Here is a 65,527-nt window from a genome sequence, read left to right as displayed (position 1 = left end):
TTATTCCCTTTCCCTGTTCCCTTCCTCATTCTCTTCTCCTCCTCTTCCCTTATTCCCTTTTCCCATCCCTTTTCCCTTCCCTTATTCCTTCCCCTTTTCTTTTTCCTTCCCCATTCCCTTTTCCCTTTCCTCCCCTTCTTTTCCTTTCCCTTCCCTTATTCCCTTTCCCTGTTCCCTTCCTCTTTCCTCCCATTATTCCCTTCCCCTCCTCTTCCCTTATTTCCTTTTCCTTTTTGTCATTATTTTCCCCCGAAAGCATCATCATCATCATCATCATCATATTATTATTATCATCATCATATCGTCATCATCATCCTCGTCCTCATCATATCATCATCATCATATTGTCATCATCATCCTCATCCTCATCATCACCATCATCCTCATCATCCTCATCCTCATCATCCTCGTCATCATCATCATCATCAACATCACCATCATCATCATCCTCGTCATCATCATCATCATCAACATCACCATCATCATCATATCATCATCATATTATCATCATCATCACCATCATCATCCTCGTCATCATCATCATCCTCTCATCCTCCTCCTCATCCTCATCTTATCACCATCATCATCCTCATCATCATTATCTTATCATCATCATCATCACCATCATATCATCATATCATCATCCTCATCATCCTCATCATCCTCCTCCTCCTCCTCATCCTCCTCTTCCTCCTCAGCCGCGGGGGACCAGGACAGCTCCAGGATTCACGCGGAATCTTCCGGAAGGTTCCAGCAGCGCCCAAACGAAGCGAGATTTGGGATTCTCCACCTGGTCCAGGGATGTTCCACCCCAGGATGTCCCAACCTGGAAATCGGGGTGGGGTCACCCCCCAAAGCCCCCCTCCCCAAATTGGGCCGAGTTTGGGGTGATGAGGAGGAGGAAGGCTCATCCCAGCCCTGCCCCTCCCCGGGGGAAGGGAAATTTCCAGAGTAAATATTGGGAAAAGCCCGGCTGGAATTCCTGGGCCCGTGCGGAAGCGCAATTAGCGCGTATTAACGGGGTCTAATTTAATCCCGGCAGCTGCGCCTCATTTGCATAACACTGGGGAATGTAATTAGGGAGAAACGAGGGGCCGGGGGTCCCCGGGGGGGTGCAGGGGGCTGCGGCCAGCGCTCGCTGACCCGTGTTTGTCACTTTGAGCGATGGTGGCACCGGCGAGAGGGGACGCGGGGGTGGGGACGAGGGGCCGGGGGTCCCCGGGGGTCCCCCTGGGCTCAGTTTTGGGGTCTCCAACCCCCCCCGGCTGATCCAAGCGAGGGTTCCCGGGGGGATTTTCCCACCCCGATGGCCGCTGGTGATGGGGAAGGGACACGTCAGGGGTTGGGGACACTCGGGGGGCGTCTCCCGCCCCCCAAAACCGGCGGGTGTGGGCGACAGTGAGGGCTCCTGCCTCAGTTTCCCCTTCCCCTTTTTCCTGCTCCGGTTTCCTGGAGCTGGGAAGGGAGCTGGGGGGGACAGGGAAAAAAGGACTTCGTGGAGCAGAACCCCCTCGAGAGGGGCTTTTCCTGCCGGGAACCCCCAGAAAACCCCTCAGAGGGATTTTTCCTGCTGGAAACATCACCAAGAACCCCCCCAGAAGGAATTTTTCCTGCTGGGAACCCCCAGGAAACCCCTCAGAGGAAATTTTTCCTGCTGGGAACGCGGCTCGTGGAGGGGTCCCTCGTGTCACCCCCTGAAGGGAGGTGGCAGCGCACGTGGAATCGCACATGGAATAACACAGGGAATCACAGGGAATCAGACCTGGAATCACACATGGAATCGCACATGGAATAACACATGGAATCCCATGGAATTGGACCAGGAATCTCACAGGGAATCCCATGGAATCAGACAGGGAATCACAGGGAATCGCATAGGGATTCAGACCGGGAATTGCACATGGAATCTCACGGAGAATCCCATGGAATCGGACAGAGAATCACACATGGAATCACACATGGAATCCCGTGGAATTGGACCGGGAGTCTCACGGGGATCTCACATGGAATCTCACAGGGAATCCCATGGAATCGGACCGGGAATCGCACACGGAGCCGCACGGGAGCGGCTCCCGCATCCCCGGGCCGGAGCTGACCTCTGCTGGCGGGAGCCCTCAGCAGCCGAGCCCCCCCTGGGGGTGTCCCCCGGCCCCCCCGGGGTCCCCAGGACCCCCATCCCGGCGGGATTTGGGGGGAGCCGGGACTTGGTCAGGCTGGGATCCCCGGGCGGGAGGGCTCGAGGGGATCTGGGCAGCCTCTGCGTGTGGGGTGGGGGCTCGGCACTGGCCGGGGGGGCTGGGGGGATGTGGAGAGTCAGGATTTGGGGTTGGGAAGTGCTCGGGGGGGTTTGGAGAGTCAGGATTTGGGGTTGGGAAGTGCTCGGGGGGGTTTGGAGAGCCAGGATTTGGGGTTGGGAAGTGCTCGGGGGGGTTTGGAGAGTCAGGATTTGGGGTTGGGAAGTGCCCGGGGGGGCCGGGGGGATGTGGAGAGTCAGGATTTGGGGTCGGGCACTACCCGGGGAACCTGGGGAAGATTTGGGGTCCCAGCACATCCCTGGGCTCTCAGGACCCCGGTTCACGCACACCCCGCACCCCTGGGTGCCACCCCGGGGTCCCCCCGCTGCTGCCTGGGGTCACAGCGAGGACTCCAGGGGATCCCGGCAAGGGGGGTCCCCCCTTTTTGGCACCGGTTCCTTCAGGCTCGGGGGCTCCCGGCGCCTGTCCCGACATTCCCAGGGCACGGAAGAAGAGGAGGAGGAGGAGGAGGAGGAGTTGGCACAGGAGGGGACACTGCTGCCTGGACGGCCACCGCGGGCCCCAGATGTTGAGCTGCGGGCACGGCTTTGCCCGTTTGGCAGCGTCCTCGCCCAGCTGCCGCCCCTGTCCCGAGGCTCCGCAGCCGGGGCTGCCGAACCCCCCCCGGAACGGCCCCGGATCCCCCCGGGGCCCGCGGCGGCACCTGGGCCAGCCTGGCCCCGACCCAGGCGTGGAGCCGCGCCCGGTTCCCGGAGGGAGCGGGGGATCCGCGCCAGCTCCAGGGAAAAATCCCTTGGGATGAGGGACCCCCTCCTCGGGGTCCAGGGGGTTGTTTGGGGGGGTTTTACAGGGTCGGGAAATCGCAGGGAACCCTCGGCTCCCCTCGCGGCTCCGCGGATTTCCCGAGTTTTCCCAGGCAAATCATTAATTACTCCATGAACCGAAATTAATTAGGATCGGTTCCTCCGAGGGCGGCTGCTGAGGGGAGGATCCGGGCGGAGCTTCCAGCTGGATCCGCATCCCGAGCGGGCCGGGGGCGGAGGGTCCCGGGGGGCTCCGTGTCCCGGCCCCCCAGGGCCGCCCCCGCCCCCATCCGCCCCATCCTCATCCCCATCCCCATCCTCATCCTCCTCATCCTCTTCCTCTTTCTCCTCCTCATCCTCTTCCTCACCGCGGCCTCCAGAGCCGGGAAAAACCTTCCCTGGCCTCGGGGGTGTGGGGTGGAGGCTGGACCCCAGTGTCCCCCAGTGTCCCCCAGTGTCCCCAGTGTCCCCACTGTCCCCCAGTGTCCCCCAGTGTCCCCCAGTGTCCCCAGTGTCCCCACTGTCCCCCACTGTCCCCAGTGTCCCCAGGGTCTCCCAGTGCTCCCAGTGTTCCCAGTTCCCCCAGTGCTCCCACTGGGGTCCTCACGGCCTTTTGGCGCCACCTCTCCCCAGCAGGAGCTCACCTGGATGGGTGGCACCACCTGGGAGCTGATGACGTCACGCACACGTCACCACCCGTGCCGATTACGTCACCGGCAGGTCCAGCTGGATGTGCCCACCCAGGAGCTGCTGATCCCAAACCTCGGGAGGGGAGGGGAGGGTCCCTGAATGTCCCCGCTCCGTTTTTTCTGCTCCGTCTTTTATTTTGAGGTCAATTCCCGCGATCTGGGGACATTTTCAGTGATCCCAGCCCCAAATCCATCGCTCGGGGGGGACAATGACAGCGGCAGGAGCTGTCGGGAACGACTTGTGCCACCTCCTTGGGGACATCCCACTCACCCCAGCCCGGCTCTGCTCACCGGGAACCAAAAAACACCAAAAAACCACAGCCGGAAAAGCTGATTTTTGTCAAGCTGTGAATTCTCTCACCTGCGACTTCGCACCGAATTCATTTTTCCGCCCCCTCCTCATCCCTGGGCCGGCTCCCAGCCGGGCTCTGCATCCCAGAGCTCCCGGAGCTGGCTCCATGCGCCTTTCCCTGGGGAAAAACGACCCAAAAAACGCTGCTTTGGGGGAAAAAAGCTGCCCGGCAGCGGTGGGAGGAGGCGCGGTGAGATGTCAGCCAGAGAGGAGGAGGAGGAGGATGATGAGGCAGCTCTTCACACCGGGATGAGACATTTCCCTGCGCCGGGAGGGGCTGGGTTTGCTCCTAGAGGGAATTTATTGAGGGGAAAATCAGAAATTTCGGGGAGATTTGAGTTAGGGGGAGGTGACCAGAGAGCGGAAACGGAGCCGCGAGGTTCCCAAACTGGAAACCAGTGCGCACCAGTTCAGCCGCGTGTCCTGGGTCCATGTGGGGGTGTTTTTTCTTTTGGGGGGTGGGAACAACCCCGAGAACTTCACGGAACCGGGATTGGGCTGATCCCGGAGCCCCTCGGGAGCGTCCGGCGGCTCCAAAAAGACTCGGGGATGTTTCCCCCTCTCGCTCCATCCCCTCTGATCCTTCCCTCCCCCGTCCCCGGGAAGATCTCCCGCTTCCCACGGAGCTGCCACCTCATCGCCGTCTCCATGGAAACCGCATCCCCCCCCCCCCCCCAGGATTGGGGAGGGGGTTGGGGGGTGTCAGAGCTGCCAATCCAACAGCTCGGCCCCCACAGGACACCCGGGGAGGGGGGGATGGGACCGGCCGTGGCACCAGGGTGGTCCCCAGGGTCCCCAAGGACCCCTCCCCACCCAAGGCCGGTGACCCCCCCGGGGGAAGGGACAAGGACAGGAGATGCTGGGTGTGGCAGAGCTGTCCCCGACCACCCCCCCGACCACGCTGGGGTCCCACTCAGAGCTCCGGGACACCCCCGTGGGGACCCCCGAGCTGTCCCTGCCCATCCTGGAAGGGTCTCGGGACACAGCGACCCCTCCCCAAAAGAGGGACGGGGCCCGACTCTGAGTGGGGCAGAGAATTTGGGGACGGGGGAGTGCTGTGGGGTGGGCTCCAGGGCTCAGGAGGCACGGCTGGGGGGCTCCCCCATCCCCGGGGGGAATTGGGATAAGGATTGAACACACGGTTGGGACCCCAAAACGGGCACCGAGGCCCCCACGGGCACTGGGATGGGGTGGGGGGTCCTCCCTTCACTGCTGGAGCCCAGAACAGCCCCCAGCCCCATTCCCCCAGCCCAGGAAGAGCCGGCAGGACACGGCGGGCTGCGTTTGGGATCGGCTTTATTTGGGATGAGCCGAGCCTGGAGCGGGGAGTGGGGTCCGTGCTCGGGGGGTCCGGCCCGGGGGGATCGGGGTCCGTGCTCGGGGGGTCCGTGCTCCAGCCCCCGTGGAAGCGCTCTCGGTGCTCCTCACTCACCTGGAAGAAAGAAAACGCAGCAGAGCTGAGCCCCGGTTCAGCCCCCCCCCCAGTCCCACCCTGGGACCCCCCAGCTGCCCCCTAAACCCCCCACCCAGGCCCGAGGAGGGGGCGGGACCGGTTTTGGGGCGCTGACCTCGCCCGAGCCCCCCGTGCGCACCCGATGATGTTGGTGGTCAGAGCGTTCAGCAGCCGGTCCAGCACGTCCGTGAGCAGAGCCAGGACCCCCTCGTTCTTCTCGGCTGCCTCGACCTCTGCGGGGGCAAAACCGGGGGTCTCCAGCACCCCGAGGGGCTCCTCACCCCCTCCTGGGGGTCCCCGCAGCCGCCCAGAGCGGTGGCGATGATGCCCTGGCTCGTCCTGGCCCCCGTCAGACGCCACCGGGCCGGGGGTGGGGGATCCTCCCCCACCCTCGGGAACCCTGACCCGGCAGCACCGACCCCACCCCGGCACAGAGGCAGAACCCAGAGCTCTGCCCGTCCCTGGGGGGCTCGGGGAGTTTTGGGGGGTCCCAAACCAGATCTGCCCCTCCCTGGGGGGCCCGGGGAGTTTTGGGGGGTCCCAAACCAGATCTGCCCCTCCCTGGGGGGCCCGGGGAGTTTTGGGGGGGTCTCAAACCTTTTAGTTTGGTTGCCAGCTCCCCGAGGAGGGTCGGATCCACGCTGAGCTCCTCCGACTCCTCAGAGCTCTCGTCGGGAACCTCGGATTCCTCAGGGCTCTCTTCGGGATCCTCAGACTCTTCAGAGCTTTCTTCAGAATCCTCAGAGCTCTCTTCAGAATCCTCGGACTCTTCAGGGCTCTCTTCAGACTCCTCAGAGCTCTCTTCGTGATCTTCGGACTCTTCAGGACTCTCTTCGTGATCCTCAGACTCCTCGGGACTCTCTTGAAAATCCTCAGACTCTTCAGGGCTCTCTTCAGAATCCTCAGACTCCTCGGGACTCTCTTCGTGATCCTCAGACTCTTCAGGGCTCTCTTCAGAATCCTCAGACTCCTCAGGACTCTCTTCGTGATCCTCAGACTCTTCAGGGCTCTCTTCAGAATCCTCAGACTCCTCAGGACTCTCTTCGTGATCCTCAGACTCTTCAGGACTCTCTTGAAAATCCTCAGACTCTTCAGGACTCTCTTCAGACTCCTCGGGGCTCTCTTCGTGATCCTCAGACTCTTCAGGACTCTCTTGAAAATCCTCAGACTCTTCAGGACTCTCTTCAGACTCCTCGGGGCTCTCTTCGTGATCCTCGGACTCCTCGGGGCTCTCTTTGGGGTCCAGCAGCCCCAGGGGTTCCTCTTTGGAGTCCAGCAGCCCCAGCAGCCCCAGGGGTTCCCCTTTGGGGTCCAGGAGGTTTCCGAGCTCCGCCAGGAGCCCCTCCTGACTCACCTCCTGCACGGGTCCTGCGAGAGGAAGAGCAGAGGTAGCATCGGGACCCCCAGGACCCCCAGGACCCCTCCCTGCAACCTGTGGCCAGTTTGGGGACACCCAGGAACCCTGACCCCGCTCCCGCCCCCACCGGAACCCCCCAGTGCCATCCCAGGACCCCCCCGGTGTCCCCCCAGTGTCCCCCGGTGCCATCCCGGTGCCATCCCAGGACCCCCCCGGTGTCCCCCCAGTGCCACCCCGCTGTCCCCCGCTGTCCCCCGCTGTCCCCTGCCCACGGGCCGTGGCCAGGCTGCCGGCGAGCCCGGCGAGCAGCAGCGCGGTCCAGATCTTCATCATCGCGGCAGATTCGGGACACGGATCAGCACCGGGACACGGATCGGCACCGGGACACGGATCGGCACCGGGACACGGATCAGCACCGGGACACGGATCGGCACCGGGACACGGATCGGCACTGGGACACGGATCGGCACCGGGACACGGAGCAGCACCAGGACACGGAGCAGCACCGGGACACGGAGCAGCACCGGGACACGGAGCAGCACCGGGACACGGATCGGCACCGGGACACGGATCGGCACCGGGACACGGAGCAGCACCGGGACACGGAGCAGCACCGGGACACGGAGCGGCACCGGGACACGGATCGGCACCGGGACACGGAGCAGCACCGGGACACGGATCAGCACCGGGACACGGATCGGCACCGGGACACGGATCGGCACCGGGACACGGAGCAGCACCGGGACACGGATCGGCACCGGGACACGGATCGGCACCGGGACACGGAGCAGCACCGGGACACGGCGGGGATGAGCCGGGACCGGGTCCTGCCCCTTATGAAGGGACTGGGGCAGGGCTCGGGAATGTTCCAGGTGTGGGGAGGTGCCCGTGCCAGGGCAGGATTAGCCCGGATTAGCCCCGCAGCCCCCCCGGGACAGCCCAGCCCCACCCCGGGGCAATTCCTGAATCCACAGAGCCCCCCCAGAACTTCCTGGATCCCACCCGGAGCATCCCAGTGCACTCCAGGGCACCCCAGAGCACCCCAGAGCAATTCCTGAATCCACAGAGCTTCCCCAGAACTCCCTGGGTCCCACCTGGAGCATCCCAGTGCACCCCAGGACATCCCAGTGCACCCCAGAGCACCTCAGTACACCCCAGAACATCCCAGTCCCGTTTTGGGATGGAGCAGAACATCCCAGTCCCGTTTTGGGATGGAGCAGAACATCCCAGTCCCATTTTGGGATGGAGCAGAACATCCCAGTCCCGTTTTGGGATGGAGCAGAACATCCCAGTCCCGTTTTGGGATGGGGGAGAACATCCCAGTCCCGTTTTGGGATGGAGCAGAACATCCCAGTCCCGTTTTGGGATGGAGCAGAACATCCCAGTCCCGTTTTGGGATGGAGCAGAACATCCCAGTCCCGTTTTGGGATGGGGGAGAACATCCCAGTCCCGTTTTGGGATGGGGCAGAACATCCCAGTCTGGTTTTTGGGATCAGATAGTTCTCGGAACCTCCCCAGGGCTGAGCTGGTCCCAGCCCGGAGCTCCAAGGCCAAGGCCAGGGAGTGACCACGGAAAATCGGGATGAATCATTCCCGGGAGCTGCTTGGGAAACAATTCCCGTCCTCTCCAGGAAAGGGGCAGCCGAGCGTGGCCGGAGCTGACAGCGATCCCGGGATACGCTTAGGAAAAAGGGTTTTGGAGGAATTTTAGGGAATTTTAGGGAATGATTGATTGGCAGCGGCTCCGAGGGCTCGGGATTCGGGGATGTGACCCGGGAGAGGCTCTGGGTCCTGCGGGGGTGGATGGGGGTGGGAACTGGGGTGAGAAATGGGGTGGGAATGGGGGACAGAGAGGGATTTGGGATGGATGGGGCTGGGGATGGATTTGGGGCTGGATTTGGGGCTGGATTCGGGAATGGATTCAGGGCTGGATTTGGGGCTGGATTTGGGGCTGGATTCGGGGCTGGATGCGATGCCAGCGGGGACCGAAGACACCCCACAGCAAAGCCAGTCCCAAATGTAGGACACGGGGCCGGCGGCTCCCCCCACTCCTTCCCTGCCCCCCCAGCAGCTCCCGCTCCCCGTGGGAAGCGGCTCCCACGGCTTGGCCGCATCCTTCCCTTTGGCTGCCGAGCCGAGGGATGAATCCTGGGTGTTTTCCATCATCCCAGCGCCCGAGGGAGGATTTGTGCCACCCTCCTGCCTGTTCCTGGTGCTTCCGAGCGTCCCGTTCATTCCCGGTGGGAAAAGGAGGGTGAGGAGAGCCCAGCCGTGCCCCGGGCAGGGATTTGGGGCAGCGAGATCCGGGAGGCAGAGCCAGAGCCCCCAGGAGGGAATTGGAATCCTGGATCAGGGAGTTAATCCCCAAACGGCCTCGCGGGGAGGCAGGAACACAAGAGGAACCTCTTTGTGCTATTTTGTTCCCCATCCCATCGGATGAATTCATCCCAAATGGCCCCAAAATCCCCTCAAAATCCCCCCAAAATCCCTCCCGGGAAGCACCGCGGGCTCCGAGGTGTCCATGGAATGTGCTGAGCCCGGCTCTGCCCCACCCGGGCTTCCCCAGGGGTGCCCACAGCAAATCCCGGGATTATTTCTGGGATGGGAACGGGGAACCGGGATGGGGGTGGCACCGGGGGGTCCCAGCCAGGTTTGGGGTCCCACACACCCCCAGGACAGGGGGGGAATCCTGGAGGAGCCGGATCCATCCCGGGATGGGACCGTCCCCCCCGCCCGGGTTTTGGGATCCAGCCCCCGGTGCCGGAGGGGCCGCGGGGATAATCCCGGATCATCCCGCCCTGGCTGCTCTCCACGGGGAAGCCCCGGGACTGTTGATCCACCGGGACTTCCCTTTCCCAGGAATTGCAGCGCCCTGGGCCGGTGCCACCGGGGGGTCCGGGGAGCGGCCAGGATGGGGACAGCGACAGCCCGGGGACAAAGGGACCGTGGTCCCTTCTTCCCGGGGTCTTTGGGCTCCTTCCCGGGGTCTTTGGGCTCCTTCCCGGGGTCCTGGGGCTCCTTCCCGGGGTCTTCAGACTCCTTCCCGGGGTCCTGGGGCTCCTTCCCGGGGTCTTCAGACTCCTTCCCGGGGTCTTGGGGCTCCTTCCCGGGGTCTTTGGGCTCCTTCCCGGGGTCTTTGGGGCTCCTTTCCGGGGTCTTTGGGCTTCTTCCCGGGGTTCTGGGGCTCCTTCCCGGGGTCTTGGGGCTCTTTCCCGGGGTCTTTGGGCTCCTTCCCGGGATCCCGGGGCCGGGCAGGGACCCCCCCAACAGCTCCAGGCACGGACACAGCCACCGCCATCCCTTTGGGGACTTTATTGTGTCCCCACCTCAGTGTGACCGACGTGGCCAAAGCGCGAGTGACACCCCCAAGGGCTGGGGACATGTCCCCGCTGCAGGCCCCGAGCCACGGGGCTGGGGGGAACGAGCCAAAAATGAGGCAAAATCCTGAGTGCGGAGGTTTTCCTGTGCCGAACACACACACGTGTCACACGCGTGTCCCAGACGTCCGTGGGGACACCCGGCCGAGGCTCCACGTCCTCCTGAGGTGGCCTCAGGTCACCCGCGGGGGGTGGAGGGGCCGGGCCGGCGGTCCCGGGGGTCCCGGGGGTCTCGGGGGTGGGAGCGGATCCTCCCCGGAGGAGCCCGCGGGTGGGGGACACGGAGGGGACCCACCGGGCAGCCCCTGCCCCCCTCAGGAGCCCCCAAATTCACTCCTTGGGGTCCTGGAGGGACCTGGAAAGACCTGGAAGGACCTGGAAGGATGGGGGGAGCGGGCTGCTCCCTCTGGGGCATCATCATCTTCATCATCATCCTCCTCCTCCTCGCTCAGCACCTGCCGGGGGCGGTGGGTGCGGGGCTGAGCGTGTCCCGGTGCGGTGACAAAGCCGTGTCACCTCCCCCGCGTGTCCCTCGTGTCCCCACGCGTGACCCGGCCCGGTCTGTGCGTGTCTGGGGGGGAGGGGGGGGGTGGATGTGACCCGGCTCCCCCCGGGCCCGGCTCCGCCCGAGGCTCTGAATCATTTAAACCTTAAAAGCCTGGGAAGCTCCGGGGACATTCCCCGCTCCAGCCCCTCCCCCGAGCCAGCCGGGGGGGGGCCTTCATCCTCCTCCTCCTCCTCACCTCCTCCTCCTCCTCCTTCAGCTCCAAGGACTCCGCCGCTCCTCGGGGGGCGAGGGGACCTTCTCGGGGGGCTGCAGGCTGGACTCGCCCTGGGGTCCCCCAGGTGCCCCCCACCCTGGGCACGGTGACATCGCCCCCCGGGGCAGCGGGGTCCGGCCGCGGGTCCCTCGTGTCCACCTGAGCCCCCCCAGGTCCTTCCCGGGCCCCCCGAGTCCTTCCCGAGCCCCCCGAGTCCTTCCCGAGCCCCCCGGGTCCTTCCTGAGCCCCCCCAGGTAATTCCCGGCCCCCCCCAGGTCATTCCCGAGCCCCCCGGGTCCTTCCTGATCCCCCCAGGTCCTTCCTGATCCCCCCGGGTCCTTCCCGAGCCCCCCCGGACCGAGGGTCGCCCCCGGGCCCCCCGCGGGATGTCCCCGTCCCCCCCCCCGTGGTGTCACAGCGAGGACACCGCGCTCTTCAGGCGCTCCCCGGGGGGTGTCGAGGATGTCGCGATAGGGCCGGGGGGGCCCCGTGCGCTGCGGGGGGGTCCCCGACACGTGGGAGCGGAGGCGGGAGGAAGCGTCGGCCGTGGCAGGCAGGGCCCGGAGCTGCTGGAAGCGACCTGGGGGTGACACGGGGGGGTCACGGGGGGAGGGGGGGGCTCAGGAGGGGTACCCCCAGCTCCCGCCAGGGGAAACTGAGGCACGGGAGACATTTCCCACCCCCCAATAGGAGCAGCAGGTGCCCTCCCCACCCCAGCCGGATAATCCCCCAGTTCCCTCCTGGGGAAACTGAGGCACGGGGGTGTTTCCCGTCCCCCCAGGAGGGTCGGGGACAGAGGGGACAGAGGGGACAGCGGTGGCACGCACTGGCCAGCACCAGGCCGGGCTCCTCCATCTCCCGGCGCCGCAGCTGGGCCCGCAGGAACAGCCCCAGGTCGATGCCGCTGGCGCGGGACGGGGCCGAGAAGAAGCGGGGGGGGACCCGGGACGCGACCCCCGGGTCGCTCCCCACGAAGCCGAGGCTGTGCAGGATCTCCTCGGGGTCCGGCTGGAACCGGGACAGACACACGGACAGGCTGCGGGAGGGGACAGAGCCCGCCTCAGCCCCGCGGGGACACCGGGGGGACACCGGGGGGACATCGGGGGGACATCGGGGGACACCGGGGGGATATCGGGGGGACATCGAGGGGGGACATCGAAGGGACACCAAGGGGACACTGGAGGGACATCGAGGGGACATCGAGGGGACATCGAGGGGACATTGAGCCACTGCCTGGAATTGGAGGGGACACTGGAGGGGACACGAGGGGACATTGGAGGGGACATGAGGGGACACGAGGGGACACTGCAGGGGACACCGGAGGCCGTGCTGTCCCCAGGGCTCAGGAGCCGGTCCCTCTGAGCCCTGCGTGGGGAGGGGACACTGCCAGCAGGACACATGGGGACAGTGTCCCCCGCCCCGCCGGCCTCCCCCGGGATCTCGGGAGTGGCATCAGCGCAGGGTGACAGGGGACAGCACTCACCTCACGGCCACCGAGCTGCCACCCCTGGCCCCACATCCATTCTGACGGGTCCCCAAGGAGCTGGATTTCCCAGGAGCTGGATCCTCCAGGATCTGGGATCTCCAGGATCTGGGATCTCCAGGATCTGGGATCTCCAGGATCTGGGATCTCCAGAATCTGGATCCCCCAGGATCTGGGATCCCCCAGGGTTTGTGTCCCCGGGGCCAGGTCCCACAAGTGACAGTGACCGGGAGCTCCGGGCGCTGCCCCAGCCGGGATCCCGTCAAAAAAGGCAAGGAAGCTCCGGGCCGGGAGCGCCGCGCCCGCTCCGCCGGGATATTTTTAGCCCGGGAGTGTTTGTGGATAAAGCCCCGAATTAAGCGTTCCCTCAGCCCGGCCCGGGCGGGGGGGCCGGGAACCGGGAAGGACGGGAAAGCCCCCGGGAAGGACAGGAAAACCCTCGGGAAGGACGGGAATATCCCCGGGAAGGACGGGAAAACACCCGGGAAGATGGACAGATCCCTCGGAAGGGACGGACACAAGTCCGGGAAGGGATGGACACGTCCCCGGGAAGGGATGGACACGAGCCTGGACAGATCCCTCCGGCCTCGCCCCTCTCTGGCCTCGCTGCGGGGTCACATCCCGCACACGGCTGTCCCCAAGGATGTCCCCAAGGATGTCCCCAAGGATGTCCCCAGGGACGTCCCCGGGCCGAGGGACCCGCAACGCCAGCGGGGCCTGGATATTGAAATTCCCTGCCGGCCGCCGGGGGGGCTCCCAGCTCCCCCCTCAATCCCATTCCCATCCCACCATTCCCTCGGGAAGCGCGGGGGGGCTGCGGGGGGAGCCTCGGGTGGGGCTCGGGGGGAGGGGAGGGGGGGCACGGCCGCTCCTCCCCAGCTTTTCCCACCCACAATTCCCGGGATCCTGGGGATGGGGCTGGGGGTCTCACTCCCCCATGGGCTTTGGGGGGGGGGCGTCCAGCTGCTTTCCCCACCCCCCCTCTCAGAGGTGAGGACCACCCCTCCCCCAGAGCCCCCAGCACTTTTATCCCGGCACTTACGGGATGCCCGACCCCCCCTCCCAGCACCGGGACACCGGGACCCCCCCCCCGGGACCCCCGGAGGTGGCGGGGGGCACAGCGGGGGCACGGCGAGGCTCGGGAGGCCCCCCCAGGCCCCCCCCCCAAGGCCTGACCTACTTAGCGGATTCCTGCCGGCAGATCCCGGCTCCATGAATAAGTGATGGGACACGCACTCATGGCTGCGGTGGGGGGGGGACACCCGGCCCCGCGACCACCCCCGGCCCTGCGACCCCCTCCCCCTGCCCCGCCACCACCCCCCGGCCCTGCCAACCCCTCCCCCGGCCCTGCGACCCCCTCCCGGCCCTGCGACCCCTCCTCAGCCCAGAACCCCCTCCCGCCCCTGCGACCCCCTCCCCCGGCCCCAAAGCCCCCCCCGGCCCTGCGACCCCCCCCAAATCCCCGAGGATGTCACTTATGTCACTTCGGGGGGCCGTGGGGGGGTGTGGGGGACACAGCACAGCCAGGGCAAGGGGACAGCCCCACCCCACCCAGTGCCCCCCCCTCAAAGATCAATATTCCATTCTTAGGGGGGTTTGGGGGGTCCAGGCGCTGCTGGGACAGTCCCCAAGGGCTGGCGGGGTCCCCTTGTCCCCGAGGATGGGGACAAGGAGTGTCCCCACTGCGGTGGGGGGGGTCCTGTCCCTGTCCCTGTCCCCGTGTCTGTCCCCGTGTCCCTCTGTCCTCGCATCCTGGCTCTGTCCACATGTCTGTCCCTGCAGCCTGCAGTCCATCCTTGTGTCTGTTTGTCTGTCCCCGTGTCCCAGGGTCCATCCGCGTGTCTGTCCCCGTGTCCCAGCTCAGTGAGTCCATCCCTGTGTCCCTCTGTCTGTCCCAGGCTCTGTCCCACCCTCCCGACTCTGTCCGTGTGTCCATCCCCTGTGTCCGTGTGTCCCTCCCCGTGTCCGTGTGTCCATCCCCCGTGTCCGTGTGTCCCTCCCCGTGTCCGTATGTCCATCCCCCGTGTCCGTGTGTCCCTCCCCGTGTCCGTGTGTCCGTCCCCCGTGTCCGTGTGTCCGTCCCCCGTGTCCGTGTGTCCCTCCCCGTGTCCGTGTGTCCGTCCCCCGTGTCCGTGTGTCCCTCCCCGTGTCCGTGTGTCCATCCCCCGTGTCCGTGTGTCCCTCCCCGTGTCCGTGTGTCCATCCCCCGTGTCCGTGTGTCCCTCCCCGTGTCCGTGTGTCCCTCCCAGTGTCCGTGTGTCCCTCCCCGTGTCCGTGTGTCCATCCCCCGTGTCCGTGTGTCCATCCCCGTGTCCGTGTGTCCGTCCCCCGTGTCCCGCCGTCCCCTCCGCGCGGGGAGGTGGGCGGGGCGGGGCAGTGGGCGTGGCCTGCGCGGGGCGTGGCCGGGGCGTGGCCGCTCGGAGCCGCCGGACCCGCCGGAGCCGCCGCGCCCGCGATGGAGCCCAACAGCCCCCGCAAGATCCAGTTCACGGTCCCGCTGCTGGAGCCGCACCTGGACCCGGAGGCGGCCGAGCAGGTGCGGGGACACCGCGGGGACACCGCGGGGACACCGAGGGGACACCGGGGGGGCCGCGGGGCTGCGCGGAGGAGCAGGGGGGGGCTCCGGGGGGCTGCGGGCACGGCCCGAACGGGGGGCACCGAGCGCTGGGGCCGGGGGTGAGGCCGGGGGACAGCGGGGAGAAGCCCCCCGGTCCCGGGGACCCCCGCTCGGAGCGGCCCCCGCTGTCCCCGGAGCCCCGCGGGGCGGAGGGTGACAGTGCCAGGGCCATGTGCCGGCTCTGCGCGACGCCACCGGGGCCACCCCGGGACCCCCCGGCCCCTCCAGCCCCTGCTCCCCTCGGAGCCGGTCCCAGAACAGCCCCGGGCACGGGGTGACCCCGCGCGGGGACACGGCCGGGGACCCCCGGGCACCCCGACCCCCTCCTGCCACCTCCGCACCCCCAGCCCTGGGGGCTGCAGGGGACAAGGGGGGTCTGGGGGGACCCCTCGGCCCCACCGCGGCCCCGCGGGGGCTTCAGGAGGATGACGAGGAGGAAGGGGGGGGTCCCACCGTGTACCTCCAGCTGGGAGTCCTGGGGTTGGGGGGCCAGGACCCCTCGGTGCCAGCGGGGCGGGGGCGAGTGTGGCGCTGTCACTGAACGTGGCCACCTGGGGCCACCACCCGACTCGGTGGGGGCAGCGCGGGGTCCCCAGGAGGGAGAGGGAGAGTTGGGGGTCCCCAGGAGGGAGAGGGAGAACGGGGGGCGGGGGGGCTGCAGGAGCCCCCCAGCAGCCAGCAAAGGGCACGGCCCAGTCCCCATCACAGCCGGGCTCGGGGGGCTCGGGCACTGCCCTGCTCCCCTGCCCTGCCTCAGTTTCCCCTCCCGGAGGGTCTCACCCAGCGCCTCTCAAGGCCCTGAGCTGGGGGTGACACTGGTGACACTGCCGATGTCCCCTCCCCGCTCCTCTTTTTGGGGGGTCCCTGGCTGCGCTCCCCTCGCAGCCCTGGGGGGCTCGGCCGTGTCACCCCCTCTGCGGGTGGCACTGCGGTGTCCCCATGTCCTGCAGGGGGGACCCCGAATCTCTCCAGCCCCACCCTCCTCAAGGACTTTGTCCCCACGGTCCCCCCGTGTCCCCCTCAGGTCCTGCAGCTCCCTGACCCCCCCATCTCTGCTGAACCCCCCCTGTTTGCCCCCCGCCCACCCCGTTTGCCCTCCCGGGTGCCCCCCGTGAGTGCCAGGCCTGGCCCAGGGCTTTGTCCTGCGCCTCTTCCCGGTGTCCCCAAGTCCCCCTGAGCGCGTCCCCGAGGCCCGGGGGACAATCCCGGGGCGGGCGGGCGGGCGGGGGGGGGGGTTCGGTTCCGTCGTACCGAACCGAGCCGGACCCCTCCCGCCCCCCCCCGAGCCCCCGGCCCGCTCCGAGCTCCCGGCACCGATCCCGGCCCGGTCCCGGATCGCGCCGCTCTCCCTTAATCGATGCTGGAGATTGATCTAAAAATAGCGGCGGGAGCAGAGCGCGGCCGAGCCGGGAGGGAGGCAGGGAGGGAGGGATGGAGGGATGGGGGAGGGAGGGAGGAGGGAGGGAGGGAGCGAAGGGGGGGAAGGACCAGCGCATCCCCTCCCCGGAGCATCACCGGGATCCCCCCGCCCGCCCGGCACCCCCCCGGTCCGGACCGGGAATTGGGGAGGGGGGTTCGGGGGGGGCTCAGCCGGGGTCGCTCGGCTCCACCTGGGTGACCTTGAGCAGGTGGCAGCGGTGTCCCCTCCCCATCCCCGCCCCCGGGGGCGCGCCGGGGTGGTGGGGGGGGGTCTCGGCCTCGCCCCCCCACCCGGAGGGGCTGGAGCGTCCCAGGGGGGGCTGCGGCTTCCCGGGGGCCCTCCGGGGGCTGCGGGGCCGGGCCGGGCCGGGGGGGGGGCCCCCAACTCCGCCCGGGGGGGACCGGGGGGTGGGGGGGGGGGGGCGGTTGGACCCCCAACCCCAAAGTTGGGGGGTGTGGGGGGGACTCGTCCGTGGGGTCCTCGGCGGGGCCGGGGCGATTCCCGGCGATTCCCGGTTCCCCCTAATCTCCGTTTAATATCCAGATCGCGTTTCCATGGCAACGGGGCCGGCACGGGAGGATGCGCCGGGGGCTCGGGGGGGTGGGCAGGGGCCGGGGGAGGTGCGGAGGGGCGGGGGGCGGCGGGGGGGGGGCGGCGCTCCCGGCCGCTCTCCCGCCTGATTAGCATCTCATCAGCATCTCATTAGGCAGCCCGCCTCATTAGGGAATCCTCGCTGGGAAATTGGGTTTTTTTGGAGGCGCTCAGTTACTGGGTCAGCGGGGAAAGGGGGCGCGGGGTCACCGCTGTCGCCACGGCCACCTCCTCTGTCGCCACCGCCACCTCCTCTGTCGCCACGGCCACCGCCGGCCCCACCGCGGCCACTCGGCCCCCACAGATCCCCCCCCTCCCAAAAAAAAAACAAACCAGCGGCGGGGCCGGAGCAGCTCGAGGTGACCTTGGGCAAGGACAGAGGAAGGGCAGGGCCCCGCCGGTGTCCCCGTGTCGCTGTCCCCGTGTCGCTGTCCCCGTGTCGCTGTCCCCAAGCGTTTCCCGCCGCCGCCTATAACGGGAAAGCCACGCGCGTCCGGTAACCGCCACCCCGGGCACGGCGACACCGCGGGCTCGGTGCCAGGGGGGGGCCCGGGGGGGTCGGGGCACGGCCCGGGGGGGTCCCAAACCTCTGCCGTGTGTGTGTCCCCCCCCCCTCCCCACCCCAGATCCGGAGGCGTCGGCCGACCCCCGCCAACCTCGTCCTGAGCAGCGACCAATCGTCCCCAGGTGGGTCCGGGGGGGTCCCCGCGTCACCCCGGGGGCACCCGGGACCCCTCCCCAAAATGCCCAGGGACCCCACACTTGCTAAGGATACACCCCCCCCCCCCAACAGGACCCCCCCCTATTGTTCGGAGGGGTCTCTCCCCATGCTCGTGGACCCCTAAATGACACTCAGAGACCCCCTAAATGACACTCAGGGACCCCCACATGACACTCAGAGACCCCCTAAATGACACTCAGGGACCCCCCCGATGCTCAGGGACCCCCACATGACACTCAGAGACCCCCTAAATGACACTCAGGGACCCCCCCGATGCTCAGGGACCCCCCCATGACACTCAGGGACCCCCTAAATGACACTCAGGGACCCCCGATGCTCAGGACCCCCACGCACGGGGGGGTGGGACCCCAATCCCCGTGACAATGGGGCGGGGGGTGGTGGTGGCACTGTCCCCATGACACCCCCAGGGGACAGAGACCCCCCCCGGAGGGCCCGGATTGACCTCGGGGAGCACAGGACGAGCCCCCCACCCCACTCCCACCCTCCCGCTGACCTCCTGTCCCCTCTCTGCCCCCCCAGAGATCGACGAGGACCGGCTGCCCAACCCCCTGCTGAAGGTTTGTGCTCCGGGGGGGCTGCGGGGACCCCCGGGGGACATCGGGGACCCCCCCCAGGCCGGGAGACCCCCCCGCCCCGCCCTGACCCGCGCTGTCCCCGCAGTCCGGCCTGGCCATGTCCCCCCGGCAGAGGAAGAAGGTTCCCCGCAGCACCCCCACCATGAAAGGTACTTGGGGGGGGACACGGGGGGACACGGGGGGACATGAAGGGACACTGGGGGACACTGAGGGGACACGGGGGGGCATTGAGGGGACATTTGGGGGACACGGCGGGACACTGGGGGACACTGAGGGGACACTGGGGGGACACTGGGGACACGGGGGAACACTGGGGGACACGAGGGGACACTGAGGGGACACGGGGAGGGGACACAAGGAGGGGACAGCCCCTCCCAGCACCGCGGTCCGGAGGCCACCACCCCCCCACCCCCCCCCCCCTCTCCCCGGCCTGGCAAACGCCCCCTCCGGGCCACCCGAGGCCGCGGTGTCGCCGGGAGCGTGGGGACGGTCCCCAGGGTCCCCAGGGTCGCCAGGGTCGCCAGCGGCGCTCGCTGCCCGGCAGAGCTGCAGATGATGGTGGAGCATCACCTGTGCAAGCAGGCGCAGGGGGGAGGCGACAACGACGACGAGGTGGTGGCGGCCACCGCCCGCTGCCACCGCGGTGACCCCGAGCACCGCCACAGCCCCGGCGGCTCCTGCCCGCTGGCCCAGGGCGGCCACCGTGAGTCCCGGGGGGGGCGACCGGGGTGGGGGGGGGGGACAGGGGGTGACAGAGACCTGAGGTCACCCCCCTCCCCCGTGCTGTGACACCCGCAGGGACCCCCGGGGATGGGACCCCTCAGGCCGGGACCCCCCGAGCCGGGACCCCCGGGGCCGGGACCCCCCGAGCCGGGACCCCCGGGGCCGCGCGGCGCAGCCGGGACGAGGACGGGACCCATATAGAGCCTGGGGACAGCGAGGGCCAGTAGGTACGGCCTGGGGACACTGGGGACACTGGGGGGACATTGGGGACTCTGGGGGGACACTGGGGACACTGTGGTGACACTGGAGATACTGGGGACACTGGGGGGACACTGGGCGAACTGGGAGGACACTGGGGACACTGGGGGCACTGGGGGGACACTGGGGACACTGGGGGGACACTATGGGGACATTGGGGACAGCAGGCTGGGACACCCGGGTGGCACTGGGACACTGGACTGGGACATGAGATGTCCCCGGGATGTCCCCGGGGTGTCCCAGGGATGTCCCAGGGATGTCCCAGAGATGTCCCAAGGATGTCCCAAGGATGTCCCCGGGATGTCCCCGGGATGTCCCCGGGATGTCCCCGGGATGTCCCTGGGATGTCCCTGGGATGTCCCCGGGCCACTGGACAATGCCAGGGGCAGGGTGGCCTCGCTGGGCCGGGGGCTGTCCCCTCCCCGCTGTCCCCAGCGCTGTCCCTTGTCCCCAGGTGTGGCCGCGGGACCCGGACGCCAGCGGAGATTTTTTTATTCCATTTTCTAAGATTTTGGGGCTGCCCAGAATTATTTTGGGTTTTGTTTTTTTTTTTGTTTGGTTTTTTTTCGTTTTTTTACTGCCACGGGCAGGTCCCCACCCGGGGGGGGGAGGGCTGGGGACAACGCCAGGGCTGTCCCCTCCCCCTGGGGACCTCAGGGCAGGTGACACTGGGGACACGGAGCAGACCCCCCCCCCCCAAAATTCTCACTGCCACCCTCGGGGTGCCCCCTGCCCCTCCCCCACTCCTGGGGGGGTCACCTGGACACGCGGACACGGGGAGGGGACACGGGGAGGGGACACGGGGAGGGGACAGGGACACGCGTGTGCACACGGACACGGGGGGGGGCGTGGGGACCCCCCCTCAGCCGGAATTAAAGGGATCCTTTCCCCCCCCGCCTCCTCCTTGGGCCGCGCCGGGGTGGGGAGGGGGGTGGGGTCCCCTTTTTGGGGGCTGGGGGGGGCTCCAGGACCCCCTTTAGGTACCGGGGGGGCTCCAGGACCCCCTTTAGGTACCGGGGGGGGCTCCAGGACCCCCTTTAGGTACCGGGGGGGGGCTCCAGGACCCCCTTTAGGTACCGGGGGGGCTCCAGGACCCCCTTTGGGTACCGGGGGTCGCCCCCATGCCCGGGTTTAGACCCCCTTTGGGTCCCCACCCCACCCCCCCCCCAGTGCCCGGAGCGTGGCCGTGGTGGCGGCGGCGTTTATTAATTAACTCATTAATTAATTAATTGCTCGTTAGCGGCGGCGAGGGGGGGACACATGCGGGGGGAGGGGGAGGAGCTCTGCCAGCGGTGACCGAGGGGGGGACGCGGGGGGGCCCCGGGGGGGACACGGGGGGGACACGGGGGGGACACGGGGGTCTGGGGGCGGGCATGGAGCCGGGGCTGGAGCCGGAGGGGCCGGAGCCGGAAGGGGGGGTCTGGGCATTCCCGAACATTCCTGAGCATTCCCGAACATTCCTGGGGTCCGGGGCATTCCCGGGATGCCGGAGGATGCTGGAGGATCCAAGATCCCGGAGGATCCCCGAGGCGCGAGGGATCCAGGATGTCGGGAAGCTCCGGGAACGGCGGATCCGGGATCCCGGGAAATTCCCGAGGCTGGATCCGGGATCCCGGGAAATTCCTGAGGCTGGATCCGGGATCCCGGGAAATTCCCGAGGCTGGATCCGGGATCCCGGGAAATTCCCAAAACTGGATCCGGGATCCCGGGAAATTCCCGAGGCTGGATCCGGGATCCCGGGAAATTCCCGAGGCTGGATCCGGGGCTCTGGAGGGTGTCCAAGGCTCGCCGGATCCCGGCGGATTCCCGAGGCGTGATGGATCCAGGATGCCGTGGGAAGCTCCCGGAGGATTCCCGGAACACCCCTGGGGTTGGGATCCTGCGGGATTCCCGAGGCTGGAGGGATCCGGGATGCTCCGGGAACAGCGCGGGGGGGTCCCCAAGGCACGCGGGGGCCGGAGGGTGCCCCAAACATTCCGGGATTCCCGAGGGTGCCCCAAACATCCCGGGATTCCCGAGGCTCCCTGGAGCCGGGATGTTGGAGCATTCCCGAGCATTCCCGAACATTCCCGGGATGTCGCAGGAATGCGGGGACATTCCAGGGACACCGGAGGGGGATCTGTCCCTGTCCCAAATCCCACCCGCGCCGGGCGGGACCCCGGGGGGACATCCCTGTCCCATCCTTGTCCCTGTCCTGTCCTGTCCCTGTCCCTGTCCCTGTCCCTGTCCCTGTCCCATCCTTGTCCCTGTCCCTGTCCCTGTCCCATCCTTGTCCCTGTCCTATCCTGTCCCCGTCCCTGTCCCTGTCCCTGTCCCATCCTTGTCCCTGTCCCATCCTTGTCCCTGTCCCTGTCCCTGTCCCTGTCCCTGTCCCTGTCCCTGTCCCATCCCTGTCCCATCCCTGTCCCTGTCCCATCCTTCTCCCTGTCCCCTCCCTGTCGCTGTCCCGGGTTGGGGACAGGTCCCAGGGTCACCCTCCCGGTGTCACCAGCCAGGCTCGGCGGGCACAGAGGGGATGGCGGTGGCCCTGGCGGTGACCGCAGGTCCCTCCGGGCTGTCCCCAGCGCCACCAGCCCCGGCCCGGCCCCTCCCGAGCGGGGCTGGAAAAGCGTTTTTTAAAAATCCCGAAGGATGGAGCCCGGCGGGGGGGCCGGGGGTGGCAGTGAGGGACCGGCGACAGCGGGGACATCCCGGGGGTGCTCCTGGCACAGAGGTGACACCGATCCTGGCACGGGGAGGGGGTGGCACCGATCCCAGCCCGGCCCCGGGGGGCTCCAGCCCTGCGGATGGTGCTGAACTCGATGGCATCGAAGACTTTGGACGAGACGCTGTCACTCGGCCGGACGAGGACCTGCGGGGAGGGGACAGTGACATCCGCGTCCCCTCCTCCCTCCCGGTGTCCCCACCCCTCCCGCGCCCACCTCGCTCCTCCCGCTGCTATTCCACGTCCCCGTTCTCCCTGTGCGCGCCGGGGGCCGCGGGCTCCTCGCACGGCGACAGCTCATCGATGGACGCCTGGTTGGTGATGCCTGCCGGGGACACGGGCGCGGGGTCACCGGCGACACCCCAAAACTTGGGGCCACCCCCCCTTGAGCTCCTGCCACCTCCCCCGCCTGGGGACGCCGCGACAGAGCCGGCCCCGAGCGGGTCCGGGCGGTCGCCAGCCCCTCCTCGGTGGCCGCGGTGGTCGCGGTGGTCCTGTCCTACCGCTGGCCGCCCTCTCCTTCCACTTCTGCTTGTTCTCCTGGATGTGCTTGGTCCAGGTGGAGCGGAACCCGGCCAGGTCGGCTTTGATGTCCCCCAGCTCCAGGTGCTCATCCAGGGACGGCTGCCGCCACTGCGAGCTGGGGGACAGCGGCGACAGCTGGCAGCGGGCCAGGGCCACCGCGGCCACCGCGGGGCTCGGAGCGCGGGGACGGGGACCCCCCACCTGGGCTGCTGGGGGGTCGCGGGGTTGCCCTTGGCCTTGGAGCCGTCCTCGGCCAGAGGCGTCACCAACTTCTCGGCCACGTCGGTGAGCACCGAGAACGTGGGCTCCACGATGAAGTCGATGAACCCTGGGGACGGGAGGGGACACGGCGCGGCTGGCGACACGGCGGGGACACGGCGGGGACGCGCGACAGGGGACGGGGACCTCCCCCGCACTCACCGATCTGCGACTGGGCCACCAGCGTGGAGGTGCGGTCGCAGAGGGGCGAGAAGGGCAGCCCCAGCTCGGCCTCCTTGTCCCCCTGGCAAGGCAAGGGACAGGCGTGGTGTCCCCAAGGGGTGTCCCCCGAGCCCCCCCCGGCCCGGCCCGGCCCTACCTGCCGGAAGAACTCCTCCATGAGCGCCTTGGTCCAGCGGCTGTGAACCGCCCACTGCTTGGTGGGGTGGCTGATGTCGGCCGCGTGCAGCAGCAGCGACAGCACCTTGGACTTGTCCAGCCTGGGCGACAAACACGGATTGTCCCCAAAGCCACCCACGCCGCGCGTGGCCGCGGACATCCGTCCCCTCCTCACGCGCCCCGCCGCGACCCCCGCCCACCTCTCCAGCTGCTGCAGCGCCGTCTTCATGGACTTGACCTGCTGGAAGTGGCAGGACATGTCGGTGGCCAGGACCATGTCGATGACCAGGGCCCGCAGCTCCCTGCGGGGTGGGGACACGGCGTCAGCGACAGGGTGGGGACAGCGAGGGGACAGCGGGGGGACAGAGAGGGGACAGAGAGGGGACAGTGCGGGGAAAGTGAGGGGACAGCGGGGGACAGCGAGGGGACAGGGTGGGGATAGCGAGGGGACAGCGAGGGGAGAGTGAGAGGACAGCGCGGGGACAGCACAGGGACACCGCGGGGACAGCGAGGGGACACCGCGGGGACAGAGCTTACGCGAACTCGTCCTTGGTGAGGTTGACGAAGATGTTGAGCTCCTCGTCCTGCATCAGGCGGAACACGGCGCTGATGTGGTGGTTCTCCAGCACTGAGCGGTCGTTGTACAGGATGGCGGTGTCCGACCTGGGGACACGGTGACACGGGGGACGCTGGGCGCGCCAGGGGTGGCCCCAGGGGGTGGCACGGCCGGGTCCCGGCTGTGCTGGTGGCGCTGGGTGTACCCAAGGAGCCGCCACGGCTATAGCCAGGCTGGGCAGGTGATCCCAGGTGTGGGCGGGGTGACCCGCGGTGTCACCGGGAGAGGTTTGCAGCCCCGCGTGGGACACGCTGTGCCACCCGTGCCACCCGTGCCGTGTCACCTGTGCCGTGTCCCCGTGTCCCCGCGCCCTCACTTGGTCTGGATGTGGAAGCTGTTGGTTGTCCCCGTGTGCTCGAAGTCGTGGATGGCGGCGGCGAAGACGATGGCCAGGAGCTCGATCTCGGACAGGCAGTGCTGGGGACAGGGGACAGGGACAGGGACAGGGACAGGGACAGGGACAGGGACAGGGACAGGGACAGGGACAGGGACGGGGACAGGGACAAGGACAGGGACACGCACCGGGTGTGCCGTGACAGCCACGTGGGGACAGCAGGCAGCACGTGCACCAGGTGCCACCGTCGGGGCCAGCTGTCCCCCTGTCCTCGTGTCCTCCTGTCTGTCCCTGTGTCCCTGTGTCTGTCCCCATGTCCCTGTGTCTATCCCCGTGTCCCCCTGTCCTGCTGTCCCCCTGTCCTCCTGTCTGTCCCCCTGTCCTCGTGTCCTCCTGTCTGTCCCCACTGTCCCTCTGTCCCCATGTCCTCCTGTCTGTCCCCATGTCCCTGCATCCCCACTGTCCCCAATGTCCCCCATCTGTCCCTGTGTCCCCGTGTCTGTCCCCATGTCCCTGTGTCTATCCCCGTGTCCCTGTGTCTGTCCCCATGTCTGTCCCTGTGTCCTCGTGTCCCCCTATCTGTCCCCATGTCCCCGTGTCCTCGTGTCCCCCTGTCTGTCCCCATGTCCCCATGTCCCCATGTCCCCGTGTCCCCTGTCTGTCCCCTGTCTGTCCCCGTGTCCCCGTGTCCCCGTGTCCCCATGTCCCCGTGTCCCCATGTCCCCGTGTCCCCTGTCTGTCCCCTGTCTGTCCCCGTGTCCCCATGTCCCCGTGTCCCCATGTCCCCATGTCCCCATGTCCCCGTGTCCCCTGTCTGTCCCCTGTCTGTCCCGGTGTCCCCGTGTCCCCATGTCCCCATGTCCCCGTGTCTGTCCCCTGTCTGTCCCCGTGTCCCCGTGTCCCCGTGTCCCCGTGTCCCCGTACCAGCATGCCGGTGCGCAGCAGGAAGCAGTGCACGGTCTGTGTGACATCGGCCGCGTGCACCTGGTTGTGGTACGGGTTCCGGAACTTTCCGTAGCCGGATTCCAGCGCCTCCAGCAGCGACGTCAGGAACGCGCCGGGAATCTGGGAATGGGACAAGGAGGGAGGGAGGGGAGGGGGTGACAAACCCCGAGGGGGTCCGGGGGGGGGCTGGGAAAGCTCCTGAAGGGGAGTTTGGGGGGTTCTGGGTGGTTTTGGGGGGGTCCTGAGGGGGTCTCGGGGTGCCTCGGGTGGAGTTTGGGGAGTGTTTGGGGTTTTTGGGGGTTTTTTTGGGGTGTTCTGGAGGATTCTGGATGTTGGTCACACCTTGAAGCGGCTGTTGAGGGTTCTGGGGTGGGATTTTGGGGTGATTTTGGGTGATTTTGGGGTCCGGGTCACACCTTGAAGCGGCTGTTGAGGGTTCTGGGGTGGGATTTTGGGGATTTTGGGGTGATTTGGGGTGATTTTGGGGTCTGAGTCACACCTTGAAGCGGCTGTTGAGGGTTCTGGGGTGGGATTTTGGGGATTTTGGGGTGATTTGGGGTGATTTTGGGGTCCGGGTCACACCTTGAAGCGGCTGTTGAGGGTTCTGGGGTGGGATTTTGGGGATTTTGGGGTGATTTTGGGTGATTTTTGGGGTCTGGGTCACACCTTGAAGCGGCTGTTGAGGTTGTGGCGGGTGAAGAGCTCGAAGACCACGGTGCGCAGCGAGTGCTCCTCGGCCGCGCGGTGCAGCGAGAAAACATCGAAGCACCACTGGTCCAGCCCCTGCGGGGACATTCCAGGGACGGCCGGGAATTCCAGGGACGGCCGGGAATTCCAGGGACGGCCGGGAATTCCAGCGATTCCCAGTGAAGTCCAGTAAAACCCCAGTGAAGCCAGGGGTGCCCGGTGACTCCCGGGGGTGCCATCCAGGGATTTCCAGGGATTTCCAGGGATTTCCAGGGATTTCCAGGGATTTCCAGGGATTTCCAGAGATTCCCGGGAATGTCCAGCCGTGTCCAGTGATGTCCAGTGAAGCCCAGAGTGTCCAGGGGGACCCAGAGATTCCCAGGGGTGCCCAAGCAGGGACAATTCCAGTGACCCCCAGTGACTCCCAGTGACCCCCCCCCAGCCATTCCCAGTGATTCCCAGTGACTCCCAGCCGTTCCCAGTGACCCCCAGCCGTTCCCAGTGACTCCCAGTGACCCCCCCGGCAGCCCCCCGGGGTTTTTGGGGTGCCCCGGTACCTTCAGGCAGTTGAGGACGGAGGAGGAGTAGCTCGGCCCCACGGCCGTGTACATCCGGCGGAACATCCTGAGGGGGAGGCAGGGCTGGGGGGGCTGGGGACAGCCCTGGGGACCCCCCTGGGGACGGGGACACCCCTGGGGACCCCGCTGGGGACTGGGGACACCCCTGGGGACCCTCCTGGGGACTGGGGGCACCCCTGGAGACAGCCCTGGGGACAGGGGACAGCCCTGGGAACCCTCCTGGGGACACCCCTGGGGACTGGGGACCCTCCTGGGGGCTGGGGACACCCCTGGGGACACCCCTGGGGACTGGGGACCCTCCTGGGGGCTGGGGACACCCCTGGGGACACCCCTGGGGACACCCCTGGGGACACCCCTGGGGACTGGGGACCCTCCTGGGGACACCCCTGAATTCTGGGGACACTCCTTGGGGCTGGGGACAGTCCTTGGGTGTCGGTTCTGGGGACCCACCTGGGTTTTGGGGACCCAGCCGTGCTCAGGTCACTCTCATGTCCCCCCCGCCCCGAGCTCCGTCCCCACCGTGGCTGTCCCCTGTCCTCGGGGGGGGGGGGGGTCCCTGTCCCCATCCCTGTCCCCTGTCCCTGTCCCTGTCGCCGTCCCTGTCACCTCTCCACGAAGATCCCGGCCTGCACGGCGTGCACGATGCTGCGGAATTTGGGTTTCTCCTCGGCCCGGCGGCCCTTGGCCCGCGCCTGCTGCGTGAAGGTGGCCGCCAGCCAGTCCCGCACCTCGGAGGGCACGGCCGCGTCCGAGCCCATGTCCCGCAGCTCGTCCTCCGTGTCCAGCACCTGCCTGAGGGGCACGGCCGCGCTCAGGACCCCCCCGGCCCGCCCAGGGACCCCTCCCCAAAATGCCCGGGGAGCCCTGCACGTGCTCAGGGCACCCCCCCGCCCCCCAACCGGGTCAGGGACCCCCGCATTGTCCGGAGGGGTCTCGAAAAATACTCGGGGACCCCTTAATGACACTCAGGGACCCCTTAATGGCACTCAGGGACCCCTTAATGACACTCAAGGACCCCCTAAATGACACTTAGGGACCCCCTCCATGCTGAGGGACCCATTAATGACACTCCACCGCTGCCCCCTCCCGGTGCTGCCTCTCTGTCCCCGCACTGTCCCCTCTCCGTCCCCACTCTCCCCTCTCTGTCCCCTCTCTGTCCCCTCTCTGTCCCCCCTCTGTCCCCTCTCTGTCCCCTCTCTGTCCCCTCTCTGTCCCCCCTCTGTCCCCTCTCTGTCCCCTCTCTGTCCCCTCGCTGTCCCCTCTCTGTCCCCTCTCTGTCCCCCCTCTGTCCCCTCTCCGTCCCCCCTCTGTCCCCTCTCTGTCCCCTCTCTGTCCCCCCTCTGTCCCCTCTCTGTCCCCTCTCTGTCCCCCCTCTGTCCCCCCTCTGTCCCCTCGCTGTCCCCTCTCTGTCCCCTCTCTGTCCCCTCTCTGTCCCCTCCCCACCTGGTCTCGTCGATGCAGACAGCCTCGAGCAGCGAGGCCGCGTATTCCAAATTTCTCTTCAGCTCCTCCACGTTCAGCTCGCCCGAGTCCAGCTGCTTCAGCAGGAAGCGCAGCCTGCGGGCGGGGGGCGCGGGGGACCCCCGGGGTGGGGATGGGGGGGTTAGAGACCCTCGGGGACCCCCGGAGGGGGGGGGACAGGGGGATTACAGACCCTCGGGGACCCCCGGGAGGGGGACAGAGTGTGTTAGGTACCCGCGGGGACCCCCGGGGGGCTTAGAGATCCTCGGGGACCCCCGGGACAGCCCCCAGGTTGGGGACAGGGTGACACTGACCCCCCCCAGGATGGGGACAGGAGGTCACAGCCCCCCCCCCCACATTGGGGACAGGGTGGCATTGACCCCCCCCCCCTCCACCCCCCGGATAACGGGGAGAGCCCCCGGGGGGGGACAGGAGGTCACAGCCCCCCCAGGTTGGGGACAGGGGGTCACAGGAAGGGGACAAGGGGGGGTTCCCATCTGGGCAGCGCCGCTCCCTCAGGGGTGGCACCGGTGGCACCGTGACGCGGGGTGGCACAGGTGGCACGGGTGGCAAAGGATGGCACAGGTGGCCCTCGGTGGCTCTGGGGTGACAGCGGGGGGCCCCCACCCGGGCCGGTGACAGCGTGGGGACACGGGCCGCTGCCACCCGGCGGGTGACAAGGACACTCGTGTGGCCGCCGCGGTCACCGGAGCCACGCGCTGGGGAGGGGCCACCACGTCCCCCGGTCACGGCGACAGTGACGGTGACAGCGAGGGGGGCCGGGGGGAGCGGGGGGGGGGGGGGTGGCACAGACGTCACCAGCGCTGCTGTGACCTTGGAGAAGGCGATTGTCACCTTCCCGCACCCGGCCACCCCCCGTGGGGACCCTCAGGGACCCCCGCCCTGGGGACAGCCACCCCCGGACTTGCTGGGCTGGCGCGGCCGCGGGGACCGCGGTGACACCCGTGGGGACAAAGGCCGGGGGTCGCGCCGAGTGTCACCCCCTGGTGGCACCGCCACGCCCCCCACCATGGAGAAGCGACCCCAGGGCCACCCCGGGGGTGACAGGGGGGGGTCTCAGGGACCCCCCGGGATTGTCACCCGCGGCTGCTGCTGCCCCTCGGAGCTGCCACCAAAGCCCCGGAATGGGGTGGGGGGGGCACCGGGGTGGGGGGAGCGCCCCCACTTTGGGGACACACGACCACCCACCTGTGGCAGCGACACGTGCGGGGACACGCGTGTGACACCCCCAGAGTGTCACCCCCCCCCCCCATTTGCACACGCGTGTGCCCCCCCCCCAACACCCAGGTGTGTCACGCGCGGCCCAGGTGTGTCACACGCGTGACCCACACGTGTCCCCCGTGTCCCCCCACCCCCGGGTCCCACACGTGTCCCCACGCGTGTCCCCACGCACGTGTTGCCCCCCTCGACCGCCCCCGCCCCCCCGGGACCCCTCCCCACGCTCCTCACGTGCCGCAGGTGGGCGCGGGGACACGTGAGCTCCCCACGACACAGGTGAGGGGGTGGCACCCCCCGGGAGCCCCCCCCGGCGACAAGAGTTGGGGACACCCCGGGCCCTCTGTCACCCCACGGGGACACCCAGGGGGAGGGGGACACCCCGCGGGGGACCGGGGGACCCCCAAGTGTCCCCACCCCAAGGGGGGGCAATGGTGGGGGGGGAGCCAGGGGGACAAGGGGTCCCAAATGGAGCTTGGGGACACCTGGAGGGGACACCTGGAGGGGACACCTGGAGGGTCCCGGGGTCTTTCTTGGGGTGGGGGTGCGGGGGGCTCTTGGAGGAGGATGGGGGTCCCCAAAATGGGGTGGGAGGGGTTTGTTGGGGTGGGATCCTCAGGTGGGGTCAGGGGTCCTGGTTTGGGGGTCCCGGTTTGGAGTTTTGGGGTCCCAGTTTGGGATTTCAGGGTGCCGGTTTGGGGGTCCCGGTTTGGGACTAAGGGGTCCTGGTTTGGGGGTCCCAGTTTGGGGTTTGGGGGTTCCAGTTTGGGGTTTCAGGGTGCCGGTTTGGGGGTCCCGGTTTGGGACTGAGGGGTCCTGGTTTGGGGGTCCCAGTTTGGGGTTTTAGGGTCCCAGTTTGGGGGTTCCAGTTTGGGATGCGGGGTCGCGGTTTGGGACTGAGGGGTCCCGGTTTGGGGGTCCCGGTTTGGGTCTCAGGGGTCCCGGTTTCGCGGTTCTGGTTTGGGGTTTGGGGGTCCCAGTTTGGGATTTCAGGGTGCCGGTTTGGGGGTCCGGGTTTGGGACTAAGGGGTCCTGGTTTGGGGGTCCCAGTTTGGGGTTTGGGGGTCCCAGTTTGGGACTGACGGGTCCCACTTTGGGCTTTGGGCGTCCCGCTTTGGGCTTGGGGAGGGGGGGTCTCTCTCTCTCTTTGGGGGTCCCTCTTGGGGGGTCTGGGTTGGGTCGGGGGGTCCCGCGGCCGGGGGGTCACTCACAGCGCCCGCAGCTTGACCCAGACCTTCCTGCCGGGCACGGCCTTGGCGTCCAGCGGGGACGGGCACCCTCCGGCCGCGTCCAGCGCGCCGCGCTCCCGCTCCAGCCCCGGGAGGCTCCGCGGCGGCCCCATCGCCCCTGGGCACCGGCAACGCGGCTCAGCCCTCCCGGGCCCGGCCCCGCCGCCGCTGCCTCCCGGAGCCCCCCCCCGGTCCCTCTGGTAGCCCCCCCGGTCCCTCACGGAGCCCCCCCCGTGCCTCCCGCAGCCGCCGCCGGTCCCTCCCGCGGCCCCGGTTCCCGGCGGTTCCCGGAGCCCCCGCGGCTCCCCCGGTGCCTCCTGCGGCCCCCGGTAGCGGCCGCAGCCCCGGCGGCGCCCCCGGCCCGGCCTCCCCCCGCCTCCCGGTACCCGGCGGCTGCGCAGGCAGCACCGGAGCCAAGATGGATCCGGGCACCGGGGGTGGGAGCACCGGCAGGGGAGAACCGGGGAGAGCCGGGAAGGGAGGGCCGGGAACGGAGAGCCGGGAACGGGAGCGGAGATGGGAGAACCGGGATGGGAGAACCGGGATGGGAGAACCGGGGATGGAGAACCGGGAATGGGAGAACCGGTAATGGGAGAACCGGGATGGAGAACCGGGAATGGGAGAACCGGGAATGGGCAAAGCGGGAGTGCCGGGGGGCAGCGGGGAAGAAGCACCGGGCTGGGGAGAGGAGGGAGCGGAGGAGCGGGGATGGGCAGTGCCGGCGGCCGGGGGGGACCGGGGATGCTGCGCGCTCCTACCGGGGGATGCTCGGCCGCTGCCGCCGCTGCCGCCGGTGTCGCCGGTGTCGCCGAGCCCCGGTCCCCCGCCGCTCCCGGCTCTGCCTCCGCCGACCGGGGCTCGCCGCAACTTTCCCCGAGCCGGCACCGGCACCGGCTCCGGCACCGGCGGGCGGGGCGGGGCGGGGGGGGCCGGGGGCGGGGGCCGGGATCGGGGGGGCCGCCCCGCCCCCCGCGGCGCCGGGACCCCCAAGGGAACGCGGGGCGGGGGGGGGGGGGGGGGTGCCCCGGGGCCCCCCGAGGGGCTGGGGGAGGGGAGGGACCCTCAGGACCCCCCGGGGGGAGCCCAGGACCCCTCTGGGGGTCCCAGCTGGGGGGACCCCGGGACCTCCCGAAGCTCCGGGGTGGGGGGGTCAGGACCCCCGGGATCCCTGGGGGCAAAGGGGGCGGGAGGAGCCCCGCGACCCCCGGGGAGTTGTGGGGGGTCCCTGGGTTTGGCAGCCCCGGGAGGGGTCAGAGACCCCCCGGGTGACCCCCAGGGACCCCCCCTCACCCCCCCAGCCCCGTGTGCCCCCACACCGGAGCTCTGCCCCGCCTGGGGTGGGGGGCACCGCGACCCTTCCCCCCCTCCCCGGTCACCGACCCCTGCCCCGCCCATCCCCCGACCCCTCCGAGCGCCCCCTCCCCCTGGGGGGGTCAGCAGCCCCCTCCCCAATTATTGTAGGACCTACCCAAACCGCTCCCCTGGGCTGGGGGGAGCGGCCGGAGCTTGAGGGGACCCCTCCCACACCCCCCGACCCCCCCCGGGACCCCTCCCACACCCCCCGAACCCCCCCGACCCCCCCTGCCCTGCGACCCCTCCCCAGCCCCACCGCGTCCCCTTGGAGCCCCTCGGGAGTGGGGCGGGGGTCTCAGGGCTGGTCCGGGGTGAGGTGGGGGTGGGATTTTGGGGGACCCCCCCCCCCCCCGCAGCCCCCCCGGCACCCGCCGAGCGCGGCCCCCCCGAGGAATATTAATGAATTAATTAATTAATCAGCCTTTACGTAACGCCGTGGGTGGGAGCAGCGCCCACCTCGGCACCGCCGGGGGGGGGGGGGGACAGGTGAGACCCCCCCCAGACACCCCGGGGTGCCCCCCCACCCCCCCGAGGGTCCCCCCCGTCACCTCCGGCCGCTCCCCGAGGGTGATTTTGGGGAGGGGTCCCTGTCCGGACACGGCCTGGGGGTCCCGGAGGTCACCGGGGAGATTTTGGGGGGCCTAAAACCCCGAATTTGGGCTCCTCCGGCTCCTTTTGGGGTCTTCAAACAAACTTGGGGGGTCCTCAAAGTGATTTTGGGGGGTCCTCGAACTCATTTTTGGGTTTCTCAAGCTGATTTGGGGATCCTCGATTTGATTTTTGGGGGTCTCAAGCTCCTTTTTGGGGGCACTCAAAGCAATTTTAGGGCCCCCAAAGTGCTTTTGGGACCCTCGGACGGCTCATTTTGGGCTGGTTCACCCCAATTTGGGCTCCTCAAAAATCTCCGGGGGGGATTTTCAACCCCAGCCGCTCATTTTGAGGCTCCTCGGAGCGATTTCGGGGTTCAAAAAAAAAACAACAAAAAACCAAAAAAAAAAAAAGGCAGGAAAAAAAAGGGAAAAAAAAAAAACCCCAAAACCTCAATTTTGGGTCCTGAAACTTTCGGGGGGCGCGGAGAGGGGGGAGGGGCAGGGGTGGGGGGGGGGGGGGGGGCCGGGGGGGGGGCCGGGTGGGCGCGCGCGCGGCAAAAGCGGGGAGGGGAGGGGAGGGGAGGGAGGGGAGGGGGGAACGATTCGGGCTCGTGATTGACGAGCTCCGAAATAAATCCGTGCCGGGAGCGGGGAGGGGGCGGCCGAGCCCCCCGGGAGCGCGGCGGGGGCGGCGGGGGGAGGTGAGGGGATGGGGGGGGGGGGGGGGGGGTCGGTCCGCACCTCCCGAGCTTCGGTGAAATTTTTTTTTCAATTTTTTCCAATTTTTCTCGATTTTTTTCTCAATTTTTTCTCGATTTTTTCTCGATTTTTTTCTCAATTTTCCTCGCGGGTTTTTTTTTAATTTTGATGGGGATTTTTGGGGGTCCCCCCCCCCCCCCGAAGCCGGTCCTGGGGGGGGGTCTCGGTCACGGGGGGGTACCGGGGGCTCGGCGGGCGCTGTCGCCGCTGCCGGTGACTCATCCCGGAGCAGCCGCCGTGCTCGGAATCGCAACGGCCGCGGCCGCCCCGTTCATCTTCCCCCAAGATTCCGCACGAGAGGGAAATAAAAACACGCGGAGATGGGAAAAAAAAAAATACCCGGGGAGGGGAGGGGGCGTGGGGTTTTTTTTTTTTTTTTTGTGGGGGGGGGGGAGAGGGGGAACGTGACTGGAAGAGGCCCCGGGGGAAAGAGGGTGAAGGGAAACTGAGGCACGGCCCCACCGGGATGGAGAGGATGGGGAATGGGGGGGGGGGGATCTCGCTGGGACATCTCCGGACACCCCCGGACACACCCCCCCAGACCTCCTCCGGACACCCCTGGACAGCCCTGGACACCCCTGGACACCTCCGGACATCTCTGGACACCCCCGGACCACCCCTGGACCCCCTCTGGACACCCCCTGGACACCTCCGGACACCCCTGGACCCCCTCTGGACACCCCCTGGGCACCCCCGGACACCCCTGGACAGCCCTGGACACCTCCGGACAGCCCCGGACACCCCCAGAACCCCCCTGGACACCCCCAGATCTGCCCTGGACTCCCCGGACACCTCCGGACACCCCCCCAGACCACCTCCGGACACCCCTGGACACCCCAGGACACCCCCCCCAGACCTCCTCCGGACACCCCTGGACACCTCCGGACACCACCGGACACCCCCAGAACCCCCCTGGACACCCCCAGACCTGCCCTGGACACCCCCGGACACCCCCCGGACACCCCCGGACACCCCGGGAAGGTCGCTGGGGGTGGTCCCAGGACGAGTCCGAGAGTTTGGGGAGAAAAGAGGCGATTTTAGTGACGGCGGCGACAGCGGGGGGGACACTTGGGGACACGGTGGTGGCACCCCCGAGGTGAGGGGGGTGCGGGGGGTCCCGGAGGGGCCGGGTGGGGAATTTGGGGAGGGATATGGGGGGACAGGGAGGGGGATTCGGGGGTCCTGGGGGGGGCAGGGAGGGGGATTTGGGGTCGGGGGCGCGGGGGGCTCCTGCAGGGTGGGGTTGGGGGATTTGGGGAGGGGCACGGGGGGCGGGGCGGGGGTCTCGGGGTGGGACACGGGGGTCCCGCTTGGGGCGGGGGTCCGGGGGGTCCGGTCAGTGCCGGGGTGTCCAGGCGGGGGTCTGGGGGGTCCGGTCAGTTCTGGGGGTCCGGGCGGGGGTCCGGGGGGTGTCCGGTCAGTTCTGGGGGTCCAGGCGGGGGTCCAGGGGTCCGGTCAGTGCCGGGGTGTCCAGGCGGGGGTCTGGGGGGTCCGGTCAGTGCCGGGGTGTCCAGGCGGGGGTCCGGGGGGTCCGGTCAGTGCCGGGGAGGGTCCGGGCGGGGGTCCGGGGGGTCCGGTCAGTGCCGGGGTGTCCGGGCGGGGGTCCGGGGGGTCCGGTCAGTGCCGGGGTGTCCGGGCGGGGGTCCGGGGGGTCCGGTCAGTGCCGGGGTGTCCAGGCGGGGGTCCTGGGGGTCCGGTCAGTTCTGGGGGGCGCGGCCGGGGGGGTCCCGGCACAGCTGGCGGAAGGCGTTGCGCAGCAGCACGTAGGGGAAGCAGCTCTCCAGCATGTCCAGCGTCAGGAAGGACGATTCGGACACGATCTGGGGGGTGGGGGGCTCCCATCAGAGACCCCTCCCCTCCTCCCGGCCCCCCCCCCCACCCCCCACCGCGGCTCCCCGGCTCCAAATTGAAATATTTGCATTTAAATTGCTTCCAGCCGGCCCGGGCGCTCCTGGAATGACAATCCCGGGGCTGGGGGGGGGATCAGGGGGTGCGACGCCCCCTCCCCTCGGCATTCCAGCAGCTTCCAGAGGGGTCAGGGATGGATGAGACCCCCCCGGACACAGCTGGAGCCGCTGGGATGGGGCGGGGGGGCTGGAGCCCACCCTGGGGACATCGGGAACCACTGGGGGACATCGGGAACTGCCCCGGGGACATCGGGAACTGCCCCGGGGACATCGGGAACCGCCCTGGGGACATCGGGAACTGCCCAGGGACATCGGGAACTGCCCAGGGACATCGGGAACTGCCCCGGGGACATCGGGAACTGCCCCAGGGACATCGGGAACCGCCCTGGGGACATCGGGAACCGCCCTGGGGACATCGGGAACTGCCCCGGGGACATCGGGAACTGCCCCGGGGACATCGGGAACCGCCCTGGGGACATCGGGAACTGCCCCGGGGACATCGGGAACTGCCCCGGGGACATCGGGACCCGCCCAGGGGACACCCGAGAGCCTCCTAAGGGTGGGCTCACCCCAGAGCCACCCACGAGGACCCCTCGGGGGCTGTGGCCCCCCCAGACCCCCCAGGTGCCCTCACCAGGTGCAGCAGCAGCACGAGCGAGTCCTGGTTCCGCACCCGAGCCCGGTCCGGCTCCTGCGCCAGCTGCAGGAGGCTGCTGGAGGCCAGCTGGGGACAGGGACAGTCAGGGACAGGGATGGGGACAGTCAGGGACAGGGCTGGGGACAGGGACAGACGGGGACAGGGCCAGTCCCGAGGAGGGGACAGACCCGGGGAGGGGACAGGGGACAGTCCCAGGGAGGGGACAGGGCCAGGGAGGTGACAGGGACAGTCCCGGGGAGGGGACAGGGCCAGGGAGGTGACAGGGACAGTCCCGGGGAGGGGACAGGGCCAGGGAGGTGACAGGGACAGGCCCAGGGAGGGGACAGTCCCGGGGAGGGGACAGGGCCAGGCTCACCAGCAGGAACTCCTTCAGGTGCGTCTCGATGTTTTTGTTGTGGAGGGTGAAGAGCGCGGCCGACACCTGGACGATGGCCTTGGCCAGGCAGTGCAGGTTGTTGTTGTGGCCTGGGGACACCGAGGGGACACTGGGGACATTGGGGACACGGCTTGGGGGTGATTAAAGGTGGGGAAGATGGAGGATTCGGGGAGTCTGGGGACACAGGGGGCACAGAGGTCCTGGGGACAACGCAGAGTGTCCGCAGTGCCACCTCCCTCGGTGACAGTGCCGGTGTCCCCCTGCTGCGGGGATGGGACAGTGACAACAGCTGGCACAAGGGGCAGGGGACACGGGGACAGGGGGACACGGGGACACAGGACAGGGACACAGGACGGGTGACACGGGGACAGGGGGACACAGGACAGAGGGACAGGGGGACACGGGGACACAGGAGAGGAGGACAGAGGGACACGGGGACACGGGGACACGGGGACACGGGGACACGGGGACACGGGGACACGGGGACAGCCCTCACCGTCCAGCTCGGGGTTGTAGAGGGACGCGGGGTCAGCGGCCAGCAGGGGCAGGGACACGGCCACGAACACCAGCAGCAGACAGGACACCTTGTAATCCTCCTCGGGGGACGAGCCCTCTGCAGAGGCAGGGGACAGCCGGGTGACAGTGGCTCCCGGGTGACAGCCACAGCCCCCCCCCGTGTCCCCAGAGCCCCCCCGGACCTGTCCTGCTGCTGGCCAGGGCGGCCACCAGCGCCGGGTCCACCTCGCACGGGATCCCCGCGGCGGAGGCCAGCTCGAAGATGCTCAGGGTGACCTGGGGACACACGGGGGGGGACACTCGGTGTCACTCGGTGTCACACGGTGTCACTCGGTGTCACACGGTGTCACTCGGTGTCACTCGGTGTCACGCGGGCTGGGTGGCCCCTCCCGTGTCCCCTGTCCCCACCTGGATGTCGGTGTCGGGGGTCACCACGTCCGCCAGGCACTCGATGGGGCCCATCAGGAAGGGGCAGCGCCGGGAGAACACCTGGAAAGGGGTCGGGGTCAGGGGGGTCCCGCCCCCCAAATCGGGGGGTCCCGGAGGGTCGGGGGTGGGGTCAAGGGGGTCCCGCCCCCCAAATCGGGGGGTCCCGGGGTGGGGGGGTCCCGGGGTGGGGGGGTCCCACCTCCCTGAGGCCCTGCTGGGCCATGGCGCGGAAGCTCAGGATCTCCCCGATGATGGTCATGCGCTTGAGGACGTTCTCGGCCGCTGTGGGGACACGTGTGTGACAGGTGTGACACGTGTGACAGGTGTGACACGTGTGACACCCCCGGGGGACACCCCCGGACCCCTCCCCAGCCCCACTCACAGCTCAGGCGGGGCAGCAGCGCCGGCCTCTGCTCGGCCCTGCAGCAGCGCAGCTGCACCAGCGTGTCCATGTTCTCGGCCACCAGCTTCTGTGGGGACACCAGGGGACACCAGGGGACATCAGGGACACCGTGGGGACACCGTGGGGACACCAGGGACACCGTGGGGACATCAGGGACACCAGGGGACATCAGGGGACACCAGGAGCCTGCAGGACCTGGCACCTCCGGCCCTCCCGCAGAGCCCAAGGGGTGGCGGGGAGCAGGTTGGGGTGGCCCTGCCTGTCCTGTCGCTGTCCCAGCCTGTCCCCAGCCGCTGTCCCCTGTCCCCAGAGCCCCCCTGCTGTACCTTCAGCTCGGTGACCTGGGACCCCACGTGCCACATCAGGTTCTCGCTCAGGAACCGCATCCCGTAGGGCCCGATGAGCTCGGCCAGAGCCCGCATCTCTGCGGGAGGGGACACGGGGGGGACACGGGGGGACACGGGGGGGACACGGGGGGGACACGGGGGGGACACGGGGGGGACACGGGGGGGACAGGGGAGGGGACAGGGGAGGGGACAGGGAGTGATTCCGGAGGGGACAGGGGGCGACCCCAGCAGGGACAGGGTGGGGACATGGGAGGGGACAGGAAGGTGCCCCAGGAGGGGACAGGGCAGTGACCCGGTGGGGGACAGGAGGGGACAGGAGGTGACCCCAGCAGGAAAAGGAGGTGACCCGGGAGGGGACAGGAGGTAACAAGGGGTGACCCAGGAGGGGGCAGGAGGTGACAAGAAGGTGACCCCGGTGGGGACAGGGCAGTGACCCAGTGGGGGACAGGAGGGGACAGGGGGTGACCCCAGCAGGGACAGGAGGTGACCCGGTGGGGACAGGGCAGTGACCCGGTGGGGACAGGCTGTGACAGGAGGTGACCCGGTGGGGACAGGAGGTGACAGGAGGTGACCCGGAGGGGACAGGAGGTGACAGGAGGTGACCCGGGAGGGGACAGGAGGTGACAGCCCCCCCCGAGCTCCCCGGGCCCCACCGGAGACGTCGGAGAACTCTGCGGCGCTGAACGGGGGCTGCTCCTCGCGGGGCACGGTGGTGAAGGCCTGCAGGGCTGGGGACACCAGCACGGCCCCGCTGCTGGCCTGGCGCAGCAACGCCTCCAGGTACCTGGGGACACGGGGACAGTGTCACCCGCGGGAGTGTCACCCGCGGGAGTGTCACCCGCGGGAGTGTCACCCGCCGGAGTGTCACGCGCGGGAGTGTCACCCGCCGGAGTGTCACGCGCGGGAGTGTCACCCACGGGAGTGTCACCTATGGGAGTGTCACGCGCGGGAGTGTCACCTATGGGAGTGTCACCCACGGGAGTGTCACCTATGGGAGTGTCACGCGCGGGAGTGTCACCTATGGGAGTGTCACCCGCGGGAGTGTCACGCGCGGGAGTGTCACCTATGGGAGTGTCACCCACGGGAGTGTCACCCGCGGGAGTGTCACCCGCCGGAGTGTCACGCGCGGGAGTGTCACCTATGGGAGTGTCACCTATGGGAGTGTCACCCGCGGGAGTGTCACCCGCCGGAGTGTCACGCGCGGGAGTGTCACCCACGGGAGTGTCACCTATGGGAGTGTCACCAGCGGGAGTGTCACCTACGGGAGTGTCACCCACGGGAGTGTCACCCGCGGGAGTGTCACCCGCCGGAGTGTCACGCGCGGGAGTGTCACCCGCCGGAGTGTCACGCGCGGGAGTGTCACCCACGGGAGTGTCACCTATGGGAGTGTCACGCGCGGGAGTGTCACCTATGGGAGTGTCACCCACGGGAGTGTCACCTATGGGAGTGTCACGCGCGGGAGTGTCACCTATGGGAGTGTCACCCGCGGGAGTGTCACCCGCGGGAGTGTCACCTATGGGAGTGTCACCCACGGGAGTGTCACCCGCGGGAGTGTCACCCGCTGGAGTGTCACGCGCGGGAGTGTCACCTATGGGAGTGTCACCTATGGGAGTGTCACCCGCGGGAGTGTCACCCGCGGGAGTGTCACCTATGGGAGTGTCACCCGCGGGAGTGTCACCCGCGGGAGTGTCACCCACGGGAGTGTCACCTATGGGAGTGTCACGCGCGGGAGTGTCACCCGCGGGAGTGTCACCAGCGGGAGTGTCACCTATGGGAGTGTCACCCACGGGAGTGTCACCCGCGGGAGTGTCACCTATGGGAGTGTCACCCGCGGGAGTGTCACCCGCCGGAGTGTCACCCGCGGGAGTGTCACCCACAGCAACAGGACCCAGGATCGGGGGACTGGAAACAGACTCAGGGGAGCAGGATTGGGATTTGGGGTCTGGGGACGGGATCGGGGCATTGGGGACACGGCTGAGGGACTGGGGACAGGACTGGGGCATTGGGGACAGGATCCAGGGGTGGTGCTGCAGGGACCACGAGCTGCTGCCACCACCCCCATTCATCCCCATGTCCCTGCTGCCATCCCCATCCCAGTGTCCCCGCTGCCACCACCCCTCCGGTCCCTGTGTCACTGCCACCAAGCCCCCGTGTCCCCACTGCCATCCCAGTGTCCCCACCGCCACCCCCATCCCCGTGTCCCCACGGCCGTGTCCATGTCCCCACAACTGCCACCACCACCACCCCCATCCCCATGTCCCCACGGCAGTGTCCGTGTCCCCACAGGTGGCACTGCCACCACCACCACTGCCATCCCCGTGTCCCCACGGCTGTGTCCGTGTCCCCGCGGTGGCACTGACCAGTCGGTGTAGATGGCGGTCAGCGTGGGCTGCCCGCTGGCGTCGCGGGGGTGGCTCTGCTGGAGCAGCACCGTGCGCAGCAGCCGCGCCGTGTCCAGGGCCACCAAGTGTCCCAAGCTCTGCACCAGCCCCATGTAGGCCACCAGCCCCGCCAGCACCTCCGAGGGACGCGCCACCTCCTGCGTGGCCTGGCTGTAGCCAGCCATGGCCACGATGGCCCTGAGGGGACGCGGGGACGGTGAGGGACCCTCCGCGTGTCCCCCCGGCCCCGCGTGGCCCCGGCCGGGCCCCACCTGGCCAGGCGCCTCTCCAGGTGGCTGCTCAGGTACTCGGCCGGTGTCACCGTGTGACCAAAGACGGTGAAGTTGGGGACGTGGTTGAGGCTCAGGGACAGCTCGGACAGGGTCAGGTGCAGCTTGTCCATGCTGGGGGGACAATCGTGGTGTCACCCCGTGGGGACAATCGTGGTGTCACCCCATGGGGACAATCGTGGTGTGGTGTGGGGACAATCGTGGTGTCACCCCATGGGGACAATCACAGTGTCACCACACAATCACGGTGTCACCAATCAGAGCGTCACCAGACAATCACAGTGTCACCAGACAGTCACAGTGTCACCAGACAGTCACAGTGTCACCCCATGGGGACAATCATGGTGTCACTCTTGGGGACACAGTGTCACCAGACAGTCACAGTGTCACCCCATGGGGACAATCACAGTGTCACCACACAACCACAGTGTCACCAATCAGAGTGTCACCAGACAGTCACAGTGTCACCAGACAGTCACAGTGTCACCCATGGGGACAATCACGCTGTCACCAGACAATCACGGTGTCACCCCATGGGGACAATCACGGTGTCACCACACAACCACAGTGTCACCAATCAGAGTGTCACCAGACAGTCACAGTGTCACCAGACAGTCACGGTGTCACCCATGGGGACAATCACAGTGTCACCAGACAGTCACGGTGTCACCCATGGGGACAATCACAGTGTCACCAGACAGTCACGGTGTCACCAGACAGTCACGGTGTCACCCATGGGGACAATCACAGTGTCACCAGACAGTCACGGTGTCACCAGACAGTCACGGTGTCACCCGTGGGGACAATCACAGCGTCACCAGACAGTCACGGTGTCACCCATGGGGACAATCACAGTGTCACCAGACAGTCACGGTGTCATCCCGTGGGGACAGTCCCTCCGCGGGTGACACTCACTTGGTGGTCAGGGTCCTGTCCCTCCGCTGGCTCTCTGTCCCCGGTTTGTCCCTGTCGGGGTCCCCTTTGCGGGGCGGCTGCTTCGGGCTCTTCTTGCCGCGGGCTCTGCTGATGGTGGCCGCGCAGTGCTTGGGCAGCAGCTGCGGGGCGGGGACAGGCTCGTGGGGACATGGGGACACCCCGAACGGGGCCACCAGGACCTCAGCCAGGCCACCACCCCCCAGGGCTGGCTCGGGGGACGCCCTGCCAGGTTTTGTCCCCGTGGAGAAACGTCCTCGTCCCCAGGGTTCGGTGGGGACAGGGGGCCAAGGGGACAGAGAGGCCATGGAGACCCCAAAGGTCCTGGAGACCCCCGAGGTTCTGGAGACCCCTGGGGCCACCAAGATCCCAAAGGTCCTGAAGGTTCCAAAGGTCCTGGAGACCCCAAAGGCCACCAAGCCCCAAAGGCCACCGAACCCTCAGAGGTTCTGGAGGCCCCAAAGATCATCAAGTCCCCAGAGGTTCTGGAGACCCTTGGAGCCACCAAGACCCCAAAGGTTCTGGAGACCCCAAAGGTCCTGGAGACCCCAAAGGCCACCAAGACCCCAAATGCCCCAGAGGTTCTGGAGACCCCAACAACCACCAAGATCCCAAATGACCTGAGGGCCCCAGAGGTCCTGGAGACCCCAAAGGTCCTGGAGACCCCAAAGGCCACCAAGCCCCAAAGGCCACCAAGCCCCCCGAGGTTCTGGAAACCCCAACAACCACCAAGATCCCAAATGTCCTGAAGGCCCCAGAGGTCCTGGAGACCCCAAAGGCCATCAAGACCCCAAAGGTCCTGGAGACCCCAAAGGTCCTGGAGACCCCAAAGCCCCCAGAGGTTCTGGAGACCCCAACAACCACCAAGACCCCAAATGTCCCGAAAGCCCCAAAAGTGACCAATCCATCTGAATGTCCCAAACCCTCCCCAACCCCCCTGGGGTCCCCCTGAAGGTCCCGGAGCCCCCCCAGCCCCCGTCACCTGCTGGCTGAGGTTGTGGTGCTCGGCGCAGGCGTCCAGCACGCAGCCGCTGCCCACCCGCCCCAGCTCCTCCAGGAACCTGTGGCAGAGCCCCAGCGCCGCCGCCTCCAGCTGGGGGTGCTGCCAGGGGGGACCCCTCAGAGCCGGGGACGGCGCTGGGGGACCCCCAGGACCCCCCCCGGGGTGTCACCAACCTCCTCGGGGCACATGGGGTGAGGGCAGCGCGAGAAGTGGGCGCAGAGCAGGGGGAAGGCGATGGAGAAGCGCAGCATGGACGGCTCCTCCAGCGCCGCCGAGAACATCCGCTCCAGGGGCCGGGGGTAGAAACTGCCGGAAAAGGGGGGGGAAATGGGGGAAAAATGGGGGGGAAAGGGTGGGAAAAGGGGGGAAAATGGTGGGGGGGGAAATGGGGAAAAAAGGTGGGAAAAGGGGGGAAAAAAGGGGAAAAAAACTGGGGAAAAGTGGGGAAAACTGGGGGGAAAAACGGGGGGAAAGGGGGGGGAAAGGTGGGGGGGAAAGGGTGGGAAAAACTGGGGGGAAAAAGGGTGGGAAAAGGGGGGGAAGGGGGAAAAACTGGGGGGAAAAGGGGGGGGAAAAGGGGTACGGGGTAGGAAAAGGGAAGATGGGGTGGGAAACGGGAAGGGAGAGGAGGTTTGGGGTGGGAAAAGGGCAGAAAAACGGGGTACAGGGTGTGAAAAGGGGTACGGGATGGGAAAAGAGGAGATGGGGTGGGAAAAGGGGCAGGGAGAAGGGGTTTGGGGTGGGAGAAGGGGGTGCAGGGGTGGGAAAAGGGGTTTGGGGTGGGAAAAGGGGTTTGGGGTGGGAGAAGGGGGTGCAGGAGAAGGGGCCGGGCGCTGACCAGAGGTGGGACAGGTCCGAGGTCTCGTCCAGCAGCTCCTCGGGCCGGTCCAGCAGCAGCGTGTGGAACACCACCAGGCTCATGGCGCGCCCCACGTCCCCGTTGGACACCAGCGGCAGCGGAGCCTTGGCCACGCTCGTGTAGGCCTGGGGACACGGTGATGGGGACAGAGGGGACAGGGGACATGGGGACACGGTGATGGGGACAGCAGGGACATGGGGACACGGTGATGGGGACAGCAGGGACAGGGGTGGGGTCAAGGGACATGGGGACACAATGATGGGGACAGCGGGGACAGTGGGGACAGGGACAGGGGACATGGGGACAGCAGAGACAGAGACGGGGTCAGGGGACACGGGGACAGCAGGGACAGGGTCAGGGGACACGGGGACAAGGACAGCAGGGACAGGGCAGGAATGGGATTGGCACAGGGATAGGAACAAGGGTTAGGTTGGGGTGGGGACAGGGACAGGGACAGGGACAGGGACGGGGACGGGGATGGGGACAGGGACAGGGACAGGGACAGGGACAGGGACAGGGACAGGGACAGGGACAGGGACAGGGACAGGGACAGGGATGGGGACGGGGACAGGGACAGGGACAGGGACAGGGACAGGGACAGGGATGGGGACAGGGACAGGGACAGGGACAGGGACAGGGACAGGGACAGGGACAGGGACACCACCTGGAGCCGGAACCAGTCCAGGCGCAGCGCGGTGAAGTCAAACTCCTCCTTGTCATCGACTGCAGGGACACGGGGACATGGGGACAGGGCTGGGGGGTGGCAGTGCCACCACAGGGGACCCCCCCGGAGCCGCCCGCCCTTCGGGGGTGCCCAGCCCGGGATTGTCCCAGGGGTCCCGGGACAGGGGGGGACACCGGGCTGGGGTGGCACCGGGGACACATTGAGGGGACATCCCGGGCTGGGAGGGGACACAGGGACATGGGGACACATTGAGGGGACATCCCGGGCTGGGAGGGGACATCCCGGGCTGGGAGGGGACACTCCGGGCTGGCAGGGGACACATCCACACCTTCCTTGGCCGAGAGAGCCGAGAGGGAACTGACGAAGGACGAGAGGATCACCGACTCCTCCTCGGGACACACCGAGAGGTTCTGCGGGGACACGGCGGGCTCAGGGGACAGGGACAGCTCGGAGGGGACTCAGGGGACAGGGAGGACCAGGAGGGGACTCTGGGGACAGGGACAGCCCGGAGGGGACTCAGGGACAGCCCGGAGGGGACTCAGGGACAGCTCAGAGGGGACTCAGGGACAGCTCAGAGGGGACTCAGGGACAGCTCGGAGGGGACTCAGGGACAGCTCAGAGGGGACTCAGGGACAGCCCGGAGGGGACTCAAGGACAGCTCGGAGGGGGCTCAGGGGACACGGCGGGCTCAGGGGACAGTGCCACCCCTCCCCAGGACACACCTGGATGACGTCGCTGAGCACGAGCGCGTCGAAGCGGGCCAGGTAGTGGCGGTGGTAGCGGCGCAGGAGCCGCAGGTGCCGCCGCACCAGCGCCCGCAGCTGCTCCAGCACGAACAGCAGCTCCGCCAGGCGGCTGCGCCGGGGGGGCGTCAGAGACCCCCCAGAGACCCCCACCCCCCAAAAAAACCCTGCCCAGGAACCCCGAAATGGGGACAACAGGGACCCCGAAATGGGAACAGCAGAGACCCCGAAATGGGGACAACAGGGACCCCGAAATGGGGAGAGCAGGGACCCCGAAATGGGGACAGCAGGGACCCCGAAATTGGGACAAGGCCCAGGAACTCACTGAGGGGACAGCAGAGACCCCGAAATGGGGACCCCGGGGACCCCAAAATGGGAATAGCAGAGACCCCAAAATAGGGACAGCAGGGACCCCAAAATGGGAACCCCAGAGACCCCAAAATGGGGACCCCAGGGACCCCAAAATGGGGAGAGCAGGGACCCCAAAATGGGAACCCCAGAGACCCCAAAATGGGGACCCCAGGGACCCCGAAATGGGGAGAGCAGGGACCCCAAAACAGGAACAACAGGGACCCCAAATTGGGGACAGCAGGGACCCCGAAATGAGGACCCCAGGGACCCCGAAATGGGAACCCCAAGGACCCCGAAATGGGGACAGGAACCCCACTGCGGGGACCGAGGGACCCGCGGGTGTCCCCTCCCTGTCCCCACCTGTCCGTGAAGTCCTCGGGGCTCTTGGTCTTGGTGACGTGCTCGGCGTGTCGCGACAGCCAGCTCACCTCGTCGCGACACAGCGACAGCGCCACGAACACCAGCAGGGCCTGGGGGGGCGGCGAGAGCTCGGGGACCCCCCCGGATCCACCGGGAAGGACCCGGCACGCACCCCCCGAACCCCAAACTCTGCACCCCAAACCCTGAACCCACCCCCGAACCCCAAATCCCGCACCCCAAACCCTGAACCCACCCCCGAACCCCAAATCCCGCACCCCAAACCCTGAACCCACCCCCGAACCCCAAATCCCGCACCCCAAACCCTGAACCCACCCCCGAACCCCAAACTCTGCACCCCAAACCCTGAATCCACCCCCGAACCCCAAATCCCGCACCCCAAACCCTGAACCCACCCCGAACCCCAAATCCCGCACCCCAAACCCTGAACCCACCCCCGAACCCCAAACTCTGCACCCCAAACCCTGAACCCACCCCCGAACCCCAAACTCTGCACCCCAAACCCTGAACCCACCCCCGAACCCCAAACCCGCACCCTCCTACCCCCAAATCTCCCAAAATCCCAATAAAATCTCACAAACGCCCCCAAAATCTCCCCCCAAAACCGCCCAAATCCCGCAAAAAACTCCCCCCAGAATATCCCAAATCCCCCCAAAACCTCCCAAACCCCCCGAAACCCCCCCAAAATGTCCCAAATTCTCCCGGGGCGCACCTTGGGTCCGAGCAGCCCGGGCTGATCCTCCAGCAGCGCCACGAGCTCCCGCACGGCCCCGCGCAGGAACGAGCGGCGGCCCCGGTGCAGCGCCGGGCTGGGGGGGTCGGGGGAGGTTTGGGGAGGTCCCGGGGGTCCCCGGGGTCGTGGGGGGTCGTGGGGGACACGGGGGGGACAAGAGGGGACAAAGCGGGGACAAGAGGAGGGGGCAGAACCCCAGTGGTCGCGGGCATTGACTCGATGCGGGAGGGTTGAGGGGATTTTGGGGGGTCGTGGGGGGTTTTGGGGGGTCCCCGGGGGTCGTCGGGGTCATGGGAGGGTCGTGGGGAACACGGGGGGCACAACTGAGGGACAATTGGGGGACAAGGGAGGGACAAGGAGGGGACAAGAGGGGGACAAGGGGAGGGGGCAGAACCCCAGTGGTCGCGGTCAGTGACTCGATGCGGGAGGGTTGAGGGGATTTTGGGGGGTCGCGGGAGGTTTTGGGGGGGTCCCCGGGGGTCCCCGGGGTCAGGATGGGTGACGAGGCGGGGGGATCAGGGTCAGAACCACCCAAGCGACCCCCCCGGCCACCCCCAGGGGACAGCGCGTGTGACAAAGGGGGGGAGAGGTTGTGGCACGGCGAGGATGAAACCGGGGCCCCCCCAGGACCCCCCCCCGGTTTTGGGGGGGCTCCCAAACACCCCGGGACCTCCCCCCAAACCCCCCCCCCGAGCCCCCCCAGACCTGTGAGCCACCGCGTGGTCCCGGCACTCCTTGACATCGGCCACGCGCTTCCCGAACCTGGGGAGGGGCACCTGGAGCGACCCCCGGAGCCCCCCGGGCACAGCCCCCGGAGCCGGGGACCCCCAAAATCCCCCGAACAGCCCCCCCGGCACCCCCAAAAACCCCTCAAAAATACCCCGAGCACCCCCGAAATCCCCTGAACCCCCCCTGACACCCCCCGGCACCCCCAAAAGCCCCTCAACAATCCCCCCAGCACCCCCGAAATCCCCCAAAACCCCCTGGCAGCCCCCGACCCCCAAAATCCCCCGAACACCCCGCCCGACACCCCCAAAATCCCCCGAACACCCCACCCGACACCCCAAAATCCCCCAAACAGCCCCCCCCGGCACCCCCAAAATCCCCCAAACCCACCCTGGCACCCCCCGACACCCCCAAAATCCCCTGAATTTCCCCCCCGACACCCCCAAAATCCCCCGAACAGCCCCCCCGACACCCCCAAAATCCCCTGAATTTCCCCCCTGACACCCCCAAAAACCCCCAAACCCACCCTGGCACCCCCAGACCCCCCCGGTGTCCCCCTCCTCACCCCCGGAGCCCCCCCAGCAGCTCCTCGGTGACTTTGTGCACGGCGATGGCCTCGTCGCGCACCAGGGTGACAAAGAGGGTCCCCTGCAGGGCCTGGCGCCACAGCTCCTGGCACGGGGGGGCGGCCAGAGCCCCCGGACACACCAGGAACCCCACTGGGGGGACAGCCCCCCGTCAGGGACCCCAAAACTGGGACCCCAAAACTGGGACATGGCCCAGGAACCCCACTGGGGGGACAGCCCCCCGTCAGGGACCCCAAAACTGGGACCCAGAGTTGGGGACACTGGCCAGGAGGGGTTGGGGACACTGGCCATAGAGGGTTGGGGACACTGGCCAGGAAGGGTTGGGGACACTGGCCAGGAGGGGTTGGGGACACTGGCCAGGGAGGGTTGGGGACACTGGCCATAGAGGGTTGGGGACACTGGCCATAGAGGGTTGGGGACACTGGCCAGGGAGGGTTGGGGACACTGGCCAGGAGGGGTTGGGGACACTGGCCATAGAGGGTTGGGGACACTGGCCAGGAGCAGTTGGGGACCCCGGGGTGGTGGCAGCACTCACGGATGATCCAGCGCTCCATCACCTCCAGGGACAGGTACTCACAGGCCATCTGGGGACAGCAGTGTCACCCACCAGGTCACTGTCCCCTGACCCCCCCAGTGCCTGCGTGTCCATGTCACCATCTCCAGCGCCCGTGGGACACCATCCCTGTGTCCCTGTGTCCCCGTGTCCCTGTGTCCCTGTGTCCCTGTGTCCCCATGTCCCCGTGTCCCCATGTCCCCATGTCCCCACACCAATGTCCCCATGTCCCCAGCATGTCCCCATGTCCCCGTGTCACTCACGCTGTCACACGTGGCCGGGCTCAGCATGTCCCCAGCATGTCCCCATGTCCCCATGTCCCCATGTCCCCGTGTCACTCACGCTGTCACACGTGGCCGGGCTCAGCATGTCCCCAGCATGTCCCCATGTCCCCATGTCCCCATGTCCCCGTGTCACTCACGCTGTCACACGTGGCCGGGCTCAGCATGTCCCCAGCATGTCCCCATGTCCCCACACCGATGTCCCCGTGTCACTCACGCTGTCACACGTGGCAGGGCTCAGCATGTCCCCAGCAGGTCCCAGCAGGCTCAGGAGCTGCTCCTGTCGCCACAGCTCCGCGTTCCGGCAGCGCCGCTCGAACGGGACCCGCAGTGACAGCAGCGCCTGGCTCAGGGTCTGCCACGGGGACAGCGCCACGCTGGGGACACCGGCCCTGGTGTCACCAGGGACCCCCGACCCACCCCGGTGTCACCAGGGACCCCCAACCCACCTTGGTGTGGGGCCCGAACTCCTCGGGCAGTTTCTTGAGGGGGTGCTCGTACTCCAGCACCATCTGCGCCAGGCGGGCGAAGCCGGGCTCGCTGCGGGGACACGGCGTTGGGGACACGTTGGGGACAGTCCCGGAGCCAGCCCCGGCATTGGGGACACGTTGGGGACAGCCTTGGGGCTGGCTCCAGTGTTGGGGACACATTTGGGGACACACTGGGGACAGACCCGAGGCTGATCCCTGCACTGGGAACACGTTAGAGCCAACCCCGGAGCCAGCCCTGGCATTTGGGACACGTTGGGGACACGCCCAGGGCTGGCTCCGGTGTTGGGGACACGCTGGGGACACCTCCGGGGCTGGCTCTGGTGTTGGGGACACATTGGGGACAGCCCTGGAGCTGGCTCCGATGCTGGGGACACACCTGGGGACACACTGGGGACAGCCCCAAAGCCGGTTCCAACAAAAGGGGCTCAGCGCTGGGGACACGGGGAGGGGACAACCCGGGGACAGCCCGGGGACAGCCCGGGGACACCTTGGGGACACCTTGGGGACAGGTAGGTGGCACCTGGCGCCGTGGCACATCTGGTGCGCGCAGTGGTAGAGCCCCAGCAGCAGCCGCCGCTCCTCGGTGCGCGCCAGCAGCAGCACGAGTGACACGTAGGTGACAACCAGGTCCAGGTAGCCCTTGGTGAGCTCGTGGTTGAGGTGCTGGCAGGGAGGGGACAGCGGTGAGGACACGGGGACACGGGGGATGTCCCCGAGGGGTGGTGGCACTCACGATGTCCAGGAAGCACTGGCTGGCGTCCAAGGTGTTGAGCAGCTCGTAGACGTGGTCCTGGTGGCCAGGGGACAGCCGCGTGTCACCGCGGTGGCACCGCAGTGTCGCCACCCCTCCCCCCCCCCCCTCCCGGGGATGTCCCCTCTGTCCCCAGCTCACCCGGAACTCCAGGAGGTCCAGGAAGGTGTGGTAGAACGGTGCCAGCACCCGCGCGATGTCACCTTTGTCCCTGTGCACCGGACCCAGGTGCTGCTGCGGGGGGACAGCGGTGACAGCGGCGTGACACGGGGGACACCGGGGTGACACCGGGGGGGACACGGGGGGGACACGGGGGGACACGGGGGGACATGGAGGGGACACGGGGGGCCAGGGGGGGGACCCCGGGGTGACCGCGGGGGGACACCGGGGGGACACGGGGGGACACGGGGGGGACACTGGGGGAGGGGACACGGGGGGACACGGAGACACAGGGGTGGGGACAGTGAGGACACAGATGGGGACACAGGGGTAGGGTGGGGACACGGGGGTAGGGACAGTGGGGACACAGGGGTGAGGACACAGGGGTGGGGACACAGGGGACAGTGGGGACACGGGTGGGGACACAGGGGTGGGGACAGTGAGGACACAGGGATGGGGACGTGGGGACAGTGAGGACACGGGTGGGGACACGGGGACAGTGGGGACACGGGGACAGTGGGGACACGGGGACAGTGTCTCACGGTGCTGCTCCGCACGTCCAGCTGCGGGAATTTCTTCTGGATGAACTTGGCCGAGGCCTCCATGGCCTTGTCCCCGAGGAAGGGCGGCCGCGTGCGGGGGTCCGAGCACGTCTGGGGGGACCCCCCGGGCTCAGAACCCCCCGAAATGATCCCAAAAATGATCCCGAAATCCTCCCCCACACCTGAGCCCCCCTCCCCAAACCCCTCCCGGGCTGGACCCCCCCAAAACCCACCCTGACCCCCAACACTGCCCCTAAAACTCCTCCTGGGCCGTTTCCCCTCCCCAAACCCCCCCAAATCCCCCCAAAACCCACCCTGACCCCCAAAACTCCCCCTAAAACTCCTCCTGGGCCGTTCCCCCTCCCCAAATCCCCCCAAAAACCACCCTAATCCAACCCTAAACCCCACAACTCCCCCCAAAACTCCTCCTGGGCCGTTCCCCCTCCCCAAACCCCCCAAAATCCCCCCAAAACCCACCCCAACCCAACCCTGACCCCCAAAACTCCCCCTAAAACTCCTCCTGGGCCATTCCCCCTCCCCAAATCCCCCCAAACCCCCCTGTCCCTCTGTCCCCACGGGCCGGGGGAGGTTGGGGACCCCCGGGGGTCCCCCCAGGACCCTCCCCACACCTTTTTGAGGTGGTAGATTCGCACCAGGACCCCCCGGCCCCGCTCGTTGAGCAGCGTCAGCTTCTCGGCCACTTTGTCCCCGTACAGCGAGGGCAGGGCCATGGTGGCACCCCCACACACAGAAATGTCCCCAAAATGTCCCCAGGAGCCTCCCGAGCCCCAACTTCCCCTTCCTGGGCCGGGCTCGGCTGCCTTGGGGCCACCGGGGCCACGTGACGGCGCTGGCAGCACCCCGTGACACCGCGGGGAGCGGGGGACACCAGACATGGGGACAGCAGAGGTGGCAGATGCCACCACCAGCCCCAGCCCTATAGCAGTGTCAGGGCCCCTATAGCAGTGTCAGGGCCCCTATAGCGGTGTCAGGGCCCCTATAGCAGTGTCAGGGCCCCTATAGCAGTGTCAGGGCCCCTATAGAGGTGTCAGGTCCCTATAGCGGTGTCAGGGTTCCTATAGCAGTGTCAGGGCCCTATAGTAGTGTCAGGGCCCCTATAGCGGTGTCAGGGTTCCTATAGCAGTGTCAGGGCCCCTATAGCAGTGTCAGGGTCCCTATAGAGGTGTCCCAGTCCCTATAGAGGTGTCAGGGCCCTATAGAGGTGTCAGGGCCCCTATAGAGGTGTCAGGGCCCTATAGAAGTGTCCCAGTCCCTATAGAGGTGTCCCAGTCCCTATAGGGGTGTCAGGGCCCTATAGAGGTGTCAGGGCCCTATAGAGGTGTCCCAGTCCCTATAGAGGTGTCAGGGCCCCTATAGGGGTGTCAGGTCCCTATAGAGGTGTCAGGGCCCTATAGAGGTGTCAGGGCCCTATAGAGGTGTCAGGTCCCTATAGAGGTGTCAGGGCCCTATAGAGGTGTCAGGGCCCTATAGAGGTGTCAGGGCCCTATAGAGGTGTCAGGGCCCTATAGAGGTGTCAGGTCCCTATAGAGGTGTCCCAGTCCCTATAGAGGTGTCAGGGCCCTATAGAGGTGTCAGGTCCCTATAGAGGTGTCCCAGTCCCTATAGAGGTGTCAGGGCCCCTATAGAGGTGTCAGGGCCCTATAGAAGTGTCCCAGTCCCTATAGAGGTGTCAGGCCCCTATAGAGGTGCCCCAGTCCCTATAGAGGTGTCCCAGCCCCTATAGGGGTGTCAGGTCCCTATGGCCCTGCCTGGACTCATCAGAACCAATTCCGGTCGGTGTCACTCAAATTTATTCTCGTTTTCTCCTCTTTTTGGTTCCGTTTATCCCCAGTCGGGGACGATTTATTCCCAACTGGGGCCTGTTTAACCCCAAACCGGGCCCATATAACCCAAATCCGGGTTTATTTACCCAAATCTGGGTTTATTTACCCAAATCCGGGTTTATTTACCCAAATCTCGGTTTATTTACCCAAATCCGGGTTTATTTACCCAAATCTCGGTTTATTTACCCAAATCTGGGTTTATTTACCCCAAATCTCGGTTTATTTACCCAAATCTGGGTTTATTTACCCAAATCTCGGTTTATTTACCCAAATCTGGGTTTATTTACCCAAATCTGGGTTTATTTACCCCAAATCTCGGTTTATTTACCCAAATCTCGGTTTATTTACCCAAATCCGGGTTTATTTACCCAAATCCGGGTTTATTTACCCAAATCTGGGTTTATTTACCCCAAATCTGGGTTTATTTACCCCAAATCCGGGTTTATTTACCCAAATCCGGGTTTATTTACCCAAATCCGGGTTTATTTACCCAAATCTGGGTTTATTTACCCCAAATCCGGGTTTATTTACCCAAATCTCGGTTTATTTACCCAAATCTGGGTTTATTTACCCAAATCTGGGTTTATTTACCCAAATCCGGGTTTATTTACCCCAATTCTGTGTTTATTTATCCAAATCTGGGTTTATTTACCCCAAATCTCGGTTTATTTACCCAAATCTGGGTTTATTTACCCAAATCTGGGTTTATTTACCCAAATCTCGGTTTATTTACCCAAATCTGGGTTTATTTACCCAAATCTGGGTTTATTTACCCAAATCTGGGCCTATTTAATTTAAATTTTCCCGCCACGCCGTTGCCATGCCGACGGCGCCGCGGCGCCCCCCAGCGGCCCGGAGGACCGGAAGCAGCGCCCGTTGTTGCACTAACGGCGGCGCTTGCGAGGGGCAGAACCGGCACCGAACCGGCACCGAACCGGCACCGAACCGGCACCGCTGGCACCGAACCGGCACCGAACCGGCACCGAACCGGCACCGCTGGCACCGAACCGGCACCGAACCGGCACCGAACCGGCACCGCTGGCACCGAACCGGCACCGAACCAGGGCCGAACCGGCACCGCTGGGACCGAACCGGGACCAAACCGGCACCGCTGGGACCGAACCGGGACCGCTGGCACCTAACCGGGACCGAACGGGCACCGCTGGGACCGAACTGGGACTGGTGAGGCCGAACCGGCACCGAATCGTGACCGAACCGGGACTGGTGGGACACAACCGGGACCGCTGAGACCGAACCGCGGCCGGTGGGAAAGAAGCGGTACCGATCGGAACCCGGCGGTACCGGCCCGAACCCCGCGGTACCGGTCGGAACCCGGCGGTACCGATCCGGACCCGGCGGTACCGGCCCGAACCCGGCGGTACCGATCCGAACCCGGCGGTACCGGCCCGAACCCCGCGGCCCCGGCCCGAACCCGGCGGTACCGGTCCCATGGAGCCCGACGCGCTCGTGCAGTGCCCGTACGACCGGAGCCACCAGGTGCGCGTGTCCCGCCTGCCCTATCACCTGGTGCGGTGCCAGCAGGTGCGCGGGGACACCGGGACCGGGGGGGGACACCGGGACAGGGGGGGGACACCGGGACAGGGGGGGGACACCGGGACAGGGGGGGGACAGCGGGACCGGGGGGGGACACCGGGACCGGGGGGGGACAGCGGGACAGGGGGGGGACAGCGGGACCAGGGGGGGACAGCGGGACAGGGGGGGGACACCGGGACCGGGGGGGACAGCGGTACCGGGGGGGGACACCGGGACAGGGGTGGGACACCGGGACCGGGGGGGGACACCGGGACAGGGGGGGGACACCGGGAGCGGGGGGGGACAGCGGGGCAGGGGGGGGGGACGTCGGGGGCGGGACACCGGGACGGGGAGGGGGGACACCGGGAACGGGGGGACATCGGGGATGGGACATCGGGACCAGGGGGGGACACCGGGACACGGGAGGGGACACCGGGAACGGGGGGGCATCGGGGATGGGACACCGGGACACGGGAGGGGACACCGGGAACGGGCGGGTCCTGCCCGGGGTGTGGGGGGTCTGTGAGGGGTCCGGGTGGGTTTTGGGGTCCGGGTGGGTTTTGGGGTCCGGGTGGGTTTTGGGGTCGGGGTCTGTGGGGTCAGATTTGGGCTCCCCCCCCCCCCCCCCAGAACAACCCGCAGGTGTCCCGCACCTTGGCCACGTGTCCCTTCAACGCGCGACACCGCGTCCCCCGCGCGCACCTGCGCAGCCACGTCACCTCCTGCCCCGACAAACTGCCGCTCGAGCTGCCCCCAGGTACCGGGCTGGCCCCAAAAGTGTCCCCAGGGGTCCCCAGATGTCCCCAGGTGTCTCCAGGGGTGTCCCCAGGTGTCCCTGGTGTGTTCCAGGTGTGTTCCAGACTGGGTTCTAGATCGGGTTCTAGAGCAGGTTCTAGACTGGGTTCTAGAGCGGGTTCTAGAGCAGGTTCTAGAGCGGGTTCTAGACTGTGCTAGACTGGGTTCTAGACAAGTGTCCCTGGCTGTCCCCAGATGTCCCCAGGTATCCCCAGGTGTCCCCAGGTGTCCCCAGGTGTCCCCAGGTGTCCCCACCGCCTCTCTGTCCCCGCAGACCCCGAGGACGCCCCCAGAGCAGCCTGGCAGCCCCCCCAGAGCTGGCAGCCCCCCCCGTGCCGGGAGGACTGGGACGCAGGTGAGGGTCCCCAGACCCCCCGCGGTGTCCCCAGGGGCTGGCACGTCCCTGTCGTGTCCCCCCGTGTCCCCCCCATGTCCCCCCGTGTCCCCCCGTGTCCTCCCCGTGTCCCCACCGTGTCCCCACGTGTCCCCCCGTGTCCCCCCGTGTCCCCACCCTGTCCCCACGTGTCCCCCCCGTGTCCCCCCGTGTCCCCACCCTGTCCCCCCATGTCCCCCCCGTGTCCCTGTCGTGTCCCCACCGTGTCCCCCCGTGCCCCCACCGTGTCCCCCCCGTGTCCCCCCGTGTCCCCACCCTGTCCCCCCATGTCCCCCCCGTGTCCCTGTCGTGTCCCCACGTGTCCCCCCCGTGTCCCCACCGTGTCCCCACGTGTCCCCCCCGTGTCCCCCCGTGTCCCCCCCGTGTCCCCACCGTGTCCCCCCCGTGTCCCCTGAGCAGAGCTGAGCGAGCTGGAGCTGGAGGAGCCCCACCCGTTCATCCTCCAGGTCACCAAGGGGGACCTGCCCGTCCCCTGCCACAGGTAGGAGCCCTGGGGACAGGGGTGGCACCGCCGGGTGCCACTCGGGGGTGTGTCAGTGTCCCCAGGTGTGTGTCAGTGTCCCCGGGTGTCACACTCAGGTGTGTGATTGTCCCCAGGTGTGTCTGTGTGTCCCCAAGTGCCACACTCAGGTCTGTGAGTGTCCCCAGGTGTGTGTCAGTGTCCCCAGGTGTCCCCAGGTGTGTGTCAGTGTCCCCAGGTGTGTGTCAGTGTCCCCAGGTGTCCCCAGGTGTGTGTCAGTGTCCCCAGGTGTCACACTCGGGTGTGTGTGAGTGTCCCCAAGTGTCCCCAAGTGCCACACTCGGGTGTCCCCACCAGGGCACCTGAACTGACCCCGCCCCTGTCGCCCCCAGCCCCGACCCCGCCACCCCCCCGGAGGGGCTGTCACCGAGGAAATCCCGGCCGGCGACAGCCACAGCCCGCCTGGGGACAGCACGAGCCCGGCCGGGGACAGCCGGACCCCGCTTGGGGACATCACGGCCCCGGCCGGGGACATCGGGAGGGTCCCGGGGGGTCCCGGGGGCCGGGAGGGGGCTCGGAGCTGGCGGGGCCCCCCCGGCTTTTCCATGTTTTAATAAATAAAATGGCCACGAGCCCTCGCGGTGTCCCCTCAGCCCTGGGGGGGGCGACAGGCGACACTCGGGGTGGGGACAGGGCCACCCCCATGTGGAGGGGACAGCGGGGACCCCCCCACCCTGAGCTGTGGTCCTCGCTGGGTTGGTCCTGTCACCTCCCCCTGCCACCGCCCAGTGTCCCCTCGGTGTCCCCTCTGCCACCCCCGGTGTCCCCCCGGTGTCCCCCCTGTCCCGTCCCCCCCCCCCGTGTCCCCCCCGCTGTCCCCCCGCTGTCCCCACCCCCACATTCCCTTTCCCACCGATCCGCCGCTCCCAGGAGGAATTTTGGGATCCCGGGGGGGGGTGGGGGGGTTATTTTGGGGCCTCTTGCGCAAACCCCTCCCCCCTCCCCCCCCCCCTCGGGGCACTGGGACAGGGGACCCCGCCCTGGGGGGAGGGGGACAAGGGGGGGACAAGGGGGGGACAACGGGGGACCCCACCCCGGGGACAACCGGGGGGGTCCCCACCCCCTCACCCTGGGAATCCTTCCCAAAAATTGTCCCAGAGCGTCCCTGGGACCCCCCCGGGAGAGGAGAAATCCCCACTCCCCCTTCCCAAATTCCTCCTCCTTTCCTCAAATTCTTCCTCTTTCCCCCAAATTCCTCCTCTTTTCTCCCCAAATTCCTCCTTTTTCCCCCAATTCCTCCTTTTCTCCCCAAATTCCTCCTCCTCCCCAAATTCCTCCTCTTTTCTCCCCAAATTCCTCCCCCAAATTCCTCCCCCAAATTCTTCCCCTTTCCCCCCAAATTCCTCCTCTTTCCCCCCCAAATTCCTCCTTTTTTCCCCAAATTCCTCCTTTTTCCCCCCAAATTCCTCCCCCAAATTCCTCCTCTTTTCTCCCCAAATTCCTCCTTTTTTTCCCCAAATTCCTCCTTTTCTCCCCAAATTCCTCCTTTTCTCCCCAAATTCCTCCTCTTTTCTCCCCAAATTCCTCCTCTTTTCCCCCCAAATTCCTCCTTTTTTTCCCCAAATTCCTCCTCTTTTCCCCCCAAATTCCTCCTCCCCAAATTCCTCCTCTTTCCCCCCAAATTCCTCCTTTTTCCCCCAAATTCCTCCTCTTTTCTCCCCAAATTCCTCCTTTTTTCCCCCCAAATTCCTCCTTTTTTCCCCCAAATTCCTCCTCTTTTCCCCCCAAATTCCTCCTTTTTCCCCCCAAATTCCTCCTTTCTCCCCCAAATTCCTCCTTTTTTCTCCCCAAATTCCTCCTTTTTTCCCCCAAATTCCTCCTTTTTTCTCCCCAAATTCCTCCTTTTTCCCCCAAATTCCTCCTTTTCCCCCCAAATTCCTTCTTTTTTCCCCCCAAATTCCTCCTTTTTTCCCCCCAAATTCCTCCTTTTTTCTCCCCAAATTCCTCCTTTTTCCCCCAAATTCCTCCTTTTTTCCCCCAAATTCCTCCTTTTTTCCCCCAATTCCCCCTTTTTTCACCCAAACTTCCTCCTTTTTTTCCCCAAATTCCTCCTTTTTTTCCCCAAATTCCTCCTTTTTTCTCCCCAAATTCCTCCTTTTTCCCCCCAAATTCCTTCTCTTTTCCCCCCAAATTCCTCCTTTTTTCCCCTCCCTCGGGATCTCTCCGGCTTCTCCTCCTCCCCCTTCCCCTCTCCGGGATCTGAGCTCAGCTCGGAGCCGCCGGATTTGGGGCGGAAAAGGTCGGAAATGGGAATTTCTGTGTCATCGGCACCGCCGCCCCCGCGCGACACCTCCGGAGCCCGCGATCCGCCCCCTTCCCGCACGGATTTTGGGGGAAAAAAACATCATTTTACCCCCTTTTCCCCCCCCCCCACCCCATTTTTCCAGGGGTTCACCCCCAGGGCAGCGTGGAAAGCTCTGGAATTTTGGAGAATTCCGGGAATTCCCACCCCACCCCCCGATCCCAACATCTGGAACAGCTGCGCCTCCCGGGCCCGTCCCTTTCCCCTCATTCCCGATCCCAGCTCGGGATCTCTCCCTTCCCCCGCCTTGGATTTATCCCGCTCGGGGTTTGTTTTTATTTTTTTTTCCCCCAAAAAATTCCCTTTTCAAACAGTTTTTTTTTTGTGGGGGGAGGGATTTTTCCACCCCCTCCCAGCTCCACGTGGAGAACCGGGATGTTCCAGCGGGATTTATCCTCCCCCCATCCCAAATCCCACCCCGCGCCTCAGGTGGGACCCCCAAATCCCACCCAGCTCCAGCAGGGATTTTCCCGGATTCTTTCCAACTTTTTTCCAGCTTTTTTTCCGCTTTTTTCCCAGCTTTTTTCCAGCTTTTTCCAGCTTTATTTTTTGGGTTTTTTCCCAGCTTTTTTCCGCTTTTTTTTCTGATTTTCCCCAGCTTTTCCCAGCTTTTTTTCCGCTTTTTCCCCAGCTTTTTCACAGCTTTTTCCCAGCTTTTTTTCCAAGTTTTTTCCCAGCTTTTTCCCAGTTTCTTTCCAGATTTTTTCCAGCTTTTCCCAGCTTTTTTTTTCAGCTTTTTTTTCCCAGCTTTTTTCCGCTTTTCCCCAGATTTTCCCAGCTTTTTTTTTTTCAGGTTTTTTTTCCAGTTTTTTCCCAGTTTTTCCAGCTTTTTTTTCCATCTCTTCCTGACCTCTCTCCCTGGAGTTTTCCTGCCAGGGAGGATCCGGGCGGGGGCTGGAAAACGGGATCGTGTGGGAAAAAACAGGCGGTTCCCGCTTTTCCACCCAAATTTGATTTATTTTATATATATATTTTTTATTTTTTTGGTGATTTTCCCTCTCCCCGATCCCGGAGCCTCCCTCGGGTCCTGCTCCCGCCGGGAATTCCCTGGGCAGGGAGGATCTGGAATGTTCTGCTGCCATCCCAGGTCTCTGTCACCTTGGTTGTCCCCAAATCCCGGAGGGAATTCTGCGCTTTTTTTTTTTGGGGTGATTTCCCGGATTTTTTGGCCTCATCCCAGGGGTTTTTTTTTAATCTCTTTTCCCCGTCCGGGCCTGGGCAGGGATGGAGATCCCGGATTTTGGGGTGGCTGAGGTTGGGATCTGTGAGGAGAACGAGGAAAACCCCAAAACCCAACATTTTCACCCCAAATCCCAGCAGGAAAATCCCGGGATTCGGCCCCAAAACGTGGCGGATTGGGGGGGGGGGTGACCCCAAATGGGGGGTGGGGACATGGGGACAGAGGGACATGGGGACACGGGGACACAGGATATGGGGTTGTGGGGACACGGGGAATTGGGGACATCGAGACATGGGGACAGGGACATGGGGACACGGGGACACAGGACCTGGGGACATGGGGACACAGATGTGGGGTCATGGGGACACGGGGACATGGGGACACAGGGACATGGGGACATCGAGACATGGGGACACGGTGACACAAGGATATGGGGACACAGGATTTGGGGACATGGGGACACAGATGTGGGGACATGGGGACACAGGGACCCAGGATATGGGGACATGGGGACATGGGGGCACAGGACATGAGGACACAGGGACCCAGGATCTGGGGACATGGGGACATCGGGACATGGGGACACAGGACATGGGGACACAGGGACACAGGATCTGGGGACATGGGGACACAGAGATGTGGGTTCATGGGGACACAGGGACATGGGGACATGGGGTTATTGGGACCTGGGGACATGGTGACACAAGGGCATGGTGACACAAGGATATGGGGACACAGGGGTGTGGGGACACGGTGACACGGGGATTTGGGGACACGGCCACACCCAGCACAAGTTTGGGTCCCGTGTCCCCGTTCCCGCATGTCCCCGGAACGTTCCCTCACACCCACACCCACCCCTGTGTCCCCCCCGTGTCCCTCGTGTCCCCCCCCCGTGTCCCTTCGTGTCCCTCGTATCCCCCCCGTGTCCCCCCGTGTCCCCCCGTGTCCCTCCGTGTCCCCCCCGTGTCCCCCCGTGTTCCCCCCGTGTCCCCCCCGTGTCCTCCCCGTGTCCCTCGTGTCCCCCCCGTGTCCCCCTCATCCCCCCCGTGTCCCCCCCTCATCCCCCCCGTGTCCTCCCCCGTGTCCCCCCCGTGTCCCCCCGGGCTCGCCCCCCCCCCCCCCCCCACGTCCTCCACCGCTTTTTTGGGAAGGGGCGGGGCCGGGGCCCCCCCCCGCCCCCCCCGCGCCCGCCCGGGCTCCCGGCCAGCCCCGCCCCCCCCCCGCCCCCCGCCCCGGGGACACCGGGGGGACACCGGCGGGGCGGGGGGGGGAGGACACACCGAGGAGCCCCCTCGGTGGTCGCAGAGCCCCCAGCCCCCCCAGGCGCGCCCCGGCGGGGGGGGGGGGGTGGCGGGGGGGCGCGGGGGGTGCCGGGCCCCCCCCGCCGGGCGGGGCTATATACGGGACGGGCGGCGGCCGTGAGTCAGGCCCGGCCCCCCCGGGGCCCCCCCGGTGACTCAGAGCCGAGCCGGGAACGGGGGGGTCCCCAAAGAGGGGCGGGGGAGTCTGGGGACACCCCGCGGGGTGGGGGCCGTGGGGCCCTGAGGGGGTCCCCAAAATGGGGCTGGGGGACGTGGGGACAGAACCCCCGGGGTGACCCCTGGGATGGGGGGGGGACAGTGGGGGGGGGGGCAGAGGAGGAGGGGAAACTGAGGCAGGAGATGGGGACACGGGGACGTGGGGACACGGGGACGTGGGGACACGGGGACGTGGGGACACTGGGATTTGGGGACACGGGGATTTGGGGACACTGGGATTTGGGGACACGGGGATTTGGGGACACGGGTTTGGGGACACGGGGATTTGGGGACACGGGTTTGGGGACACGGGGATCTGGGGACACGGGGACGTGGGGACACGGGGGTTTGGGGACACGGGGATTTGGGGACACGGGGGTTTGGGGACACGGGGATTTGGGGACACGGGGATGAGCACGAACACGGGGACAGAGCCAGGCCACGCGCCTGCGCTCGGCCACGGTGTCACCACCCGGTGTCACAGCACGCGGCCACCGTGTCACCACCCAGGTGTGCACACGGACACGGTGTCACCGCCGCGATCCCGGTGTCACCGCCGCGATCCCGGTGCCACCCCCCGCGCGTGCCCGGGGCCGGTGCGAGGCAGGAAAGGCCCCGGCGCCAGCGCATTGTTCCCCCCCCCCGCCCCCCGCCGCTTCCCCCCCGGCCACGGAAACGTCCCCATTGTCCCCACGGGCCCCGCGCCACCGCCGCGGGCACGGCGGGCACGGACCCGCGGGGACACCCGGGGACAAACCCTGCCACCACCCTTGGGGGTGTCCCTGGGGTGACGGCGGTGCCCCCAGGGTCTCCTGGGCCCCCCCGACGCCCCCGCCCCCGGCCTAGCTGCGCGGCAGCCGTTGCTCCAGCGGCGCTGGAAGGCGGGGGCTGCCGGGCGAGGCCCCCGACCCCGGCCCCCTTTGCGCGCCCCCGGCCCCCTTTGCACGCCCCCGATCCCACTTTACACGCCCCCGGCCCCCTTTGCACGCCCCCGATCCCACTTTACACGCCCCCCCCTTTTGCACGTCCCCGATCCCCCTCTGCGCGCCCCCGATCCCCCTTTGCGCGCCCCCGGCTCCTCTGCACGCCCCCGATCCCCCTCTGCGCGCCCCCGCCCCCTCTGCCCGCCCCCACCCCCCTTTGCGACCCCCCCGCCCCCTTTTGCGCGCCCCCTGCCCAGCCTCGCACGCGCCTCGCACGGGGGTCGGGGGGTGTCCCCTCGTGTCCCCCCTCCCCCTTTTCAGGGGCCTCTCTCGAGGGTCTCCCCCCTGCCGGTGCGCTGCCCGAGGGCCCCCCAGTGTCCCCCCATGTCCCCACAGGGAGGTGCCGGCGCCACCGCGCCCCCCCCGCGGGGGTCCTGGCCCCTCCCGTGTCCCCCTCGGGGGTCCTGGACCCTCCCGTGTCCCCCGCGGGGGTCCTGGCCCCTCCCGTGTCCCCCTCGGGGGTCCTGGCCCCTCGTGTCCCCCTCGGGGGTCCCGCCCCCCCCGTGGGAACGGCTCCAGCTCCGGCCCCGGTTCCGCTCTTTCCTTCCAGGAAGCGGCGGCCGGGATCCGGGCCCCCCCCCCCCCCGCGGTGTCCCCTTCCTCCCCCGGCCCTCCCGCCCCCCGGCTCCTGTCCCCTCCCTGCTGGCTCCCAGTGTCCCCAGAATGTCCCAGTGTCCCTGTCCCAGTGTCCCCAGTATGTCCCAGTACCCCCAGTGTCCCTGTCCCAGTGTCCCCAGTGTCCCCAAATGTCCCAGTGTCCCTGTTCCAGTGTCCGTCCCAGTGTCCCCAGTATGTCCCAGTACCCCCAGTGTCCCTGTCCCAGTGTCCCCAGTGTCCTCAAATGTCCCAGTGTCCCTGTCCCAGTGTCCCCAAATGATCCAGTACCCTCAGCGTCCCTCTCCCAGTGTCCCTGTCCCTCGTGTCCCGCTGTCCCAAGGTGTCCCCCGTGTCTCTCGGGTGTCCCCTCCCCGCTGTCGCGTTGCCCTCGCGGTGGCTCTGGGGTGTCCCAGTCCCTGACGCCTCGGTGTCCCTCGGGTGTCCTTCAGGTGTCCCCATCCCTGACGTCCCCTGGGCCGTCCCAGGGTGTCGCGGTGCCCTTGGAGTGTCCCGGTGTCCCTTGGGTGTCGCATTCCCTGATGTCCCGCTGTCCCCGAGGTGTCCCTGATGTCCCCGGGGTGTCCCTGTCCCCGATGTCCCGCTGTCCCCCGGGGGTGTCCCGGTGTTCCGAGGTTGTCCCGGTCCCCTCTGTCTGTGTCCCCCTCAGAGTGTCCCGGTCCCTGATGTCCCTTTGTCCCCGAGCTGGCCCACGGGACGGGTCATTCCCGTTAATCCCTGATGTCCTGGTGTCCCCGGGATGTCCCCGGGGTGTCCCCGGGGTGTCCCTGTCCCTGCCGTCCCGTTCCTCCCGGGCTCTCCCCCGTTCCCTCCCGGTTCCCCCCCGGTTCCCCCCGGGCTCTCCCCGGTTCCCCCCCGGTCCCCCCGGGCTCTCCCCGGTTCCCCCCCGGTTCCCCCCGGTTCCCCCGGGCTCCCCGCCGCCCGGTGCCGGTGCCGGTGCCCGGCGGGGCTCTGGCTCCTCCCCGGTGAGTCACGGCGGGGCGGGGCGGCCCCGGGCCCCCCCCCGGGCCCTTTCCCCGGGGGCTCGGGGGCGGGGGCAGCGCCGAGCCCCGGCAGCCCCGACCGCCATGGCCCCCGTCCCGGCCCCCCCGCGCCGCCCCCGGCCCCGGCGCCGCTGCCGGCCGCGGATCCCGCTCCCGGTGCCGCTCCCGGTGCCGCTCCCGGTGCTGCTCCCGCTGCTGCTCCCGCTGCTGCTCCCGCCGGTCGCCGCCTTCAACCTGGAGGCGTCGCGGCCCTCGGTCTTCCGCGGGGCCCCCGGGTCCCTCTTCGGCTTCGCGCTGGACTTTTACCTGCCCGAGCCCCGCAGGTACCGGGAACCGGGCCGGGAACCGGCACCGCCAAGCGGGAACCGAGCCGGGAACCGGCACCGCCAAACGGGAACCGAGCCGGGACGGGACGGGGCGGGGGCGGCCCCCGGGAGCGGCACCGGGAGCGGGACGGGCACGGAGGGAGCGAGAGCGGTGCCGGGAACCGGGAGCGGTGCCGGGAACCGGGAGCGGGACGGGAACCGGGAGGGGGACGGGAACGGGGCACCGGAGCGGGAGGGGAGCGGCAGCGCCCGCCGGGGAGCGGGAGCGGCCCCGGAGCGGGGCGGGGAGGGACGGGAACGGGAGCGGGATAACGGGAACGGGACAGCGGGAACCGGGAATGGGAAGGGCGGGGGGGAACCGGAGCGGGGGTGGGGAAACGGGAACCGGGAGTGGGAGCGGGGAGCGTGAACCGGGCACCGGGAGTGGGAACCGGGAGCGGGACCCGGGGCGGTCCCGGGGACTGGGCCAGGGCAGCGGGAACCGGGAACGGGGCACCGGGGCGGGGACCGGCAGTGGGAAGCAGGAAGCGGGGCCGGGTAACGGGAACCGGGAGGGTCCGGCCCGGGGGTCCCGAGCGGGGGGGGGCCGAGCTCCGGTCCCCCCCGTGTCCCCCCCAGCGCCGGCCCCGCCGGGGGTCCCCGGGCCCCGCTGCCCCCGGCCCGGGGCGTTTCCTGTAACCGGAGCCGGGAGCTGCCCCCGGGGGGCTCCGGGGGGGTTTCGGGGGGACCCAGGCACGGCCTTGCCCCCCCCCCCCACAACCCCCCACGCGTGACCCCACCGGGGGGGTCCGGGGCGAGCCGGGGAGCACCCGGTGGGACTCCCCCTCCTCACCCGGGACCCCCCCCCCGGCCGTGTCCCCCCTCCCCTTCCCCGCGGCCGGGGCGGTCCCGGTGCTCCCCCCCCCGACCCCCCCGGGCCGGAAGGGGTCACGGGGCTGAGTCAGTGGGGCTCGGGGGACCCCCCCCGACCCCCTCGGACCCCCCCGGAGCCCCGCGGGTGACAAGCGCCGTGTCCCCGTGGGGTGACCCCCCCCCCCCGTTTGTGTCCCCCCCCCCCCCCAAGGTCAGCAACCTGGTGGGGGCCCCCAAGGCCAACACGAGCCAGCCCAATGTCACCCAGGGGGGGGCCGTGTTCCACTGCCCGTGGCCCCCCGGGGGCGGCTGCGACCCCATCGACTTCGATCACATCGGTGAGGGGACCTGGGGACACGGGGGGGACACGGGGGGGGACACGGGGGTGGGGACAGGAGCCCCCCCAGGGATGGGGACACGGGGGAGGGGACAGGAGCCCCCCCAGGGATGGGGACACGGGGGGGACACGGGGGAGGGGACACGGGGGAGGGGACAGGAGCCCCCCCAGGGATGGGGACACGGGGGAAGGGACAGGGACACGGGGGGAGGGAAGGGGACACACGTGGGATGGGGACACGGGGCGGGGACAGGACACCCCCAGGGACGGGGACAGGATCAGGACAGAGCTGGGGACACCCCCAGGGGTCAGGGCTGGGGACAGAGCTGGGGACACCCCCAGGGGACACCGGTGACACCCGGGGGACCCACTGAGAGCCGTCCCCCCCCCCACCCCGTGTCGCCGTCCCCTGTCGCCGTCCCCATCCCCCCGCTGGCCTTGGCTCCCGTTAATGATCAACCCGGGGGGGGCCGGGGGGGTCCCCGGGGGCGCGGCCGTGGGGGCGGGGGGTGGCCTGACCCCCGTCCCCCCCCTGTCCCCCCCCCCAGGGACCCGCACCCACGATTTTGGGGGCAACAGCAGCGACGCCCCCGAGCCCGTGGAGTTCAAGTCCCTGCAGTGGTTCGGGGCCACCGTGAGGGCGCACAACGGCTCCATCCTGGTGCGGGGACACTGGGGACATCGGGGGGGGCTTGGGGACACTGGGGGGGCTTAGGGGGCATTGGGGACATCGGGGGGACACTCGGGGGCTTGGGGGGCTTGGGGACATTGGGGACATGGGGGGGGGCTTGGGGACACTGGGGGGGCTTTGGGGGCAATGGGGACATCGGGGGGACACTCGGGGGCTTGGGGAGCTTGGGGACATTGGGGACATCGGGGGGTTTAGAGAGCCTTGGGGACATGGAGGGACATGGGGGGACATGGGGACACTGGGGACATGGGGGGCTGGGGGACATTGGGGGGTTTGGGGGGCTTGGGGACATTGGGGGGCTTGGGGACATTTGGGGACGCTGGGGGGACACTGGGGGGCTCGGGGGGGACACTGGGGTGAATGGGGGGGACACGGCGGGGGTCGGGAGGTGCCCACCCCCCCTCCCCCGCCCCCCCCAGGCCTGCGCCCCCCTGTACAGCTGGAGCCCCCCCAAGGACGAGGGGGGGGCTCGGGAGCCGGTGGGCTCCTGCTTCCTCTCCATC

The 65,527-nt window shown here is 67.7% G+C and overlaps 5 protein-coding genes and 1 non-coding gene across 8 annotated transcripts in view; 3 read left to right on the top strand and 3 right to left on the bottom strand.

Moving 5' to 3' along the window:
• Positions 1-5,527: 5,527 nt before the first annotated feature.
• LOC148182348 (uncharacterized) lies at positions 5,528-10,291 on the bottom strand. The gene is made up of 6 exons (XM_088068719.1): positions 10,236-10,291; positions 9,884-10,054; positions 8,827-8,872; positions 6,150-6,822; positions 5,668-5,785; positions 5,528-5,531 (listed from the first exon to the last, which is right to left on the bottom strand). The coding sequence occupies exons 1-6, from the start codon at positions 10,289-10,291 to the stop codon at positions 5,528-5,530; spliced, it is 1,068 nt and encodes a 355-aa protein (XP_087924845.1).
• A 4,667-nt stretch (positions 10,292-14,958) lies between these two features.
• On the top strand, positions 14,959-20,172 carry PPP1R1A (protein phosphatase 1 regulatory inhibitor subunit 1A). Its single transcript, XM_088068822.1, has 7 exons — positions 14,959-15,066; positions 17,785-17,845; positions 18,420-18,457; positions 18,561-18,624; positions 19,020-19,178; positions 19,274-19,425; positions 19,911-20,172. Exons 1-6 carry the CDS (start codon positions 14,986-14,988, stop codon positions 19,423-19,425), a joined length of 555 nt encoding a protein of 184 aa, XP_087924948.1. The 5' UTR covers positions 14,959-14,985; the 3' UTR covers positions 19,911-20,172.
• Positions 20,173-21,748: 1,576 nt separating this feature from the next.
• PDE1B (phosphodiesterase 1B) lies at positions 21,749-31,153 on the bottom strand. The gene is made up of 16 exons (XM_088068797.1): positions 31,127-31,153; positions 30,351-30,486; positions 27,886-27,999; positions 27,049-27,234; positions 26,422-26,488; positions 25,844-25,960; positions 25,157-25,297; positions 24,215-24,315; positions 23,820-23,945; positions 23,483-23,584; positions 23,263-23,383; positions 23,106-23,187; positions 22,887-23,013; positions 22,664-22,800; positions 22,378-22,485; positions 21,749-22,307 (listed from the first exon to the last, which is right to left on the bottom strand). The coding sequence occupies exons 2-15, from the start codon at positions 30,479-30,481 to the stop codon at positions 22,394-22,396; spliced, it is 1,644 nt and encodes a 547-aa protein (XP_087924923.1). The 5' UTR covers positions 30,482-30,486; positions 31,127-31,153; the 3' UTR covers positions 21,749-22,307; positions 22,378-22,393.
• Positions 31,154-34,563: 3,410 nt separating this feature from the next.
• On the bottom strand, positions 34,564-50,943 carry NCKAP1L (NCK associated protein 1 like). Of its 3 annotated transcripts, none has more exons than XM_088068891.1 (31): positions 50,782-50,943; positions 50,153-50,263; positions 49,593-49,682; positions 49,434-49,490; positions 49,221-49,363; positions 48,659-48,749; positions 48,427-48,564; positions 47,911-47,959; positions 47,354-47,507; positions 46,768-46,824; positions 46,042-46,138; positions 45,312-45,421; positions 44,580-44,712; positions 44,186-44,267; positions 43,837-43,895; positions 43,152-43,297; positions 42,487-42,619; positions 42,293-42,412; positions 41,293-41,432; positions 40,360-40,491; positions 40,067-40,285; positions 38,360-38,490; positions 37,686-37,783; positions 37,339-37,426; positions 37,156-37,238; positions 36,936-37,016; positions 36,710-36,803; positions 36,508-36,624; positions 35,991-36,100; positions 35,612-35,701; positions 34,564-34,890 (listed from the first exon to the last, which is right to left on the bottom strand). In XM_088068891.1, exons 1-31 carry the CDS (start codon positions 50,881-50,883, stop codon positions 34,768-34,770), a joined length of 3,378 nt encoding a protein of 1,125 aa, XP_087925017.1. In that variant the 5' UTR covers positions 50,884-50,943; the 3' UTR covers positions 34,564-34,767. The 3 variants fall into 3 exon arrangements, with proteins under 3 accessions (XP_087925017.1, XP_087925018.1, XP_087925016.1); XM_088068890.1 differs by having other exon boundaries at positions 34,565-34,890; positions 49,593-49,685; XM_088068892.1 differs by lacking the exons at positions 49,221-49,363; positions 49,434-49,490; positions 49,593-49,682; positions 50,153-50,263; positions 50,782-50,943 and adding an exon at positions 48,883-49,197.
• Positions 50,944-53,217: 2,274 nt separating this feature from the next.
• Positions 53,218-55,203, top strand: GTSF1 (gametocyte specific factor 1). Its single transcript, XM_088068718.1, has 4 exons — positions 53,218-53,538; positions 54,160-54,286; positions 54,599-54,679; positions 55,118-55,203. Exons 1-4 carry the CDS (start codon positions 53,446-53,448, stop codon positions 55,201-55,203), a joined length of 387 nt encoding a protein of 128 aa, XP_087924844.1. The 5' UTR covers positions 53,218-53,445.
• Positions 55,204-64,194: 8,991 nt separating this feature from the next.
• Positions 64,195-65,527, top strand: part of LOC102111964 (uncharacterized) — a 1,370-nt gene continuing 37 nt past the window's right edge. The window contains exons 1-3 of the transcript XR_015774781.1: positions 64,195-64,334; positions 64,882-64,994; positions 65,444-65,527. The exon at positions 65,444-65,527 is cut by the window's right edge and continues 37 nt beyond it. This is a non-coding gene — a transcript (uncharacterized LOC102111964). The remainder of the gene's footprint in view (positions 64,335-64,881; positions 64,995-65,443) is intronic.

This window comes from Pseudopodoces humilis, chromosome 32 (genome assembly GCF_049639895.1).
Source record: "Pseudopodoces humilis isolate 2021_Gansu_Grassland_sample_001 chromosome 32, ASM4963989v1, whole genome shotgun sequence".
Classification (NCBI taxonomy): Eukaryota; Metazoa; Chordata; class Aves; order Passeriformes; family Paridae; genus Pseudopodoces; species Pseudopodoces humilis.
Note: the sequence above shows the minus strand (reverse complement) of the source record. Positions and strands in the feature narration are given on the sequence as shown.

Coding starts and splice junctions, on each gene's coding strand:
- PPP1R1A (XM_088068822.1), top strand. CDS start 14,986: ATGGAGCCCAACAGCCCCCGCAAGATCCAGTTCACGGTCCCGCTGCTG. Junction 17,846..18,419: donor CAGCGACCAATCGTCCCCAG/GTGGGTCCGGGG, acceptor CTGCCCCCCCAG/AGATCGACGAGGACCGGCTG. Junction 18,458..18,560: donor TGCCCAACCCCCTGCTGAAG/GTTTGTGCTCCG, acceptor CTGTCCCCGCAG/TCCGGCCTGGCCATGTCCCC.
- NCKAP1L (XM_088068890.1), bottom strand. CDS start 50,883: ATGGCCCTGCCCTCGCTGTACGGGGACAAAGTGGCCGAGAAGCTGACG. Junction 45,422..46,041: donor CCGGGCTGCTCGGACCCAAG/GTGCGCCCCGGG, acceptor CCGCCCCCCCAG/GCCCTGCTGGTGTTCGTGGC. Junction 36,101..36,507: donor CTACAACCCCGAGCTGGACG/GTGAGGGCTGTC, acceptor CGGTGTCCCCAG/GCCACAACAACAACCTGCAC.
- PDE1B (XM_088068797.1), bottom strand. CDS start 30,481: ATGGGGCCGCCGCGGAGCCTCCCGGGGCTGGAGCGGGAGCGCGGCGCG. Junction 23,188..23,262: donor TGGAGGAGTTCTTCCGGCAG/GTAGGGCCGGGC, acceptor TTGCCTTGCCAG/GGGGACAAGGAGGCCGAGCT. Junction 22,801..22,886: donor GCGACCCCCCAGCAGCCCAG/GTGGGGGGTCCC, acceptor GCTGTCCCCCAG/CTCGCAGTGGCGGCAGCCGT.
- GTSF1 (XM_088068718.1), top strand. CDS start 53,446: ATGGAGCCCGACGCGCTCGTGCAGTGCCCGTACGACCGGAGCCACCAG. Junction 53,539..54,159: donor ACCTGGTGCGGTGCCAGCAG/GTGCGCGGGGAC, acceptor CCCCCCCCCCAG/AACAACCCGCAGGTGTCCCG. Junction 54,287..54,598: donor GCCGCTCGAGCTGCCCCCAG/GTACCGGGCTGG, acceptor CTGTCCCCGCAG/ACCCCGAGGACGCCCCCAGA.
- LOC148182348 (XM_088068719.1), bottom strand. CDS start 10,291: ATGTCCCCAGCCCTTGGGGGTGTCACTCGCGCTTTGGCCACGTCGGTC. Junction 10,055..10,235: donor GCCACGTCGGTCACACTGAG/GTGGGGACACAA, acceptor GACCCCGGAAAG/GAGCCCCAAAGACCCCGGGA. Junction 5,786..6,149: donor GCTGGCAACCAAACTAAAAG/GTTTGAGACCCC, acceptor TTGCCCCCGCAG/AGGTCGAGGCAGCCGAGAAG.